The 57,187-nt window shown below is 35.5% G+C and overlaps 6 protein-coding genes across 13 annotated transcripts; 5 read left to right on the plus strand and 1 right to left on the minus strand.

Annotated features, from left to right (window-relative positions):
• The first annotated feature begins 1,033 nt into the window (after window positions 1-1,033).
• Window positions 1,034-3,028, plus strand: LOC130966532 (uncharacterized). Its single transcript, XM_057891348.1, has 3 exons — window positions 1,034-1,622; window positions 1,906-2,898; window positions 2,985-3,028. The coding sequence occupies exons 1-3, from the start codon at window positions 1,034-1,036 to the stop codon at window positions 3,026-3,028; spliced, it is 1,626 nt and encodes a 541-aa protein (XP_057747331.1).
• A 4,951-nt stretch (window positions 3,029-7,979) lies between these two features.
• On the plus strand, window positions 7,980-13,363 carry LOC130969778 (succinate--CoA ligase [ADP-forming] subunit beta, mitochondrial). The gene is made up of 12 exons (XM_057895664.1): window positions 7,980-8,305; window positions 8,599-8,709; window positions 9,406-9,517; window positions 9,732-9,796; window positions 10,432-10,509; window positions 10,636-10,710; window positions 10,808-10,960; window positions 11,048-11,182; window positions 11,430-11,594; window positions 11,932-12,054; window positions 12,498-12,569; window positions 12,671-13,363. The coding sequence occupies exons 1-12, from the start codon at window positions 8,204-8,206 to the stop codon at window positions 12,743-12,745; spliced, it is 1,266 nt and encodes a 421-aa protein (XP_057751647.1). The 5' UTR covers window positions 7,980-8,203; the 3' UTR covers window positions 12,746-13,363.
• A 1,838-nt stretch (window positions 13,364-15,201) lies between these two features.
• Window positions 15,202-17,795, plus strand: LOC130966533 (CRIB domain-containing protein RIC7-like). Its single transcript, XM_057891349.1, has 4 exons — window positions 15,202-15,265; window positions 15,627-15,733; window positions 16,701-16,800; window positions 17,473-17,795. Exons 1-4 carry the CDS (start codon window positions 15,202-15,204, stop codon window positions 17,793-17,795), a joined length of 594 nt encoding a protein of 197 aa, XP_057747332.1.
• A 13,685-nt stretch (window positions 17,796-31,480) lies between these two features.
• LOC130967584 (rab GTPase-activating protein 22-like) lies at window positions 31,481-40,416 on the minus strand. 8 transcript variants are annotated; one of them, XR_009081388.1, is made up of 13 exons: window positions 40,206-40,389; window positions 39,665-39,869; window positions 39,007-39,102; window positions 38,514-38,617; window positions 37,656-37,834; window positions 36,714-36,836; window positions 36,537-36,625; window positions 35,540-35,645; window positions 35,076-35,173; window positions 34,657-34,911; window positions 34,449-34,532; window positions 33,312-33,400; window positions 31,481-31,547 (listed from the first exon to the last, which is right to left on the minus strand). XR_009081388.1 is itself a non-coding variant. In XM_057892513.1 (13 exons), exons 2-12 carry the CDS (start codon window positions 39,770-39,772, stop codon window positions 33,383-33,385), a joined length of 1,260 nt encoding a protein of 419 aa, XP_057748496.1. In that variant the 5' UTR covers window positions 39,773-39,869; window positions 40,206-40,390; the 3' UTR covers window positions 32,891-33,228; window positions 33,364-33,382. The 8 variants fall into 8 exon arrangements, 4 of the variants coding, with proteins under 4 accessions (XP_057748496.1, XP_057748495.1, XP_057748493.1 ...); XR_009081384.1 differs by lacking the exon at window positions 31,481-31,547 and adding an exon at window positions 32,891-33,212; XR_009081385.1 differs by lacking the exon at window positions 31,481-31,547 and adding an exon at window positions 32,891-33,228.
• Window positions 40,417-41,966: 1,550 nt separating this feature from the next.
• LOC130966535 (protein FAR1-RELATED SEQUENCE 5-like) lies at window positions 41,967-42,557 on the plus strand. The gene is made up of 2 exons (XM_057891351.1): window positions 41,967-42,424; window positions 42,509-42,557. Exons 1-2 carry the CDS (start codon window positions 41,967-41,969, stop codon window positions 42,555-42,557), a joined length of 507 nt encoding a protein of 168 aa, XP_057747334.1.
• Window positions 42,558-42,996: 439 nt separating this feature from the next.
• Window positions 42,997-43,838, plus strand: LOC130966536 (protein FAR1-RELATED SEQUENCE 1-like). The gene is made up of 2 exons (XM_057891352.1): window positions 42,997-43,330; window positions 43,372-43,838. The coding sequence occupies exons 1-2, from the start codon at window positions 42,997-42,999 to the stop codon at window positions 43,836-43,838; spliced, it is 801 nt and encodes a 266-aa protein (XP_057747335.1).
• The last annotated feature ends 13,349 nt before the right edge of the window (window positions 43,839-57,187 follow it).

Here is a 57,187-nt window from a genome sequence, read left to right on the forward strand (position 1 = left end):
TTTAGCCAAGACAAGTTGGATAAGAGAACGAACAGGAAGATACAGTATGAGGAGGAGGAGGAGGAGGGGGCAACGAACGGTGTATGTCGGTGCCAGTGGCCAAGGTTGCACGACCAAGAAAGAGATGGCAATGACTATGAATACGGCCGTGGTGGAAGGATGTTACAAGAGCTTCTTGTTAGTTTGTTTGGATTTTGCACCATGAAAATTTGGAAACCCCCCTTTTAGTGATGAAGGAACAGGAAATTGGGTTTTTGAAAAACGATGTCCTTTTTCTTGTGCATGATTGTCAGGTGTCAACTAAACTTGTCACGTCAGTTTTCAGGTGATGGAAGAGCCAATTTGAGTCACACTTTAAAATTTTAGAATACAAATTGAGTCAATTAAAAATTGGAGGATTAAATTAAGTTGAAGGTCAAATTTCAAGGGCCATTTTGAGTATTAACTCGAATAAATTGGATTTATCGGTTAGATTCGTTAGGTGGCTCATTTTTTTTTTGATATGATTTATTGGTGTGAGTTTAGCTGGATTATGATCATTACAGGTGAATTACACTGTTATGACGGCGTTGAGTTTGGAATTTTGTGGGAAAGAAATCGGACCCACCGATTTCAAGCAAGTTGAGTGAGGAACACAAATCGGTGGGTCTGATTTGTGTGAGGTTGTTGAGCTAGAAATCGGTGCCACCGATTTGTGGGTTTACAAAGAGGAAGGAAATCGGACCCACCGATTTCTGGGGACCGGAAATTTTTGTTTTAATCCGGGAGGGGACCGGTCGGACCCACCGATTTCTGATGCACACAAATTTCGATACGAACACGGTCGGTGCCTACGATTTGCCTGTAAGTGCATTCATAAAATGAAAAGTATCACAGAAGTCTCATTCAATTCTTCGTAGCCGTCCCAGCTGTTCTTCCTCTCCTCGTCCCAGCTGTTCTTCATCTCCTCCTCTCATTTTTCTTTCTTTTTCCCTCCCTGTTGAAGTAGAATAAATTTCTGGAATAGTGAGTTTAGTCAGGTACGTATACTATTATGGATGATAGAGTTGTGTTGAAGATTTATTATTACGGGCAGATTTTATTGGAAACATATGAGGGGGTTCAATTTGTGTGTGAGAATCCATTAGATATTGTTATTCCGTTCACATTATCATTTGAGGAATTGAAAGGGATGATTTGTGAGAAGATAGATTCTCAAAGATTTAGGAGAGTATCATGTATTTTGTACCGGTATCCGTTATCTGTGTTTGGTGGGTTCGTTCAATTTCAGACCAAGCACATCACAGATGAAGCGAGTATGCATGAAATGTTTTCATTGTATATGGATAATCGCCACCGAATGTCGTGCATCGAGTTGTATATTGAGTTTGAGCAATCCGAAGCAGACCGTAACATTGAGTTGGATGATTATAATAGTGAAAGCGAGGATGAATTTGAAAGTAACTACGAGATCGTTGGTCCAGGTGAAGATGAAGATGAAACTGGCGGTGATATGAACGCAGATGTGGCAGAAGTTGCAAATGCACTAGCAAACCCGCATCCGTTTCAGGAGCCTTCTTTCATGCGGTCGTTGGATTTGGAGGCTATGCACGCACCGGAGTTTCCGCAATATATGAATTCAGGTGTGTAAAGCTAGATAGACATGTGAAACTCTGATGTAGCTGATAAATAAGTCAGATGCGTAGCATATGTGGATAGTCATTTATGACCATATCATTTGATTTTTTTTTATTAATAGGTAGTTCTTTATTATGAATTGTATTTAGTGGTTCTTTGCGTAGATAGATCAGCGAAAAAAAGACTATTATAGGCTTATATAGTCCTAGTGTGTTTAGTATTTGAGTTGTAGTAAGTAATTTATTACTGAGGACATAATAAAGGATTTCTTTCTTTTGATGTATGCAGCCCTTCCTGTTGTGGCGGATGGTGAGTTCACAGTGGGGATGGAATTCAGTTCAAGGGAGGCAGTAATCAAGGCAATGAAAGATTATACCATCCGAAGAAGTGTAGACTATCGGGTATATGAGTCGGAACCCACGACATTCTATGCCAAATGTACAGAATATGGCAATGGTTGTGACTGGTTGATTAGGGTAACCAAAATGCAGAAGAAGTACTGTTGGGAGATAAGGAGGTACAATGGAAGTCACACGTGTACCAGGTCAACTATTTCTCAAGACCATTCGAAGCTGGATTCGAAGACAGTTGCAGAAGCAATTAAGCCGTTGGTAGAAGTTGACCCGTCTATAAAGGTGAAATCAATCATTGCTGAAGTCCAGTCAAAGTTTAACTACACCATCAGTTATCGCAAGGCTTGGTTAGCAAAGCAGCAGGCGGTGGAATCAATTTTCGGTGGTTGGGAAGCATCGTATGAAGCTTTGCCCATATGGTTTGAGGCCATGTGTCAAAAGGAGCCATCAGCAGTGGTTCACTTTGAAACAATGCCTGCTTACCAGGGGGATGATTTGGTTCCTGATATACGTGTACTGCATAGAGTCTTTTGGAGCTATTATCCTTGTATAAGGGCCTTCAGACACTGCAAGCCAGTGGTGCAGCTGGACGGGACTCATTTGTATGGAAAATATAAGGGTTGTTTATTGGTTGCAGTCTCACAGGATGGTAATAACAACATAGTACCTATTGCATTTGCCATAGTGGAGGGAGAGACTTCGGATGCATGGTACTTTTTCCTGAGTAACTTGCGTCAACATGTGGTGACACGTGATGGAGTGGGACTTATCTCTGATCGACACGATTCTATTAGGTCAGCTATTGAAAGAAGTAATGGTGCTTGGTCTCCTCCTAGAGCATTCCATATGTTTTGTATCCGGCATATTGAGTCAAACTTCTTGAGGAAGTTCAAGGCACCTTACTTGCAGAAGCTCATCGTCAACATTGGTAAGTTTGAAAACAATGAAGTTTGATGTGATTGTAAGTACGAGAAAGTATAATGATGTTCATCGTTGACTAAATGTTTTTCATAGGATACTCGAGGACGATCAAGGAGTACCAGATGCGCTATGAATGATTAAAGGAACGGGGTGAGGCTTACACCAACTGGCTTGATCGGATCCCACGTGAGCAGTATGCTTTGGCATTTGATGGTGGTTACCGGTGGGGTCATATGACGACCAATCTTGTGGAGTGCATCAACTCCGTCTTAAAGGGTGCACGCAATCTCCCGGTGACTGCCCTTGTTAAGGCTATATTTTACAGACTGAACGAGTTGTTCACAAGGAAAAGAGCCGAGGCAGAAGCCCGAATTAATAATGGACTTGTGTTCTCTGAAGTTGTGACCTCCAAGCTGCATGCAAATCAACGAGCATCGAGTAACATACAGGTTAGCTGTTTTGATAGAGAGAATGAGGTATTCGAGGTACGCGAGATGCCAAGTGGGGCTGAGTATGCAGTTGACCTACGCCACCGTCGTTGCGACTGTGGTGAATTCCAGGTTGACCGAATTCCGTGTCGACATGTGTTTGCATGTTGTGCAAACCAGCGGTTGGATTGGCAAGTGTACGTTCATGATGTATACAAGATGGACCAAGTTCGAAGAGTATACAGGGCTAGGTTTAGGCCACTGGGGAATCCTACAACATGGCCTGCTTACCATGGGCCTCGATTCGTTGGAAACCTGTTCCTCAGACGTGTTGCCAAAGGTCGTCCGAAGAAGACCCGCTTCTTGAATGAGATGGACACTCGTATGTTGCGTCGCCCTAGGCGATGCAAGCAATGCGGTGGCGAGGGTCATAGTCGAAGTAGATGTCGTCAAATTAGTGGACCTAGTGCTGGACCAGCCGACGATTAGTTATTACTTTTGTTACATTTCATTTGAATTTATGTACGACATTGACTTTTGGATAAACTTTTGCTAATTTTCGTGCTTGTAGTGATTTCCAACCCGAGGCCTCGAATCCAATGACCTCCTACCTGGAGTAATCATACCCGGATGTGCTGGATGATCGGTGGGAATGTCAGCATGACTATCTGAATATGAGTGGTGAGGCCCCGAGGCCATCAAACCAAGCAGCTGACTGAATGAAGTATGCTCTCCATACTCATACTGTGTACCAGCCCAATACTGTGAATGTACTGGAACTGAGGATGAAAAATAATTAGACGGATGCGTGTCAGGAACATATGATGTCCTATAGTCAAACCCATGTTGTGGCGGTACCAGTGGCGGCGGTGGTGAAGGAGCTGGTTCCGGTGCCGGTTCCGGTTCCGGTGCCGGTGGTGGCTGCGGACCTTCTGGATTCTCTTGGAATACAAGGTTCGACAATTGCAAGTGGTCACCATATGCCCCTCGGTACCAATCCATGTAACTTTCCAATTGATGATGTAAAGGCACCAAGTCATCAGAGAGAATGTGACTATACCGGTTGGTCCACTGCATCACCCAAGAAGAGTGGGTATTGGCCCAATCTTGATTCTTAGGCCCAGTTAGAACTTCGCCGTGTGATGCACCTAAATCCTACTCTAGAGTAGGAACACCCTGTCTCATACCAAATTGCCTCATGAATCTATCAGTTGCATGCCACTCGATGCATTCAAAGGATATAAGTGGCACTCTGACACTCCAAAGAACCAAATTATGACGGATGGCTGAAGGAATCAAGTCTGGGTCAATGTCTCCAATGGCATAAGGCTGCCAAACAAACTGGACACATGGAACAATTCAGATGAGTACCCAAAAATTAACTCACTTAACAAGCTACATACGGTATTAGTATTTTACAACATACCTGTCCTTCTTGTAGATCATCTAACAACCTCCTGTAATTTTCAAGCGAAGTGTATCGGTAGCCATAGTTTTCACGCTCCCAGTCATGCCACCTGCCATCCGACAATTAATTAATTGACTTATCTTGTCAAAAACAAATTACATTATCTAGAACTTCTTTCAATGCATACAATAATCACAATTACCTGTTTGCAATTGGAAACAATCGGGGATTGCCGGGAATCGGCGCTAGAAATGGTAGCCGGATCCAAGCCCAAGTAAGCAACAATGTCAGTGGCCCGTCAATCTTCTTGCAATCGACACGAGTTGCCCTACACAATGACTTATACAAGTGTGTTAGGCATGCCGAACCCCAGCTAAACTGTATGATTCCACCAAAATTACGGAGCAAAGGTAAAAATTTTCAATGCACTGCTGCACCAGACTTATCTCCAAACATAATTGTTCCAAATAACAACATTATGTGACACTTTGCATACATCTGAATGTGAACATCATCATTCAACACTATACGATCTTTCAAACCCCTAAACCACGTTAATTTTATAAAGCTCCCTCTACAGTCTATCTTCCTCGGTGCAACTCCAAATTGGTGCAAGCACTCGGCTTCCAATGCCTCAAAACTACTCATTGTCGGTCCTGTAACTGGAAGTCCATTTGTCGGCAGACCGAGAATCATCGCCACATCCTCCAACGTCACGGCACACTCACCAACCGGAAAGTGAAAAGTGTGAGTCTCAGGCCGCCATCTCTCAACCAGAGCATTAACCATTGCTGACTGACATTGGACCACTCCAATCTGAGAAACATAATAAAAGCCAGTCTCGCGTAACTGTGACTCAACAATTTCGTTGTATCGATCCGGCGGCTTATAATGCTCACACATTAACATCCGTGAACCCTACAATATCAAATCTCCGTTATAAGTACCAGGATAATATAACTACATTATCAAAAACACAATTATCCTAACATGTCCATTATAACTAACTCCAATCATAATTGCATTGAAGCATACACAGTAAATGATACAACAATCTTTCAATTATTAGTCATCATAAATAAAATAATTAGTCATTATAAATAAAATAATTTATTATATTGTTATTATTATTATTCATAATAACTCATTAAACTCAATTACTAATACTAATAAAATAATAACAACAACAACAACATATCAATATCTTCTCTAATCTGTTATGTATACATCTCATTCTCCTTCCTCATTCATTCATTCATTCATTCATTCATTCATTCATTCCTTCCTTACATCACATTCATTCTTTCTTTAATTTTATTTTAACCAATAACTATTAACAAAATTCCAACTCAACGGTTAAATCCAACCATATCAGACATACAACATACATGATTAATTTCTATTTCTAAATACCTAACAATAAATAATTATACGCACATACATAATTAGATTAACTTTTATTTAGTGCCATTATAATATATATATATATATATATATATATATATATATATATATATATATTACTAATAAAATCTAATATTATCACTAATATTATCAATAAATCAGATTATTAGAAAAAAAATACCCCAGCTAATCTGGATTTAATTTATTCTAACTAACTTTATTATTATTATTATTATTATTATTATTATTATTATTATTATTATTATTTTAAACAGCATACTATTCTATTTATTATTATTATTGTTATTATTATTATTATTATTATTATTATTTTAAACAGCATACTATTCTATTATTTATTATTACTATTATTATTATTATCTATTAATAGTTATACACACATATATGATCAGATTAATTTTTATTTAGTGCCATTAGAATATCTATTACTACTAAAACCTACAGATCTCATTTTTCTTTCTCGTTCATTCCAACTCAACGGTTAAATCTAAATCCAACCATTTCAGACATTCAACATACATGATTCATTTTTATTTTAGTTTCTATTTCTAACTACTTAACAAACAATAAATAGTTATACACACATATATGATCAGATTAATTTTTATTTAGTGCCATTATAATATCTATTACTACTAAAACCTACTATTATCACTATTATTATCAATAAATTAGAATATTAAAAAAAATTAAAAACTTACATAATCTGGATGCCCAAGATAGTTGACAATATGAAGTTCTGATTGATTTACTTCTTTAACTCTTCTTTTTTTTGGCATTTTCTTCAAAATTTTTTGAACCTTTCTTGTGGTTCAACAATGGTGAAGAAAGAAGGGAAAGAGGTGGGGTTCAGAGAGTAAAGTGTGGGGTTGAGAGAGAGATTCACGAAGAGTGAAAGTGATATATTGGGAATGGGTTTTTTCACTTGAATTGGGAAAAGGAGTGTCACGGGCTAACCAGGACCAGTGTGCATGCGTGACACCTGGCCATTGTCCTCAAATCGGTGCCACTGATTTGCGACCTATCTCCACCCTGAAATCGGTCCATCCGATTTGTTTTACCCCGCCGTCACATTTCTGTAATACACCCTAAACCTTCATAATGCTGTTAGACTCCATCAGAATCCCCATATTAAAATTAAAAAACTCTCGTTAGGTTCATTCTTAGATTATAATATTTTATCGAATTTATTTTAAAGAGTCGAAATCAATTTTAATTTTGAAGTTAATTCGAAATAAATTGGATTAATTGTTAATAGATGATTGTTATGGTGTCTAAAATTTTTTGTTTAATTTATTAAAAAAAATTAAAAATTAATATTTAATTTTAAATATATAAAAATAAATAATTATTAAATATTCAAAATTTATCCTAAAAAATAAGTTAAATAAAAGTTAGACACTAAATTATAAATACCATAAAATTTATCTGGTTAATAATATTAATTTTAAAAATAATGAAAAAATTAAAATAACTAGCTTAAATTTTAAAAAACAAATTTAATTGATAAATTTTTTTAAAATTAATTTAATAAACAAATGAATTTTTAAAGATAAATTTAACTATTAACTAGATTGCTAAACATATATCCAGCCACCCTAATAACAATAATGTTATACTTGTCAAGAGAAATTGATGATGTTATGCTGTTATTCTCTCCTATAATAATGGTCAATGATAATAAATTAATAATATACATTATTATTGATTATTATGTATTATTTCCATTTCTCAAATACTTTTCAACCGCATTTTTTAAGGAGAAATAATAATTAAAAATAAATTAATAAAATAAAAATGGGAAAGAAATCCTAGGGTCCGCTATCATTGGCGTTCAGCAGCAGCAGCAGCAGTGCAGCACAAAGAGAGCGTGTTCAAAAGTGTCACATTACACATTTTCGCTTTTTCCATTCACTCTTTTCCCTCGCCGTTTCGTTATTTCAATGTCGGATCTCAAATATAACTGAATCAAAAATCCCTCAACATTATTATATCACAATACAGAGAAGGAAAAAAAAGAAAAAAGAAAAGAAAAGTAAAGAGAGAAGAAAATGGTTCGGGGACTATTGAACAAGCTCGTCTCTCGCTCCCTCTCCGTCGCCGGAAGATGGCAGCACAACCAGCTCCGCCGTCTTAACATCCACGAGTACCAGGTCACTTTCCTATCCTCTCTCTCTCATTGTTTTCGACAATTTCAAATATGATTTGAATTTCGTTGATTATTATTTACAGTTTTAGGTTTAGATATCTATTTTGATGCTTGACTTGTTGAAAAATAACAATGGAATGATAATTGTAGTAATATTATTCGTGGTGTTGGTGAATCGTTGTTGAGAATGATGAATCTGCGTTTTCGTGATGGATCGAGCGGTGTGACTGATGGAAATGACTACGGAATTTAATTTAATGTTTATTTATTTATTTATTTATTGTTGATTGAAAATAGGGAGCGGAGTTGATGAGCAAGTACGGAGTGAATGTTCCGAGAGGCGTAGCTGTTTCTTCTGTTGAAGAGGCAAGGAAGGTTATCAAGGATGTCTTTCCTAATGAAAGCGAGGTAATTTGATATAGTTATCATATATTTTGTCTGTAGAGGAATTTCACTCTCTGACATGTTGAGATTTTTGATAGCGATGCTTTATAATTACTTCTTGTGGTTGCTTATAGATATTCTTGTTTTATCCAACAAATAAAAAGGAAGAAAGATAGGAAGGATATGAGTTGTGATAACCTTGATGCTTTCACATAAATTGGGAAACTAAATGTCAATGTTTAGTTTCATAAATTGTCTGCATTTTTTCTTTCAATATTAAACGAAAAGGATTTATTTATTTACATTGTTATATAACTGTCTCAGAAGTCTAACCTGTCGTGATAGCATATGATTGCTTGTCAGTGTAAATCGACACTAATACTTTAACATTACATCAAAATTGATCTTCTTGATAAAAATGTATCATCTTGTTTGCTTTTGGATGTCCCTTTTCTTTGTTAGGATTTTTTGTGGAGACATTGAGAACAACCAGTTCTCTGCGATGTTTTAATAATTGATATAAAGTGTTGACATGTACCCTTTACGGTTCAACAGCTCAAATTGATGGGTTTACACTTTCAAATATTTAATAGCTGAGCTGTGGAATTGTGAATGGTGTAGAGGGACGGATTTTTTTACTCAAAAATTATCTAACAATTTCTCTTATTATGGAAAAATAATATGTGATGACAAGTGATGTGACTAGGATTGTTTGTGCAGATCGTGGTTAAGAGTCAAGTTTTGGCTGGTGGACGAGGCTTGGGAACTTTTAAAAATGGTCTTAAGGGTGGTGTACACATTGTTAAGGCTGACCAGGTTGCAGATATTGCTGGTAATACATGTTCCCTCTGATGTCACTACCCAAAATGAACATTTTTTTGGTTCTCATTTGAATTTATATGCGTATGGCATTTGACATGACAATCTCAGTTGATTCATTTCAATATTATGGTCTTGATTTAGAGTTGAGTTCATTTAGGATGGATGTGCATAGTGGTATTATTGTTTTGCAGTTGTTGTAGTTATTGGCATTGTTATTATTTCAGGGAAGATGCTTGGGCAGATACTTGTTACCAAACAAACTGGTGCTCAGGGAAAACCAGTTAACAAGGTTTGAAATATACTTGATCATTATCTATAATTTTTTATTTCTGGAAATGTCTTCATTCTCAGTATGCATGTATATGCCAGCAATTTTCATCTCTTGACAATGATATTTATAGATGTAATACAGTGGCACCAGCTTTCTCAGATAATTAATACTTGTTGTGTCTGTTTTTTTAATATTTTTTTAAGCCAAAGTTGCATGGTTAGAGCACATAATTTCTTATACTGTATGTTTGTAGGATGAACAAAATGTTCATGTTGCCTTTTTAGCATATGATCTGGTAGTGTTTTTAGTGGTTGGATTGGTCACCTGGACTTGCTTGTATTCATATGTGCTATTTGGTGCCTAGAAATTTGTTCTTATCATCTATCTATATACTTCTGGTTGATTCTATACATTTGTTGGACATTGCAATATATACATACATACAGACATATATATAAGTTGTATTGATGAAATACTAATGACCCCACCACCAATTACACCATTTGATGAGCACAATATACCCAATGAGAGCTGTTGTTTTGTTTTGAAATGATGTTCAAATTTTTTTTTATGCACAATCATATATGAAATGGATACACGATCCTGCTGGATGGATTGATTTTTTTATATTTCTAATTGTCTGTTTTCTACAGGTTTATTTGTGTCAAAAACTGGCACTTGTGAATGAGATGTACTTTTCTATAATCCTGGATCGTAAGTCTGCTGGTCCTGTAAGTATTCTGTACCGTTTGTTTAAATTTAATTTGCGTTATTTGCAAAGTGTTAAACCCTTGCAACTTCTTTATGGTATTTATGTAACTGAATTTCAATTCTTTTTCCTTTTATTGGTTTTGCAGCTTGTCATTGCATGTAGTAAGGGAGGAACCAGCATTGAAGACCTTGCAGAGAAATTCCCAGACATGATTATAAAGGTCTTATTCTTGGCATTTCTCATGATTACTAAAATTTTCTGTCCTGCTAGTATATTTTCTTTGCATGATAACCCGATGGGCTCCTTCTTTCTAGTAGGTACCGATTGATGTTTTTAAAGGAATTACTGATGAAGATGCTGCAAAGGTGGTTGATGGCTTGGCTCCCAAAGGAGCTGATAAAAATAAATCTATTGAACAAGTGAAGAATTTGTATAATCTTTTCCGCAAAACTGACTGCACTCTTTTGGAAGTAAGCACATGGAATGTCCTATATTTGTTTTCAATATATTATTTAAAAAGAATATGTACATTAATGACAGTCAAATATCTTGAACAGATCAATCCTCTAGCTGAAACTGCCGATAACCAGTTGGTTGCTGCTGATGCTAAGATGAATTTTGATGATAATGCTGCATATCGTCAGAAAGAGATATTTGCTCTCCGTGATACGACGCAAGAGGATCCTCGAGAGGTTTACTTCTGTGTTTTTTTGTGTCTTACATTAGTCCTTACACATAAACCACCTTGCCCTTATCACTTGTGCAGCTCAAGTTGTCTATACATTTCTGTTATTCTGATATTGACGATTTTGTTTGTATTTGATTGTATTGGCAATGCCAGTCTTCTCAATATCTGTTGGTGCTTTTTTGTCAAGTCCTTTCTATGTAGTTTATTTCTCATCACTTGATATGTATTGTGTGTCTTTCTTCTTTCAACAGGTGGCTGCTGCAAAGGCGGATTTAAATTATATTGGGTTAGATGGAGAAATTGGTTGCATGGTGAATGGTGCAGGGTTAGCAATGGCCACAATGGATATAATTAAATTGCATGGGGGTACTCCTGCCAATTTTCTGGATGTAGGTGGCAATGCCTCTGAAGGCCAGGTAATGTTGAAAATTTTAGATTGATCCCTTAGCTCCACTTTATGATCGAGATAATTGATTTTCTCTTTTGTCATTTCTGCCGGTAATCTGCTGGTGCCTTAACATGATTTTTATTCCAATTGATGAAATCTGAAAAACATTTTGGCTTCATAACATGATTTTTATTCCAATTGATGAAATCTGAAAAACATTTTGGCTTCATATGTACTTCAACATCTTTTATGTAATCAGTATGTAATCTGCTGGTGCATGAATATGAACCTTAAGAAAGCCTAGGTATTCCCTTGAAAGATCTCCACATTGCAATATTTATGTTCGGTCCAATTTTATAAACCAGGTGGTTGAGGCATTTAAGATATTGACTGCTGATGACAAAGTAAAGGCTATTTTGGTTAACATTTTTGGTGGCATCATGAAGTGCGATGTTATTGCAAGTGGAATAGTAAATGCTGCCAAACAGGTATGCAATCTCCTGTCATCAAACAGTCACAAAGAGGAGACAAAACTATGCTTTTGGAAAACAGTTTTCTCCTTTGACCTATCATAAGTTTGAAAAGAAAAACGTTGTTTCTCCATGCCAATTTGCTGCTTCTTATTCTTCTCCATCTTTTACTTTTTTTATGCTTATTTGCTGCTTTAGATAATGGTTATTATTTATCTGAGATATTGAAAAACTCGAAATGAACTCCAGAAAATCAGTCTTTTCTGTTGGAATTAATTTCTTGATAGTGCAGTTTTTGAAATATGTTGAATAAAGCGAAAATTATATAGCTACGGATAGTTTTTGCATCCTCTCCACCTTTTTCTCTAAGGGGGAAAAACGGCAACATGATTTTTTAAATTAAACAGAAGTAGGACTAAATCCTCGTCGTCTTATAACACTATCATGCTATTATTTTCAAGGTTCAACTAAAAGTACCAGTTGTGGTTCGTCTTGAAGGCACCAATGTTGATCAAGGAAAAAGAATTTTGAAGGTAAATCCTAATTCATGTACATAGATAACTAGTCCATTAGAAACGAAAGCAAGAATGTTCCAAATGCATATTATGTTGATAATCTTTTGATGATTTAACAGGAAAGTGGCATGAAACTAATAACAGCCGAAGATTTGGATGATGCTGCACAGAAAGCAGTGAAAGCTTACAAATGAAGGGTTACTTTTGTCCAAATTTAGCATTCAGTTCAATCACTATTTTTTTGTTAAGCCCTTATTTTTATGTTAAGGGAATCGATGCAAGCCTGTTTTGATAAGGGAATTGATGCAAGGAACTTATTGAACCCGTTTGTGGTTATCAAAGTGATTCCAATAAGAGTTAGTGATACCCACATTGTTGATTCAAGTGGTTGCCATTTGGCTCCCCTCTTTCAAATTCTGAAAGATATCTTTCTTGTGTCTTCTATGCCAATAACACTTAGACACATGTCTTTCATGTTAGGCATTGTGAAATTGGTGACTCGTGAAGGACCCCTAAACCCTTGACATTTTCATTACATTTGACAAGACTAATTTTATTAGCCATCTGAATTTGCAAGCCAGTAAATTCATACCTCAGGCCTGTGGGTACTCGACTTCTATGTGAGATGTCGTTATTACAAACTCATGTTTAACATGCGGTTGATTGATTTGATTTCGGGGTTTTTTTAAAGGTTAATTTTATTAATGTTTATGTTCGTAATAATATTATAAAATAATTTCCTTCTTTATTATTAATGTTTTAAATAAAACGTGTTACCATTTAATATTTATTATGAAATGATTTTTTTATAATATTAATTTATCATTTATTATTTATTGTTATCTAATATTTAACATTTATCAATATTCAATAGAATTCATGACATCATTTTGATAGCAGTTTTATAATTGTATAAATAATTAAAATTTTATTAAATTTTAGGAAAAAAGGGAAATGTAGAACCAACATACCAAAGAGAGGATATTAACAAAATTATCAAGACAATTTCCGTTTTCTGACATTTGAAAATAAAAAATTACTAAAAATAATAAAAAATAAAAATGCAAACTACATGCACCCTAAAAGTGTTAGGAGAGAAGAATTACACTAAAAGGCTCTGGAGAATTTTAATAATTAATGTTAAAATTGTACCTAAAGTCACCTTAGTCACATTATTACACTATTCTCAGAAAAGTGATTAATTATTTTAATAGTAAATTTTTTTGTAGTATAATAATCAAAATTTTCATAAGTAAATGCTCAAATTATTTTAGAACAATATAATCAAACTTTTTATGAATGCAAAAAAATCAGCCACTATTATAGATGTAACCATAGTTTGATTATAAGTGTAATTCAAGTTTGATTATATTATTTATAATTTGATAATTATAAATATTTTATCATTCCAAGTTTCAATAGGTATTTTTATACGAGTAACTGATTGGTAATTAAATTTTTATAATTTTCCAAAACACATCTTTTAACATTATAACAGACACTCACTGAACAATTGGGGTGATATTTATTTTTGAATATTTGATTAGATAATATGATTTCATACTTCATTTTTGATAATGTCTCTAATTTAAATTTTATAAATATGGACAAAATCAACATATGATTAGTTGGAGGGACAAGCATTCATTTTTCTTAACAAGGATTTTCAGATTCAAGTTCTAGATTGAAAAAATTAATGTTAAAAGTACTTTACCTCTTATAGAATTTTAGAAACTCAAATAAAACTACTTTCACTAGAAAAAATAAAAGTGATTTTAACCAAAGTAGACAAAATAAAAAAAAGAAAAGATGAGGAGGATTTTAATCCCATAATAAAACTCATTTGATTCACGGTATATATCAATTGTTAAAATATAAAAAGTAAAAACTAAATCAAATATATGAACCCCTAAGAACCAACTATATCATATACTTATGTTAACTTAAATACATTGAAAAGCTTAGTTAAAATACTAGCATTCCAGTTATTTTGTCTCCAAGAAAATAGGAATGATGAACATCCTCAAGAGCCTATGTTGTCCAATCATGTGGACAATATTCATTGTACGAAATGATTTGTTAAATTTAGAAACCTTTCAAAATTGATTTCCTTTTCCTTTTTATTAATTCTCATTGTCACACCTAAAATTTCGACCAGCTTCTGGTTTTGATTGACTAGGAAAATCAACAAAGCAAACAACTGCCACCGAATCAAACCAAAGTTAAACATGGTTATACATTCCTTAAACAGATCTTTTGTTAGTTAGATTCCTAAAACATATTTGTCAAAAACTACTTTAGGTTTTTGAGCCATTATTTTTTCTCTTTCTTCAAGTGACAAAGAAACAAAATTAACCCAAAAACACAACCCTAGTTCCACATTAATTAGTTGATGGCTACTCTCTGGGTTTTTTCTCCAATTCAAAGACACATAAAATCTTGAGGTGGTGGCCCTTTTAATTAAAAGGGAAGAACTTTAATGATAGGGTGGAAATTCAATAATAGAGAAAAGTTCTTTCCTTATATTTGCTCTTACCATGGTTCTCAAATTTAATGTTGGTTTCTTATCTTTCATGCTAAAGGGTATAATCAAAGTATAGGGTTTATAAATTGTGAGGAGAAATTTCAAGCTATTAGATATTTGATGAGCATGTCTTCAAGCAACAAGGTCAAAGGACTTCTTAAAGGCCTTAGATATATTTCTCAAATGTTTGGTAAGTAAATCTCATCATGTAATGAAATCATTGCAAACCCCAAAAGAAAAAAGAAAAATGATAAAAAAAAAATAAAAATAAAGAGTTTAGATTTTGTTATTCAAGCAATTTCTTCAAACAAATCATTATATGGCTTCTTTGTATAATATTTTGCATAAGTTGTATGGTTAATGAGTGATCATGTAGAGTGCATAGACTAAACCCTAAAATCATATCCCGGGAAAAAGATGAATATTTGTTGCTATAATTGTTTGAAACAGTTGTAGAAAATAACTTTTGCATCCACCCTTTTATAAAATTAATTAAATAAATTCTCTTGGCAGAACCTGATGCAACTTTTTTGTATTTTTTGGGTCAATAGAAACGGATGCTACTAAAGAGAAAGAAATACAAATTGGATATCCCACAGATGTAAAGCATGTGGCCCATATAGGATATGATGGTCCCTCTGTGAATTCTCCTAGCTGGGTAATTATCTACTTGCTAATTTTATAGTATATTAATTAATATTCTGTTTAAATAGGATTTAAAGTTTAAACTATATAAAATATATTTTTCTTTATTTGTAATTTGTTTTTATAATTTTTTCATCCACTAAAATTTACAAGTGGTTTGTTTTGGTTGTCATTCTTAGTTTTTTCTATTAAGTACTAACAAATGCTACATGTTAAATGTAAATAGCATATAGTATTTAATGAAATAAACATTTATGATAATACTATGGAGACAAAAAAAAAAAAAAAAAAACAGTTAGAACATCGATGTCCCATTAGCATGTAGCTAAAATAATTGTATTTGTTTAAAAAATATATATATGAATGATTTAATTAATGTATATATATTTAAATTAATCTTTAAAAAATTTTAGATAAGATATTTTAGTCTTAATAAATATTTATTCTCTAAAAATTTTTTATATATATTTTTGTCAGACAAATTGTTTCTCTCCATCACTTTCAATTAATTTTTAATATGCACGTTAAACAAATAAATTTCTAACAAATTTACTATAAAAACATTAAGTCTAAAAAATGTTTACTATATGACAAATTACTTCCTTTCAAAAACAATGGGTAACCAATCTGTTTGATATAATTAATTTGCAAATATTTCTAAAAAATAAAAATTGTATTAAGAACTAAAATGTCCATCTAAAATTCTTTATTTGAGTGTTTATTTATAATTAATCATACTTTTCTGAATTTTTGCGTGTCTTACTAAAAACACTTGTTAAGAATATTACAAATTTGATTAAAAAAATTTGTAAATTAAATGTTATTTTTTTAAATTCTATATACTTTCAATATATTGAGAAAATTAAAAGAAAAAGATTCTTTCATTCTCTTAACCTATATTCTTAGATCACTTTTTAGCTTAATTTATTTTCATTTCTATCCTTCTCTAAATTTCTTTAACAAAAGAAAATGATTTTCAGATGAACGAGTTCAAACACTCTTCTCCAAGGTCGGCGTCATCACCTCTTGCTCCCAGCGATCTTCAAAATAGAGAACAGGATAATTCAACCAACTTCGAAGGTAACATTTTTCTTCTTCTTCTTCTTCCACATGCTTATAAATTTGTTATTTGATTAAACAATCCCAACAAAGAAAAATGTTAATGATTGAAAAAAATTTATTCTCATTAAATAAAACAAATATATAAGTGAGCAAAAATTCTCTTTCTGTTAATTAACATTTCATTTTACGTATAAAAAAGTTTATTCTTTTCTCATTAATATTTCTTTTAAGGGAGAGAATAATTTTTTTTTTCACTTTTAATTTTCTATTCAAAATTTATAATTTATGTTGAATTATAAGTATAATTTTAAATTATTATATTAAAGGTCTTAATTTATTTATGGACACATTGTGTTTTTCATCCTTAACGTTTGTATCCTGTAATTTTCTTTAACGTTTAATTTTATTTAATTTGTCGCTAACAATATTAATTTGTATTGAGATTATCTGTGCACATTAACTTCATCTAAAGCTTTAATAAAATTGAAAATATTTAGGATAATTTTGACACAAATTAAAAATATTAAAAATAAAATTAAATAAATAAAAAATCTTAGACACAACATTCAATAAAATTAAATATTAAAGATATTTTAAAAAAATTATAAACATTAAAAAAACCTTTACCCTTTATTTATTTTTTGGTTTTTTACACGTCTAATGTGTGTGTATATTAACCCATGGATTTAGATAAAGTGACAAAGAAAAAGGAATCAAAAGAATCTCCTACAAAGGAGAAATCTTCAGACAGGCCTAGACAATCAAGGAGGTCTTCTAAGTCCAAGGAATCTCCTTCTAATGGGCTTATTCTGGCCCAACAAGATGTAGAGTCACCAAGAAGTGGCCCACATGATATTCCCAAGAAAGGTAGAACAAGGAAGTCAAAAGATGCTAATGGGTCAACTAGGCCCAGGACCAAGGACCAATCTTCAGAATCAAGTAACTTGAATTTTGACTCAACACCCAAGTCTAGGAGCAAGCAGAGGCACATTGAAGAAAATGAGCAAATATGAAAGAGAAACTAGTTATTGGGAGAGAAAAAAAAAAAAAAAAACTGAAGGAGGAACTAGTTAGTGTGATATCTTTGAGAAAATTTGATTTACTTGGTATTAGTTAGTTTGTTGCATAGTAGAATTAGAGCACATTCCACTTGATAATCCTTACATTTTTTTTATATATATGTATATCATTATGTGAGTTTCTTAATTTGGTTAACCCCTCCCTCCTCCCCCTCCTTTTTTTTCCTTCTAATTTCATAGAATCGTGTATTTTTTACACATTAATGGTATGTGATTACACTAACTAGTGAAAATTGTTCATCTTAGTTGGCATAGTTTGTTTGAAATCAATTACAAGATGTTCATTCTAGAAAGCGATAAGTATTGTTTTGGTCCCTAACGTTGAGGGTCAGAATCGAAATCGTCCCTAATGTAATTTTTTATTTAAAATCGTCCTAAACGTTTTATTTTGTATTAAAATCGTTCTTTTTAATAAAAAAAATTATAAAATTTAAAAAAATAAAAGAAAAGAATGCATTGGGGTTGGGGGAAAGGAAAAAGGGTACGCGAGGAGGAGGGGGAGGGGGAGGGGGGAGGGGAGACGGAAGCGGCGGCAACACGGTGACCACTCACCACTACTATCGCATCTTCTCCATCTTCGCGGGCTCCCTCTCTCTGTCTCCCTCTCTTTAGCAACGACGCGACGATCTCCACCTCGCGGCAGGACGAGGCTGAGCGGCGGCTAGGTACGACGCATTCCTCACCTTGACGGCGACGCGTGTAACGGCGGCGACTCCTCTCCCTTGTCCACTGGCTTGCGTCTTCTCTCTCTCCCCCTAGGTCCGATATGATGGCGACGGCAAAGCGTGTGACGGCGGCGACTCCTCCCTCCTTGGTCACTGGCTCGCCGCCCGTTACCCCTTCTTCCACCTCTCTTTTTTTGCTTGAGCTTTTGCTTCTGCTTCTTTTGCTTCTTCGGCTTCTGTGTCTTTTTCTGCTTCTGCTTCTATCTTTGCTTTTAATTCTAATTTTAATTTGTTACTTTTTGATTTTATTGTTATTGTGTGTTGATTTTGTTATTGAATTTAATGTTGTTTAATCTAATTTGGTGTTCTTGAATCTGATTTGATGTATTTAGTGGTAGTAAAAATGATGATGGTGGTGGTAAAAATACCAGTAGTAGTGAAGAGTATTTTTGTCCATAAAAAGTTAAAAGGATGATTTTAATATGAAATAAAACGCTTAGGATGATTCTAAATAAAAAATTACATTAGAAACGGTTTCGATTCTGACCCTCAACATTAGGGATCAAAACAATACTTATCCCTTCTAGAAAATATATTATTAAGTGAAATGGAAGAAGAAATGTCATTTCATCTCGATGTAGCAACATAATTATAAAATGCAACAAAGAGAATAAAGTATAAAAATTTAAAAAAATTCCTTAATTCTTAATTTTTTTTATTTTATTCTTAATATTTTAAATATATTTTTATTATACCTTTGAAAATGAACATCTTTAGTGAAGATACTAATATGACAATTGTTCATACTCTGGTCCAATGCAATGGCCAGACCCAACTAAGTTAAAAAAATCCAACCCAAAGGGATGGCCTTTACCGCTCACCGACTTCTCTAAAAGAGGTCGGATTCGACATGAGCTGGCAGATGACACTTATTCAAATAAGTAACTTCCTCATAAAATCTCTCACCCACTTCTAGAAGAGATATCTCAACAACCCTAAGATAAAAGAACGGTTATCTACCACTAATAGTGGAACTACTCTAACGGTGGTTATTGGCTCATCACCTATAAATACACTAACACCCCTCAGGTATGAAAAGTTCTAAGATACAAAAACCTACTTATCTCCTTGTGGACTTAGGCATCGGAGTGTCCTTGCAGGTACCACCCCCATTCGCCAATACACATACAATCACCTCGGACGACGACTTCCAGGCGCGAAGCTAGTCGAAGTCCAGGTTCCCTCATCGTTTGGGCCTTTAATCCAAGCCCAACCATCTAGTTCTAGGTAAGCCCTAGAACATTGGCGTCGTTGCTAGGGACCTAGAAGATCAACCAGTGATGGCGGACGACCAACATGAAGATGGACACACCGTATCGGAGTCTGAATAAGAGCACCAAGACACGGTCAACAATGATAGAGCAATAATATCCATACAAGGAACGGAGGGACAGCATGGTGAAGGTCCCTCCAATACCTAGGGATAAAAAAGGATCTCCTCTTAAGTTTATCAACCCGGAAAAGATGGACAGCCTCACTCTGCCGACCCCATGGGACTATTGCATGGTCACCAAGGTCCACTTGAGCAACTAGAACAGGAGTTGGAACGACAGCGTGAGGCAGAACGAAGCCTAAGGAAACAGATCGAGCGATGAAGAGAGCTTGAAGAAAAGCTCTCGAGGCTGGAATCCAACCTCCGAAATAAGAATTCCCGCAAAGATCGGGAAGACACCTCGTTAGGAGAAGAGGATCCATTCATCGAGGATATCATAAAGGCTAAAGTTCCTAGAAGCTTTAAAAGCCTCGACATGGATCTATACGACAGAACGACTGATCCGAAGCATCACCTCAGTAATTTCAAAATTCGGATGTATTTAGCCGACGCGTCGGGTGCCACTCGTTGTAAGGCCTTTTCGACGACTTTGACAAAGGCGGCGATGAAGTGGTTCGACAGCCTTTCTCCTAGGTTGGTGACCAGCTTTGACGACCTCTCGTGCAAGTTTCTAGCGCATTTCTCAATCCAGAAAGACAAAGTCAAGCATGCACCCAGCCTATTAGGAGTGAAACAGGAGGTGGAGAACCCCTGAGAGACTACATGGAAGGTTCAATAAAGAGTGCTTGAAAATCCAGGAGTTACCTACTGAAGCAGTGATAACGGGCCTAGTCAACGGACTCTGAGAAGGACCCTTCTCCCAGTCCATCTCAAAGAGACACCCGACCTCTTTGAGTGATGTACAAGAACGAGCTGAGAAGTACATCAATATGGATGAAAATGCCAGGCTACGAGAACCCAGCTGGCGACAAGGGCACCCCCATCAATCAAAAGAAAAAGATAGAGAGCCCAAGAAAAAGGAAGAAGCCGGATCTGAGAGGCCTAGAAGGTATCATTCCTACACCTCCCTACGAGTTTCCCTAGTCGACGTCTACAGGAAAATTTGTCATACTGAAAAACTACCTCCCCCACGACCAATCAAGAACAAAAAGGGGCGGGGGGAGCCGAAATGAATACTGTGAGTACCATAAATTATATGGCCACTCCACTAATGATTGTTATGACCTAAGAAATGTGATAGAAAAGCTGGTCAGGGAAGGTCGGCTAGATAAATATCTCATGGAAAGGTCAGACAATCATGGGAAAAGAAAAAGAGATGACGAAGGTCACGGACGAAGAAGTCCGCCCCTGCAGACCCCCAAGCGACACATTCGTATGACATCGGGAGGGTTTGCTGGAGGGGGACTGACCAAATCATCTCGAAAAAGGCATTTGAAAGAAGTCTACCAAGTCGGGAATGAAGGACCCGACCTTCTAACCATTTCCTTCACCAAAGAGGACGGACAAGATATCGTCCCCGGGCATGACAACCCAGTAGTAATCACCATGATTCTCACCAACGCTCATCTACATAGAACTCTGGTGAATCAAGGAAGCTCAACTGACATTCTGTTCAAACCATCATTTGATAAGCTAGGATTGGACGGGAAGGAATTAAGGGCCTACCCTGACACCCTCTTCGGGTTAGGAGACACTCCCATCAAGCTGGTGGGTTTTATTTCCCTACACACTACTTTTGGAAAGGGGGTGAAATCCAAGACTTTAAGCATCGACTTCATTGTTGTCGATGTAGCTTCTGCCTACAACGCCCTAATAGGTCGAACAACCCTGAATAGGCTGGGAGTAGTGGTTTCTACCCCCCATCTTTGGATGAAGTTCCCAACACCGGAAGGGATCGCTACCATCCGAGAAGATCAGAAGTTGGCGAGGAAGTGTTACAATGAAAGCCTTAACCTAAGAGGTAAAGGCAAAGAAGTCAATACCATTGAGCTCGGAGGAATCCGAGTTAAAGAAGAACTACGACCACAGCCAGGAGGAAAGACTGAGGAAGTGCAGATCGGGCAAGAGGTCGGAAAGAATACCAACATAGGAGCTAGTCTAACAGAAGATCTGAAGCAGAAGCTGACACAGCTCCTACAACAAAATTTCGATCTTTTTGCCTGGAAAGCTTCCGACATGCCTGGGATAGATCCCAAACTCATGTCACACAGATTGGCTGTTCATCTGGGATCCCGACCTGTCCAATAAAAAGGACGGAAGCTAGGAGCTGAGCGGTCTCAAGTAGTCGAAGAGCAAGTACAAACCCTACTGGAAGCAGGCTTTATCAGAGAAGTCAAGTACCCGGCCTGCCTGGCAAACGTGGTGCTGGTCAAGAAACAGAATGGTAAATGGAGGATGTGTGTCGACTACACGGACCTTAACAACGTGTCTAAAAGACCCATATCCTCTACACGGACCTTACTCGGGGTATAATCAAATCCTGATGTACCAACCAGACCAAGAGAAGACGTCATTCATCACGCCCAGAGCAAATTATTGTTACGTGGTCATGCCATTTGAATTAAAAAATGCAGGGGCCACCTATCGAAAGCTGATGAATAAGGTATTTGCACTTCATTTGGGAGAGTTGATGAAGGTGTACGTAGACGACATGCTGGTAAAAAGTAAGGATGATGCCTGCCTCCTGGATGACCTCTCGAAAGCCTTCGCCACCATAAGAGCACACGGGATGAGACTAAATCCCGATAAGTGCACCTTTGCATTGGAGACTGAAAAGTTTCTAGGATTCATGCTAACACAAAGGGGGATTGAAGCTAACACCGACAAGTGTAGAGCGGTCCTGGAAACGAAGAGTTCGATCTGCTTAAAGGAGGTCCAGCAGTTGAATGGCCGACTTGCAGCTTTATCCAGATTCTTGGAAGGATCAGCATTAAGATTCTTACCACTTTTTTCATTACTAAGAAAAGGATGCCAGTTTGAATGGACCCTTGAATACGAGAAGGCATTCTAAGAGTTCAAAAGGTACCTGAGCCAACCTCCAATTCTTACCCAGCCAAAAGCGGGTGAAGAACTCGTGTTATACTTAGCTGTTGCAGAGAAGGCCGTGGCGTTAGCTTTAATACAAGAGGATGAGGTCGGACAGCATCCTGTCTACTTCGCAAGCAAGGTGCTACAAGGCCCCGAACTAAAATATCAAAAACTTGAAAATTTCGCATACGCCTTGATAGTAGCATCTAGAAGGCTTCGGCCTTATTTTCAATCTCACACCATGAAAGTTCGGATGAACCAGCCCATAAAGCAAATCCTTCAGAAAATAGATATTGCGGACAAAATGGTTCAATGGGCTATAGAGCTATCCGAGTTTGACTTGAAGTACGAAACTTGGACTGCCATCAAAGCCCAATTCCTCACCGATTTTATGGCCGAATACGCAGGAGATCAAGAGGAGACCTCCACAACTTGGGAGTTGTATGTGGATGGCTCCTCCAACAAAGTCGGAATTCGTGTAGGCATAATATTGGCTAGCCAGGAAGGAACTCAAATAGAAGTCTCCTTGAAATTTGAGTTCCCAACCTTCAACAATCAAGCAGAATATGAAGCCCTAATTTCCAGACTGAAGTTAGCTAAAGAAGTCGGAACAACCAAAGTAGTAGTCTTTAGTGACTCTCAAGTCGTGACTTCTCAGATTAACGGAGAGTACCAAGCTAAAGACCAAAATATGAAAAGGTACTTAGAAAAAACTATGGAGTATCTTAGGCAATTTTCCAAAACCGAGGTGAGATATATAACTCGGGAGCTCAACAGCAGAGCAGACGCCCTCTCCAAGTTGTCGAGTACCAAGTCTGGTGAAAACAATAGAAGCCTAATCCAAGAAACTCTCCAAGAACCTTCAGTCACAAAGGTAGATACCAAATCAGGCGTTTTAGAAGTTTCCGTATTAGACCTCGGTCGGATGACTCCTCTGATTGAATACTTGAAATTCGAGATCTTACCGGAGGAACAAAAGGAGGCCAAGAGGATTCGGAGGAAGGCACGCAATTTCACATTGGTGAAAAGTGTCCTCTACAAAAGAGGAATATCTACACCATTGTTAAAGTGCATCCTAACTTCTAAAACAGAAGAAGTGTTGGATGAAGTACATAACGGCATCTGCGGCAACCATCTCGGGGCAAGATTGACGTTAGGATTTTTGCTAGTAAAGAATTTTATAAAAATAGTCGCGTTGTAGATATAGATTCTAAACCAACAGAAATCCCTTCGTGCAAACGTTTTGGTTGTCACACGTAACAAACCCCTAAATAAATTGATAACCGAGTAATTAAACCTCGGGTCATCTTCTCAAGGAACTGCAGGGAAGTATGTTCTTATTACTGGTTATGAAGATTGTAAATTGGGGTTGAGAAAGAGGAATAAATATGACAAATAAATTAAATGGCAATTAAAATAAATGAATAAATGTAAAGCAAACTTTTGGTAAGGTATGAGAGATCGGAAGTCCAAGCCTAATTATCCTTATCAACAATGATGAAAATTGAACCTTAATTCCACTTAGTTAACCTTTGCTAGAGCAAGGGAAGGTCAAGTGACTAATTAGTTTGATCTTCGAATCCTAGTTAATTCCTAAGAAAAGATTGGGATTATTGAAGTTCAATTCAATTAGCAAAGATAACAATTATCAAATATGTTGAATTTGATAACTCCTGAGTTACTAATTTCTTAACCAAGACCAAAAGGGGAAAAGTAAATCTACTGGAATAAAAATGCCTTCAGATGGGAAGCAACAGTAACATAAATTAAAGAGAGCAATAATAAACTGAAATACCTCAAATAACATTAATCAAAGGAATAATCTGTAACATAGAAGAATTCATAAACCAAATTAAGGAAGCAAGTAATTAAAAAGGAATGCTGAACCTGGTAAAAAGATAATCCTGAAAGCGAATAAAAATCCTAAATCTAAATCCTAATCCTAAAGAGAGAGGAGAGAACCTCCCTCAAAACTAAATCTAAATCATGGAAAGTAACTAAATTGGCGAGCTCTCCTTTGAATGGATGCATTCCCACACTTTATAACCTCTAATATGTGCTTTCTGTACTTGGATCTGGGCCAAAAAGGGCTTCAGAAATTGCTGGGAGCATTTTCTGTGATTTCTGGTATGTGGCCTCTGTCACGCGTCCGCGTGGGTCACGTGGTCGCGTCATCTGGAGTTTTTCGTGTCACGCGGTCGCGTCAGTCATGCGTCCGCGTCATATACGTTTTGCTTAAGGCGCGCGATAGCGTCAGTCACGCGTTCGCGTCGCGCTCTCTTCGCACTGGCACGCGGCTGCGTCGTCCACGCGATCGCGTCACTGCCATTTTCTCCAAAAACTCCGTTTTATACTTTCCTTCCATTTTTGTATGTTTTCTTTCCATCCTTTAAGTCATTCTTGCCTTAGAAGATCTGAAATTACTCAACACACGAATCACGGCATCGAATGGTAATAAAAGGGATAATTAAAATAATTAATTTTAAAACATAGGAAACATGTTTTTCACATACATCACATAATAAGGAAGGGAAAGTAAAACCATGCAATTAACATGAATAAGTGAGTGAAGGATTGAATAAATCACTCAAATTAGGCACAAAATATATCATAAAATATGGGTTTATCAACCTCCCCACACTTAAACAATAGCATGTCCTCATGCTAAATCCAAGATAAAGAGTAAGGTAAGGTTAAAGTGGTGGAATCTCATGCAATGCAATCTATTCTAAATGCAACTAAATGCAGAATGCTTTTTCCCTACTTGGTTTAAAAGTAAATAAATTCTCCAAGAATAAATATGAACTGGATTTCACTAATTCAAATCACAAAATAAAGTACAAGTAAACTTGCAGAAGAAAATAGCTCATGAAAGCCGGAACAAAGAATCGAGCATCGAACCCTCACCGGAAGTGTATACACTCTAATCACTCAAGTGTTTAAGGTTCGATCTCTCAGTTCTCTACTAATCTTGCTTTCTAAGGCCTGCTCTTCATCTAACAATCAACATAAATTTAATGCATAGATACACATATCAAGAGGTCTTTTAAGGGTTGTAATGGGGTTAGGGTCAAGGTAGGATTGTATTGGCCAAGTGGACTAAAATCTGAATCCTTAATTACCTTAAACTTTCCACCTAACTTTAGACAATCCATGTAATCATAATACAAAACCTAACTGTCCATTAACCATGTTTTCCGCATATTCATGCATTCTAATTTTAAGTACAGTACATATGCATTGCTTTCACCACCTACTTTGGGGCATTTTGTCCCCTTTTATTTATTTGCTCTTTTTTTTTCATTTTTTTCTTTATTATTTATATATTATTTTTTTTCTTTTGTTTTTCTCAATGCATATGATTAATTTATTGAATGCATGAACATGTCCTAAACATTTCTTTCACATTTTCAGAAAAATTCTAACATACTCAATTCTCAAACCAGATGTTTCCAAACCCACTTTTTCCCATACTTAATTCATAAGCACTCTCACTAGTCTAAGCTAACCAATGATTCAAATTAAGGACATTATTGTTTTCCGCTTAGAGTTAATGATGTGCTAAAGTAAAGAACAAAGGGGTATAATAGGCTCAACATTGCTTTGCAAGGGATAATGAAAGGTAAGGCCATATGGGTATGTAAGATCAGTGAAATAAATGCCTCAATCATATAAGTGCATGCATACATTAAATAATGGAAATATAAAATTAAGCAAGACAAAGATCACAATTTTAGAGAGAAAATCACACATCAAAAATAAATTATTGGTTGACAAAATGCAACCAATCAATTAAGCTCAAAAATCTCACAGGTTTTGTGTGTTCGAGCTCTAAACCATGTTCCAATATAATATTTCTTCAAACAAGTTTAACAAAAAATTTTATTCAAATTAGTGAAATACTTTAAAAGGTTTCTTGAAAAAGAAAATATTACTTCAACCAAGTGGTAAAATATGCACAAAATCAAATAATCATGCAATCAAACATGCAAATGCAACAACTAACAAGGAAAATAAACCATTGGTGTTGAGATAGAAGAGTAACTAACCTATGGAGATCGATATCGACCTCCCCACACTTAAAGATTGCACCGTCCTCGGTGCATGCTAAGATGTACAAGTGGACGGGCTGCTCCAACTGATGCCTTTCTCTATAGATTGTGCAGATTGACTTGCCTGTCTCCCCAGTTAGAAGCGTTCCCTTCCCCTTCCTCGGTGGCCATCCTGAAAGAAGAGAAAAAGAATGAAAGTAACCCAGAAATAAAGATAAGAACATAAATAGAATATGGCTGGGTTAATGCCAAATAATGAGGGTCTCAATTACATAGTAGCTACAACATGTAAGTGAGGGAACAGTAGAAGTACAGGGCAAATCAAGAGTGCAAAAATTTGCAACAAAGGAGAGAGAGTGTGGGTAAGGAGAGATAATATAAATTCATGTCAATGCAAAAGGAATACAGGTATAAAAGATTGGCATTGATTTAATTAATATTACTTAACCAGAATAAAACAAGTCACTAAGCACCCAAAATAATTCAAGAGAAGATGCAACAGTTAAATAAGAAAATTCAACACCAAAGGAAAAATAATGAATTTAGAAAAGAAAAATAAAAATATGCACAAAATTAAAATGCGATGGATGAAATATGCAAATAAAATAAAATGGAAGTGAAAAAGGATGAGAAGAAGAAAAAGAGAGTGACAAAGGAGAGAGAAAGAAGAAATTAGGATTAGAAAAGAAAAGATAAGATAATTGGCGCGGATCTGAATAAGTTGTGCGGCGCAGGCGACGCGGACGCGTGAGGGACGCAGTCGCGTGGTGCGCGATAAGGTCAGGTGACGCAGACGCATGGGTCACGCGATCGCGTGACTCGATTTGTGCTAGTGGCGCGAGTGCAGCCTCACGTTTGCACAACTCTCTGTTTAAATGCATTTTGCCAAAAATCTGGGTGACGCGGTCGCGTGGGTGACGCGATCGCGTGGATGGCCATTTGAACGCGACCCAGTTCTTTTCTAAAATTTTATTTTCAAGCTCTTCACATTCCCAACAAGCTCGTAACCTTCCGAAATGTTATTTCACACTTATAAACCCCCAATTTCATCCCTTAAGTTTTAATTTGATCTTAAAATACCTAGAGATTGAGAGAAGGCTAGGGAAGGGGTAACTTGTGGAGGAGGAAAAGGGATGTTATGATGAATATGATGAATGATGATGGTATGAGTTGTTGAGGAAGGTGGTGGAGTGCTGTATATGAGATGAACTGTATGGCTGAGCATGTTATGAGCCGAATGGCAGTGTATGATGGTGATTATGGCTGATCATGTACTATGATTGGTAAGCCGGAATGGCTGAGATAAATATTAATGTATGGTTGTGATTAAATACATATATGCTGAATTGATGATTATTATTATCGTTGCACTCCACCTATCTGAGATACGAGTTTTTCTGGGTGAAAGCAGTGGCTAGCCACCACGTGCTCCAGGTGGAGACTCGATACTCTGCTGACCCTATGTCGTAAGTGTGGCCGGACACTGTGAAAGTTCCGGATGAGCTCGCCCCGTAAATATACACCAGTAAAGGTGTTGGATTATGTATTATGCTTATGTTATGAGATAACTCGAGTTGGGGATGCACGACAGAGGGACAGTCCAACGGTTAGCTACCGGGACTTGTCGGGCTGGCTTTATAACCGACAGATGAGACTCATCAGCCACTAGGACAGGCATGCATCATATGCATTAGATGTGATTTATCTGGATTGCCTAATTGACTGCATCATTATTTGCTACTTGCTTAATTGTCCTATCTGCTTCCTATTTGTACATTTCCTTGCTTGATATACTTGTGTGTGCATTTATTTTACTGTTGGCGGTTGGGAGGTTTGCAGGATTTGGAAAGGGGATATATATATATAGTTAGACCGGAGATCCTTAAGTTAGTCGCCTATTTACATTCTTATGGTTTAGCATGTTTATGCGCTTTGATTATGATTTGGAAGTCCTACGATTGCCTTCGGCTTTCCCAGGACATTACATGTTAGATATTTGGGCACTGTTACCATGCTGAGAACCTCCGATTCTCACCTATGCGGATTTTGTGGTTTTCAGATGCAGGATGTGAGGCTCTTCGCTGAGGCATGCTGGAGACTTCCTTTTTGGCAGAGATCCTTAGCTATTGAGATTTTATTTTGATCTTACATACTTGTTTAGATACTTATATTTTCCACTATATATGTATCTTGTATTTACTCCTCTTAGAGGTTATTTTGGAGAAACAGGATTTGTATATTGTCTTTTGGGTTGTCTTTTAGGATTTCCTTACTATATATGTATTTATACTGTATGCTCGGGCCGGTTATCTCCGCAAGCCGAGTCCCGAGTCTTGATATATGTATTTTGGCACTCCTTTGTATATCTCTTCGCTTTAGTTTGATCTTTAACTATTCGTTTACGTTATCGATCGGAGTGTTGCGCTTTTGATTTATCGGTTTTGATTTACCCACTTTTTCAAAGGCTCCTAGTTATGAACATTCTTGTAATACTATACATACTAAATTTTATTTTAGAGGTCGTAATACCTCACCACCTCTGTTTTATGACTTAAGCATAAGACTCTGTGTGGTAGGGTGTTACACCTATTGTTGTTTATTTTGTTTACTGAAAGGCTTGGTCAAATGAAAAAGATAGAAAAAGATCTTTAAAGAAATCGGAAGGTCAAGCTCTCGGCTGACAAGCTGGTAAATCTTCATGAAACCCCAAGAATTGGGATGAAGTTGGGAAGGAGCTACCCTACAGTGGGACAGGACCTCTACTTCAAAGTCAGAAAAAGGCAAGGTAACCCCTAAACGGGTAAAAAGACAGTCATACATAAAAATAAAGTAGGGGTCAGTATCATTATTCCTCCCACAGCAAACTCGGTCCTCAGGATTGCGGGCTACCAACTCATATTTGGGTTCGTCATCGTCGAGGTTACGGACCCTATGGTGTTTCCTGAGTTCAGTTATGAAGATGGTTTCTACTAAAGGCTCTCAGAAAGAACGGAAGCATCTACCTATCTCAGAAGGACTTCAGGAATTTGGAAAGACATTTCTTGAAAAGGAAAAAATGTATGTGAAAATGATAAAAAAAGAGGTCATAAAAAAATCAGTTCATAATGAAAAAGTTCTTTTTCAAAACAGAAGGCAAGAGCAAATAGTAGTCATAGTAAAAGAGATCTTCGCAAAAGAGAAAATACAAAAATATTCCTACTACAAACAGTACAAACGGACCCCACTCTCAAAACATGCATTATCTCATATAAAAGGCGAAAAAGGATGCAAAGAACTAACCTTTTGCGAAGAGGAAGATAGAAAGGCGAACACTCCAATGAAAGAGAGCACGAGAATCCTGTGAGTGAGGAAAAGAACGAAGGAGCGAAGTAGTTCTCAGAAAACCAACGAAAGAAAAGAAAGAAAGAAGAGGAAAAGAAATTTATAGTACAGTAGGGGCATAACAGTAAAACGACGTAGTCATTAAGAGGACGCGTCTTACCAATGTAACTACCCCCCACATGTAAATGTAAGAACCGAACGGACGCGATGTTTGATTAGATGCGACAGTTGAAGAACTTCAAAATCACGTCAATTTCAAAACTAAAATCACATCGGTTTTCGACTTGGAAAGAAACACCAACTTGAGCATACCCGAGTTCAATTAACACTCGAATCCAACTCATAACTAAAGAGATCGGACTCAAGTAGGGGCACTGTTCATACCCTAACCCAATGCAATAGCCAGGCCTAACTAAGTTAAAAAGGCCCAATCCAAAGGGATGGCATTTACCGCTCACTCAACTTCCCCAAAAGAGGTCGGATTCGACATGAGCTAGCAGATACACTTATTCAAATAAGTAACTGCCTCCTAAAACCTCTCACCCACTTTTAGAAGAGATATCTCAACAACCTTAAGATAAAGGGACGGTTATCCACCACTAATAGTGGAATTACTCCAACGGTGGTTATTGGCTCATCACCTATAAATACACTAACACTCCTCAGGTATGAAAAGTTCCAAGATACAAAAACCTGCTTATCTCCTTGCTGACTTAGGTATCGGAGTGTCCTTGCAGATACCAACCCCCATCGCCAATACACATACAATCACCTCGGACGACGGCTCCCAGACACAAAGCTAGTTGAAGTCTACGTTTCCTCATCGTTTGGGCCTTTAATTCAAGCCCAACTATCCGGTTCTAGGTAAGTCCCGAAACAACAATCATATATTTGATAAAGATAAAACACACAATTTTCTATTTATAAAAATAAGAGAAACTACAATATTCACTAAATAATAGCAGAATTGCACAGGATATCTAAAAATAGAGACAAAAATACATTAAGATCTTAACGTAGAAAATCTTCCTCAATATAAGAGGTACCAGTCACCAAATCCAAAGAAATAGTTTTACTATAATCAAAATAGAATACAAAAGAATCATAAATCACTATACAAAACGTACATACAACAAACTAATCAACCTAAGTATCAAAATTTACAAACAATAACCAAGAAAATAAAATATGACAAAACAGTTGCTGCTGCGTGGCTTATAACTCCAACCACAGACCTCATTTCAAAAATTTGAATGGTCAAAGTGAAGAATCAGATGTCTAAAATGCACTGTATAAATTTGAATTTGGGCCAATAGTTAACAAATCTGCAGGAAAAAATTTACAGTGACAATTTTGTGTACGTGTGAAAATAACTTTTTGTTTTCTATTCTCTCACGTGTTTACTTGTTCTTGCTAATAAGATCTCTCCCTTACTTCACTTTAACTCAACGTCAATGACTTCACTCACAACTAAGAGTAATTATAGACTAAAATATTTTAAGTTTTTATTCCTCGTAAAAAAGAAGTCCAAAACCCAACAACATTAATGTGTGCACGTGACAGTCTTGTGTGAATGTCATGAACATATGACTGTTATATTACAGATTATCGATGTCAAGAAAATATAATTGAAATCCAATCATTAGGTTTTTATTTTGAAAGAATGGACACTTTATTGTACAGATTGGAGTGGTATAGAGAGAGAATATAATTTCTTTTATAGTTATTTTTTATTGTTTTATTATTATTCAAAATGTGAGTCCTACCTTTATTAATCTCTCTTTCATTCTATTAAAAAAAAAAAACTATAAACTTACATTTTTACCATATAATTCACCTTGAAAGAATGAGGCAAACAATCTCTATTTGTGGTGCCTATACATCATTAAAGTCACACTTTAACCTTGATATTAAGCCCTTTTCTGGTAATTTGAATTTTGATTATTGAATGGAAAACATTAAAAAATATTTTTAAATTACTTAAGGTAAAAATAGATTTAAAAAAAGTATTAGAGACAAATTTAAAACTATCTCTAAATATTGGGAACAAAATTAACGTTTATCCCAACAATGATAATAGTATGCTTTGTTGTTTCAACTATTTTTTAAAAAATTTTAATCTTCTTAAACATAGTGCTAGGTTAAACTTAATATGATACCTTTTATTAAAATAAAGTTGAACAAGAACGCTTGTTAAGATTATTATTGTTGTAAGTTTTTAATTTTTTAAGATAAACTATTATTTCTATTTATAAATGTTCAGAATGCTAATAAATTTATCCACAAAAATTAAAATTAACCTTATACTCATGAAAGATAAATTTTTCTTCACAAAACTAACCGAATCCTAAAAAAATCATTAAATATATCCAAATTATCCTCTTACCTAACCTAATATAATTCCAACTCTAATCTTACTCCACTCCCATTCCAACAAATATACTGAAGATTTGAATGCATCTTTTTTTATAAAAGCTTTTTTAAATAATAACTTTAACATGTGTTTTTAAAACATATATTAGCTTAATCTTATTTTTTTAAATTAAAAACAATATCAAAATTTCACAAAAATAAATAAAGAAAACCACTCTCTTATCATGGGTGACTTTGAATGCAAATGAATTTGGGCCTATTTTTACTCAAATCTTTTTATTATGAAAAATATTTATCGAATAAAAAAGTACATTTGAAGTACACTTTTTGGTTCCTGGCTAAAACCAAAAGCATACCTAACATTTTCTCTCTCTTTTTTTTTAATTTAATTTTTGTTCCTAACAGAATGAACTTATTTTAAGATTAGTAATACAATAGATACTAATTTAGTTGTTGAAGAAAAAGAAATAATAATAAAAGTATTTTTGCCAGGCCCATGCACAAAATCTGAAGGTGATGTTTTCTGGGTCTCTAGATCTTGTGGCGTTTGTACTTAGTACTTCATTTCCAAGGATCAACACTGGAGAAGCATGGAACTACAGCCATCACTAGAGGGTAAAAGAAAAATGGGAGGAAAGAAAAAAAAAAAAAGAAAAAAGGATAGGGGCTAAGCTGAAACCTCAAGATCATGTTAACCACAGCTGCCAACCAAATAGTTAGAGAAAATGTACCATTGTCTCTATGGCTCTGTCACTTCTTGCCCTGGGCCTGCATGAACAACCAATGAAAAACTCAGATTTTGTATGAAGACAAAGTATTGTGTCGGAAACTAGAAAGATGTTTTGTTTCAGGGACACAAATACCAAAGACGGCGAGATACCGGAGACAGAGAAAGAGACCAAAATTTCTGACTCCTGTTTAGTCATACTGTCCTCCCAAGGAAGGACAGAAAATTTGTGTCCCGGGACCAAAAAAAATTTGAACGCATTTTCTGTATGTGTCACAAGATAGTTTACATGGAATGTTTCAGTAGCAAGGTCATAGCATGTTTGGTTTCTTGTTTTGAGCCAAAAATCATGGTTGTAGCAAAAGCGATCCAATAATGTATGTAAGAAGAATCTTATGCCAAAGATAGGATATGGACCTCTTTTGTGTTGAGGGCTAACATGTTCATTAAATATCAACCATTCAAGATTATTAAGTCGTGCATGTCATTGGAGATTTTTGAACGGTTAAGATTCTACAAACATAACAATCTCATGTAGGGGGAGGAGGGGGGCCCGGGGGGACAAAGTGGAAAAAGAGTTATTAAGGGCTTGTTTCATTGTCTATTATTTTTATAAGTTCATTAGTATTATGAGTTCAATTTTGATGCACTGACAGTGTAAAACGTTTTATATAGTCATCCAATCACATCATTTCTTTTGGATTACCATTCACGCTGTTAATGTAAAAGATAGTTATTTTTGCTAATGTAGAGTTATGTAATTGGATGTACATGTAAAACTGTTTTACATTGATAGTACATCAAAATTAAACTCTCGTATTATAACATAAACACATTGCTTTCATTGTATATTTTGTTTCCAAGCTTTTTGCAAAGAAATAATTAAAACAACAAAATCTTGTTCTTATTTCATTTGCATAAACACAGAAAAATATAAAAAAATAAAATTGAGCATTTTTGTAAGTGAATAGAGTAGAAACAAAGTGGCAATGGCAAAAACAAAATCAAGATCCACATATTTTGCTGCTAGAGTAAAAGCATTCTCTGATGTTCCTGAAATAACTAGAGGAGATAGAGAATGCAAATTACCTTGCTCAGGTACTTCTTCTGAATTTTCAATGCCTCCTCACATGCTTTTTTAGCATCAAGATTCGAAGTAATATCACCCAAGATCTGAAGAGATAGTTAAGTGAGATACATGCAAGAAACATATTCAAGTATATATATATATATATATATATATATATATATATATATATATATATTTTTTGGCACATGCATTTGAAAGAAGACAAACCTGGACAACGTCATCAACGCCCTTGGCCTCATTCAAAATCCGCCTATGCTTGATTTCTAGCACACTTGCAACAACGAAAACAGCTAGTGCACTACTTTCTTCTGCATTGCCGGTCTTCACATTTTTTCTCTCAAATTTTCCATATTGCTTCAAAATCTTGTCACTTAGTGTTTGTGGAGAGGCATTTGCTTTAGCTCGTTCTGGCTCTTCGTATTTTGCAAAGATGTTTGGATTGTATTCCATTCCCCAGATCAACTGGAAACAATCTATGTTATGTCATAAATTGAGCTATCAATTTGAAGCCAAAATAAGCTCCAAACTCAATCTCATCAAGATAGTAGAAAAATGATGGCTCATCTACGTATAAACGAGTTTATTTATCAATGAAATTAATATTGTTAATAGCATTTTATCCTTACCTCCCAAAGATACAAAGTATCTGCGAAAGAAAATTCTCTTCGAAAAAGAACCATCAGCATGCGAAATGCAAATAGATACTCTCCGCCATCTAAATCCTCTGTGAAATAAAAAGAGATGAAGCTTAAGGATTTTTTCTTGCATATTTATACAGACGCTTTTTCCTTCATGATTGCAAGCTTTCAGGATACTTCCCACTGGGAGGGGCCACAAACTGCTACAGTATGAATTTTCATGGACACAAGTGCAGGTATATGTACAAGTATCTATCATCAAGCTACCTCTAAACACGATTAACAAAGAAAAAAGAATTCTTTACCAAAAAGATTCACTATTTAATTGAAAATTATTCACACCACTTGGAGCATTTGAGACTGCTTCTAGTATAAATTAAAAAGATAGAAGAATCTAAACTCTAGAACTATCTTGTGACGTATTAGAAGCTGGCCAAAGAAGTTTTACTGACCAAGGTGTTCGTGAAGTTTAGGATCAACTGTTTTCATTATCTGTGAGAGCGTAGCCAACTGAGATTGCACCCCCATTGAACTTGCACTGGTCCTGAAGTTCTCTCTCTGTTGGGAAAACAACAGCAGGGGAAAACACCAAAATATGAATTGATTGGGATTAAACATTTTCAATCTTCGAAAAGAAAACAATAAACTACAGCAAACAACTAAATGATAACTTGGTGAGTAATAAGTAATTCTTCATTAGAACCAAATGTAGTAATACAATGATCAACTGTATCAGTTGAATTTCTACAAAAAGGACAACATCATTACAACAAGAAAGAAATAGGTCACTACTCCTTGGGAATCACTTTCAATCTCATCCATGTCTCTTGTTATCTCTAGTTATCTAAAACTACTAGATGTGTGACAATATACAAGTTTTGTGAATAATATCACCAAATTGGCATGCCTATTGTTCCGAGGGTTACCTGAAACTGTTAGGTCGATCTCGGATGAGATCTGTGGTGGCGGCCGGAGCTGATACGTCCGACTTGTTGGAGGCGCAAAGGATCAGCCACATCAGCACCACCAACAAGTCGGACGTATCAGCTCCGGCCGCCACCACAGATCTCATCCGAGATCGACCTAACAGTTTCAGGTAACTCTCGGAACACCTATCAAGCACAATTCTAGCTCCATTAAAAAACGATAATTATCCTCTCATGGTCAACATGAACATGAGTACATGACCTTGTCATATTCACATCTCTACCACTGATTTTTATCTTTTGAACATTTTTTTTTAGAATAATGAAAGAAACGGTGGAACTGTGAACATGACAGTCACTTTCCTGAGAGGATTCAAACACAAACAAAGCTTTTGACAAATCTTTTTAGTTAAATAATTCCTCAGGAACACAAGGTTGTATTGCTACATATCAATTACCGATACAAGAAACACCTAGAACTAGCATGTTAAGGAAATTTTATTGTTCAGTACATCTAGCATACCATCCTTCGCATTGCACGATCAAAGCACCAATAGCTATCTGCTTCGTTCTCGATGAGAATAATCAAAGGTGAGCATATATCATTCATTCCTGCAAAGTAAATGTGGTCCCTTTAGGATGTCCCATTTTTGGAGCTCTATCAACTCATCATTTGAAAATTTAAAAGAGAGAGTCTCACCTTGCACATAACCAATATCATCATCCAACCATGCATAAACTGATAGAACATCCCAAAGTTTTGCTTGATTAGCTTCACTCTCATAAAAGACAAGTGCTCGATCAGTTCGATTAACATCCAGGCCTACAATACAAATTTGTCATCACAGATGCTATTATGATAAATAAATTATTTATAAAACAAGCTTTCTTAAGAAGAAAAAAACAGCGTTAAATTATGAAACTATTATATGATGCCCTTTTCATGAGAACATCATGGAACATATGCAATCACCCTCAGAAGTCAGAACTAATGCACAAGACATTCTGACTTAAAACTCCTTATCTAAGACATAAACTTGCAGGTTCCTAGTCAATTTTGATGAATTCTCAGACTTTTATTAACAGGTTATCATTTTGGGTAGTGAAAATTATATGCAGCCATTGCTTTTTCATGAAAGTTTTGATAGACGAGCAGGTTGCATATCTGCTTTAAAGTAACATCTCAAAGTTTTCCCCCTTTTCGTGAGATCACCAGGTAACCCACATGTTTGGCCCATAGGAATAGTTCACGATACAAGGAAGCATAAGGTTATGAGGTATGAAGTATCTTTCCTTGGATTAGAAGTTGCATTCTTGTCCAAGGATCAAGGTTGCTTACCACCCTGTGTTAATGACTTATCATTGTCAGTATAAGTTATATGCTATGTAAGCCAGGTTGTACCATTTTCATCATTACATATTTAATTCATTATTTTGTAAATAATTTCTTCAGGTGTTACATTAATGATATTTATATTTATGAAGGAAATTTACATGCCACTGATTTTATGATTGCAAAAGAAGAGTTAATAGGCACGAGCTTTAATCTTTAGTGAAGCTCAAAATTTGAAATTTGTAGATTTAAACTAAATAAAGCAGAATGGAAATATGTATCCACTAATGTGCAGCAGTGTATACATACCAATCTGATGTAACACTTGCATCCACTGCAAAACTTTCTTATTTGAAGGTTGGACACCTATCAAAGATTTATCTATTGGTTGGCCATCCTCATCGATGAGGGGTGTTGTAATAAATTTTCCGCTACCAATCATTGGAACCATCCTTTGACATTCTGCTTTCCACATATCATACTGTCCCCTGCATAATCAATTTATAAATGGTTTTATTTACTCATGTTGTTTAATTTCAGTAAAGAGAGAGAGAGAGAACAAATGGTGAGAAGATGTAGGGTTTACACCCTAAAACATTTAAACAAGCACCATTTTGCATTTAGAAAGACCAACATAGAGTAGAGGGGAAACATCAGTAGCTACCCAATCTCAAGTTGATACATTCTAGAAATTATAGGCGCCAAAGTTACAAAACAATAACACTTTTGTTCATAGATTATGTGGCACGAAGAATAAAAATAACAGACAAAAGGTTCACCCAAGTGGTAACAATTTTCATTTCACAATTTTGATTAGAATGGCATGATATGAACATTTGGCCAATAATTGTATATGAGCACTATAATGGTGATAGGAAACAGGGAGTGACAAAAATGACAGGAAACACTAGTAACAGCAATAAAAGGGAAGTCATGCTCGCAATGACAACTAGAGGACGGTTGCATTGGCCAATGACGTATGGCAATGAGCAGTATTTATGAGAAAACACTCAAAACAGTCCTCTAAAAGATTACAGAAGGTATATTTAAAGGAAAAATTGGACGTCATGCTTATCTTCAGAGAACAAATTTGAGCTTTACTGTTAGAATAACCCATTTAATCTGATTTTTTTAATTCTACAGAGATATGCTTCAACTATAATATACCTTCGACGGTTCTTGAGCTCCGTCCGTTCATCAAATGTACTGTTAGGATCATAGCAACCTAGCAAGAACTCCCATACTTCCCCTTTGATTGAAGGATGGACACCCTACATGATTCATAGAAGTAGATATGGGTAGCAATAAGCACAAATGAAAAAGGAGAGAGAGAGAGAGAGAGAGAGAGAGAGAGAGAGAATCCTGAATAGTGATAACGATAAGTGCAGATCAGACTGTTATCATAGATCATCATCATACGGTATTTGTTTCACAGAGAACAATGTCTAAGGCACTTTGAAGTGAATAATTTATAAACTAACCCTTCTCATTAATATAGCTACCGCCAACAATCTATTAGGTCACCATGTTGTTAAATGCAAATCATCAATGACAAATCCGCAAATTCAGAGCAACCACACAGGTAGAAACCAAAAGAAAAAATGTCATTATTAACAGATTCCATCATGTGACCAGCATCGAGATAGAAAATATAGATTACCCCGCGCTGGATTCGTCTAAGCACTTTGGCAATGTTCAAGTGACCTTCTGCATCGAATGATGAATTCCATCTTCTTTGACTTAAAGTTTTGCCAGCCTGTGCCAAAACAAAAGTGCAGCGTATAAATCACAAAAGCCTTTTACGTAAACTTTCAAATATATGAAAATTGCAACAATAATACTGAAAAGCATCTATATTATATACAATGACAATGACAGCTAAGCCTTATTCGACTAGTTGGGATCGGTTAGACATATCAAGATATGTAAAAATCTAAAAATTCCCTACGTGGGGTAAGCTACAGATGTCACAAAAAGCAAACTTTGATCTTTCTACCTTGTACAAGTTTCAATGAGTTGCATATCATCTAACCGAGTGTCGCAAAACTAGTATAGTCACTACTCAAAATAACTAAATTTAGTTGACGATATGTTTTCTGGACACATATCTCTTCGTACACCATACTGAGATCCATTCTACCAGAAATAAACTTTTGCTATGATCCCTACTCTAACAATCAAACTCTTATTTTCCAGGCTTGGAATTAGATATACAAACAACATAACTCTTTCTTTTGCACATAACTCATTCAATTGATGTGCAAATCTTATCAAACAAAATTCAGCAGCATGAGCTAAAGCACAAAAAGAACTCTCACCCTTGGCTTAAAACGAGGAGCTGGAGCGTCGGCTTGGCATTCCGGTCTAATAGGATAGAAGTCATTCAACTCAGTAGCTCCAGAACTCCTCGCAAGAACCTTCCACATCCCCCACAACTAATCATCTACTTCAACACCAAAACCTTAATCAAACCCCTACTCTCTTGTTAGAGAGCCATAACAACCATCATTGTCAATACCCTACCTGCTTAATCCAACAACATATTTCAAAATTATTAACATTTTATAAAGGAACATTATCAAACCCAACACAAAGGTACAAAATGTTCAATTTCACTAGGCATGGCATCATTCCCTTAATAAGATGCAGACTTTGTTTCGAAGAAGTTGTCAAATTCTCCCAATAAATAAATAAAAAAAATCAGATTAGATGAAAATTTTAAAATCAAAATCGCTGTTATGTGGAAATAATTATCATGTTAATCAGATTATGCATCTTAGAACAGCTCTTGAAAGAAAAATCTAGATGGGGATATATGTTTGAAGCAATTATGAAATCACAAGTGAGAAAAGGAGGAACCTTTTTCGAATTCTGAAGAAATGATTTCCACAAAACGAACAAATCAACGAACGAACAAACGAATGAATGTGTGAAAGATTGGAACAGGGAATGAACGAAAGAATGAATGTGTGAGAGAGAGTGAATGAAGGGAAGAGAAGGAGAATATAGTGCTGCGTTGTGTTAATTTGAATTGAATGGACAATTATTCAGTGATTCGCAATAAATGAATATTTTTTTAATTTTTGTTTATGAATTATGATGGACAGACAGGACTTTATGGGACATTTTTTGCTTCAACGGTTCTTTGCATATTTTGTTGCGTTGCTTTTTTTCATTTTAAAAAAGAAATTTAAGATATCTTGATTTATTTTGAGGAATTTTTTATTTATTAATATGCATGCTTAGATTCGAGGTACATTTCAAATATAGTGGGTATAAAGATGATTATGTATGTATTAGATATGAAAAAAATTTGAATACATTGATCTGGAGTGTACTCAAAATCGGGCTCTTATGACAAACTGAACATATTTTGGATATATTCGAGATATGTATCAAGTTACTTAAGGGTCATTATATCCAATATATAGAAAATGTAACTCAGAATTTGTGTATTCAAAATAACTATATTTAAAATAATTCACCTTATATTCTCTTTTTCTTATATTCATAGCATAATTGTAAAAGTCTTTGTTGTGTTTATATATTCTCTTTGCTTTCTTATTATTTTAATGGAAAAGCTCTACATCCATGTAAAAATTACATGGATGGTATCCAAGTACTTTTCACTTCACGCATTTTTCTCGACCCACACACTCATTTGTTTTACACGCGTCTCATATAACGTATATAACGTAATCCTTATTTTGCATGATCAACCTTTCTCAACCTAAACCTTTCTCAACGTAAACCTTTCCATATAACGTAAACCTTTTTCGCGTTCTTCTTCAACGTAATTAAATTCGTTGTTCTCCTTTATTCATATTTTTCTTCTCTGCATTATGAATCTGGATTGACTTCAACGTAATTAACTTTGTCGTTCATCTTCTTCTTCTTCTTTTTCTTCTTCAATCTACAATTTTGAATTAAAACAATAAATGAATCAATTTCAAATCAGTTGAATGAGTGCGATTTCGATAATTCTTCTGGAATGCATCAATTTGATGAGGTTTGGATTATTGAATTTTGAATCGAATTCAATGGAATGAAATTGCTAATTTTATTTGAAGTGAATTGAATGGACTGAGGTGATCTATATCTGAATTGAATTGAATTGAATTGATAATATGTAACTGTGAGTAACTATGAGTGTGAATAAGTGTGAGTAACTTTTCGGTTCGGTAAGTACTAAAGAGTTGTTTAAGCATGTGCATGTGTTCGGTTCGGTATGCAGAAAGGAGCCTAAAAAAATTAGACGAATATATTCTGTTTTGTTCCCCAAACACTATATAATTGTTTCACCGTAATTAAGATTTTGGTTCACCATAACTAAGATTTCGGTTCACCGTACAGACCAGCTGTGTTGTGGATGAAAAATTTGTCCCAAAGGTGGGAATGATTTTCAAGACACTAGAAGAAGCTGGAAAGTTCTACAAATATTATTCCAAACTTGCCGGTTTTTCTACCAAAATAAGGAACACAACTTGAGACGGAGACAAGATTAAGAATCAACTAATTGTATGTACCAGAGAGGGGAGGTGGAAATCAAAGATATCTCCAACTTTGAAGACAAACCCTTCGGCTGGGTAAAATTGTCCGGCCAGAATTTACGTACACATAATGAAGGATGTTAGTGTTTGGACAATTTCCAAAGTTGTTTTGAATCACTCACATCCTTGTTGTCCAGACCAGGCTGAGATGCTCAAACAACACAGGGAGCTTAGCATGTTCGTGTGTCGCACCATTGAAACCCACGAGGAAGCCGGAATCACACCGAGCAAAACTTACCAATCATTTGTGGCAGCAGCTGGCAGCCGCCGTGAACTAGGTTTTATAGAAAAAGACGTTAGGAATTACATCACAAGGAAAGTATGGAATATTTTCGAAGAAGACGATGCCAAAGAATTTGAGAAGTACCTAGTAAGAATGAAAGAGAAGAACCAAAATTTCTTCTTTGAGCTCAACCTTGAAGGCGATCATTGCATTAAACATGCATTCTGGGCTGATGCAAGAAGCAGGGCTGCATTTGATTATTTCGGAGATGTAGTTTCATTTGACACCACCTATACCACAAACAGGTATTCGGTTCTTTCAAATATATTTTTTATGTTCAGTGAGTGTATATATTTCGGTTCACCACTGTGTGCTTGTTATTTATGCAGATACAATTTGGTTTTAGGTTCTTTTGTGGGCATGAATCACTACGGCTAGTCGACACTTCTTGGATGCGCGCTGATGAAAAATGAGGACATCCAATCATTCAAATGGCTATTTGAGTGTTGGCTACATTGCATGGGAGGGAAGGCACCAAAAGGTATTGTTACTGATCAATGCGCATCGATTCAAAGGGCAATTGAGCTGTGCATGCTAACAACAATTCATCGCTGGTGCATCTGGCACATTATGAAGAAGATCCCAAGCAAATTAAATGGCTACAAGGGACACAACAAAATTGAACAAGAGATGAGCCATGTTGTTTAGAACTCGTACACAAAAGAAGAATTTGACAGAAACTGGATCGATTTCCTTAGAAAGTATGGCCTCGGAGGCAACAAGTGGCTTTCAGGTAATTGAGATTTCAATTCGAATTATTTTTATGCTCATATGTTTTTTTCCCAAAGCATGCACTGTTTTCGGTTCACCAGACCTTATGGGTTCGGTTTGGTTTGCAGAGCTGTACGAGGATCGGCATATATGGATTCCGGTTTACTTGGATCACCACTTTTGGGCCGGGATGAGAAGCACGCAAAGGAGTGAGAGCATGCATTCATTTTTCAACAAGTTCATCACACGGAATAGCTCCTTGAGACAATTCGTGAAGCAATACGACAATTGTCTAGCAAGTAGAGAGCAAGCAGTGAGAGAATTCGATGCTGCAGATTTTCACACCGTGATACCGTGTTCAACAAAATCAACAATAAAGGCACAGTTTCAGCATGTATATACCCATGAGAAGTTCAGAAAAGTTCAAACTCAATTCAGAGGTAAAGTGAACTGTATCACAGATCAATGCATACCACCCTAGGTTTCACAACATATGAAGTCATAGAGCAGGTATCCAACTCCACATTCAACAAGTTTGTCGTCACCTACGACGCAGTATCACGAGATGTAAAGTGCCATTGCTTGCTGTTTGAGTCTAGGGGCATATTGTGCCTCCATTCCCTAAGCGTCCTAAGCTTTGAGCGAGTGGATAACGTGGCACCGAAATACATATTGGAACGTTGGAGCAAGAACACAAAGAGGAGGCATACACACATCAAGAGTAGCCAAGATGAACCTCTACTGGGGCCAAGAAGTAAGAGATTTGACGAATTGGTGTTTCGGTCACACAATATATGTGAATTTGCATCTGAGTCTGAAGAGTTGACCGGAATTTTGCACCGAGCATTTGACAAGGTCATGGTGGAGATGGAAGAATATCAAGAGAGAAGCAAAGGAAAAAGTTTGTTAACCCACGAAGAAGCGACATTAAGCAACGTGAATGACTGATGGGTGGAAAAACGATTCCCCACAAAACTCACCAGCAAGTGTACCGGGTTGCATCAAGTAGTAAAACTCACTTAGAGTGAGGTCGATCCCACAGGAATTGATGGATCAAGCAACTTTAGTGGGTGATTAGTTTAGTCAAGCTAACATTGGTGAATTAAGTGAAAATTGAAGCAACAGAATGTAAATGACAAGAAATCTAAAGTTGCAGAAAGTAAATGGGCAGAAACGTAAAGAGCAAGGAATGTAAATTACAGCAGATCTCACTTGCAGGAATTAAATTGACAGAAGCTTAAAGAATAAGAAATGTAAATTGCAGCAAACGTAAAGGGGGCTGGGTGCTGAAAAGTAAAGAAAGCAGTAAATCATGACTTAGAGCAATTGCAGAAAATGCAAATGTGCAGGAAAGTAAATCAAGCTCAATGTGAATGTGAAATTGCAAAAAAAGAGAATTGCTCAGAATTGCAGGAAGAGTAAATTCAGATCCACGAAAAAGGGAATTGAGGTGCAAGGAAATTTAAATTGCTTAGAATTGTAAATCAAGCTCACAGTAAACTCATGTAAAATTTCAGAAAGCAAAATTTCAGAAGAGAAGATTCAGAAACATGAAATTTCATAAACCAAATTGACAATTACAGAAAAATTTAAAGTGTTTCAAAGAGCTCTCTATTCTACTTCTACTCATACTCTTATTGCTCTCTAGCAGAGCTAGCCTTCTTTTGAAATGAAACTGATGCCTTTATATAGGCTTTTACAAAATTAAAATGAAATTAAAATTAAAAATAAATTACAATTAAATGAAATTCCTATTCTAACTATCTCTTGAGCCTTTGAGTGATGATAATGAGTTTTGCTTGCTTTGGAATTGAAGAAGAGTGGATCCGGATGGCTTGGTTCAAGTGACATGGGTAAGGGTTGCTTGGTGAGGCTCTAGTAGAGCGCTCCGTTGAGTTAGTGAGCGTTGCGCTCACTTGCCTTGTGTGCCTCCCTCGTGCCAATTCTCCTTGCCCATAGCGCTCAGTGAAGAGATGCGAACGTAGCGCTCCCTTGGTGCGTGGTTCCCTCTTCGATCCTTGGTTGCTCCCCCTTTTTTGAGTTTCCTTGTAGCGCTCAATTGGAAGTTGTGAACGTAGCGTTCCTTGGTTCTCTTGTGCGCACTTTGCTTTTCTTCATGGGGCCCGAAAACGCTCACTTTATTGAGCGTAGCGTTCATTTAATTGAACGCTCTTCCTTGCCTAATGAACGCTAGCGTTCATTTATGTGAACGTTGCTTCCTTGCTAGCGTTCATTCATTACATGTTTCATGCATGTTTTCATTTTACTTATTAATGCCAATTGCATTAGAAATAGAGCAATGTTAGGGGGCAGCAATTTTAGTATTTTGTAACCATCAATTGGTTATTAATAGTATTTTTAATGGTGTGAGATTACATCCAATGGTAAGAAATTACTCTCTTTTCTTTTGATGGTTAAGTATTGGCCAAAAAACACAAAAATTGCTGGCCCCTAGACTTTTCCTTAGAGATGTATGGCTTTAATTAATTAATGCTAATGCATTAACGTAAGCTTTCATTGGCATTAATAATTATGTGCTTCATGCATGCATTATATTACTTTGTAATGCATGATTTGCCAATTCATTGTATGCATGCATGCTTTAATTCATTTCATTCTTTTGGCATTAATAATTAAATGCATGCATGCTTTCATTATTAATTCATGCATGCATAAGGCATTAATAATTAAATGCATCATGGTCATGAGCCTAAGGTTCTAAAGCGTGTTCAATCTTCAAAGTGTGCCTCAAAATTCTTCTTTTCTTCTTTTGAGCTGATTTTGTGCTATTTTGCTTCTTTTTTTCACTTATTTCCTACAAAATTTATAAAATCAAAAGATCAAAGAAATATACCATTTAAGCACAAAAGCATTCAATATTTAAGCACTAATAATCAATTTCTTGTATGAAAAAACATAGAAAAACATGACATGATGACATGCTATCACAACACCAAACTTAAACCTTGCTTGTCCCCAAGCAAGAAAAGAATCATGCAATAGAGATTGACAATCCAAGGTAAGAAGAATAGCAACTCAATGTTCATGGTTGGCTAGTTTTCTATGCATGCTACAATCACAAAAGAAATTTAAATGATTGATGCTTCTATCTAGCTCAATTTATGAAATCTTTTCCTTATATTTCTTCCTTGAAACAAGCTTTTGATTTTCTTATTAGCTTCTCCTTTTGGGTGCTTTGCCCAATGAGTTGATAACAAAACTATGACTCTAAATGCTTTGTTTTCAAGTATTACCACTTGACACATAAGCACCACAAGCACTTAATCAAAGGACTTCTTTAAGCTCATTTGTTTCTTTTCTTAACTCTCTAATCATTGATGCTCAGAGCCTTGAGCTTTGAGGGAGTGCATTTGCACTTGAGCTTAACCTTGACTCTAAGTGTTTTATTTTCAAGCTTTTTGCTTGATACATAAACACCACAAGTACTTAACAATGGAATTGTCATTGGTACTCAGAGCCTTCAGCTTTCTCATTCTTTCCCTTTTGCTTTTCTTGCTGTAACTGTATTTGCCTTTTTAAAATTTTCATGATTTCCAAAGATTTCACAAAAATGTCCTAGATGAAAACTTCAATTAAATAAAATCTAATGTAATTGAGCAACAATTAACCATACTAGCTTTTCAATACTTGTATGCACATGATAAGTTCTTCTTTAATTCTTTGTTTGTTTATGATCATGATGCTTTATTGCTTTTGAACTCACAACATTCAAGTTGGTAGTCATAATGTCACAGCAACATGTTACAGATCAAAATTCAGGCTATGCTTATTCATACACACATGTAAACAGAGAGGATAAAGACAATAATGCAATTTAAAGTGCTGGAAACAAATGAGAGGAACATGAACTTTACAACCTTGTAATTCATCTTCTCTATTGTTGTCATTTTCCTCCCATTCTTCCCCTTCCCCTACCAACTTCAGAATGCTTGCTCATCCTCAAGCAACAATTGGAACAATGGCTATGGGGCTAAGATGGATCATGAATGTCTTACACAATGAAATGTTAGTAGTACATGTGTTTTAAGCAAGCAAAATTAAAGATAACAATCAAGGCACAGAGAAACAGAGACATTGTGATTGCAAAAATAAGATGGTGTACATAATACATTGCATAAAAGATAAGTGGCACACCAAACTTAGTGTGACACTCTCACTTGGAATTGATGCAAGTATCTAGTAAAGATTGGAACCAAATTTTGTTGCATAGCAACACCAAACTTAGAATGCAAACATATGTCAATTTATTTGAACTAAAACTAAGCAAATAAAACTGTTATTTGTTAAATACAATCACCAAGCCAAGAATCTGTCATGAGTAAGAATTTCTTGGTAAAGTATTTAATAAAAACAGTCAAGAAGCAAAATAAATGAAAGCATTAAAAACAAAGAAATAACTAAAGTAAACAGAATAACAAAGTGTCAAACCAAAAGAAAAGAATAACACTGCAGAGGCATTATGATTATGCAGACAAGTGGTGTTGCTGGATTTCTTGCATAGAAAATAAGTGGCACACCAAACTTAGAATCTTAGTGTGACAATTTCATTTTTGATTTGATGCAATCATCTAGAAGGATTGAAAACAATTGGTTGCAGGGCAACACCAAACTTAGAATATAATCATATGCCAATTTATTGAAAATTAAACAAAGCAGACAGAAAAAGTAAACAAAGCAAAGAAAAGAAATGTTACCTACGGTTGACATGTTCTTCACTTTCTTCCTCTTCTTCCAGTTTGTTAAGAGGAATGACCTCAAGGGGGGAGAAGATTCAGCTATTGTCCCTTGTCTTGGCCTCTCCTCAGCAAGCTTCCTTTTGTAAATGGCTTGATTGAGCTTGCTTGCTGGATCAGGGACAGGATTGGTGTTCTTGTTAGTTGCCTTCACTTCTTTGGATTCAAGACTTGGTTGCTGTGTGATTATTGGAGTTTTATCTTCATCCAGAGCCTTTTGAATTGGTAGTTCTATGAGCCCTCCCTCTATGCACTTCTCTGCTTCACTTGAGTGTGAATTCTCTTGATTGACTTTCTCACTTTCTTGTTCTTCTACTTCCTCTTTTGCATCCAACATTTGACTTAATAGCACTTTCATGGAGGAGGTTTGTTGTTCTTCCCGAGATTTCTTCATCTCCTCTTCATATCTTTCAATCACAGATTCAAGTGTTGAGAGTCTTTGGTTCAGGGAAGTTTGTGAGGGTTGTGAGTTTTCATGTTCTCTTGTCATCTCAAGTGCAGTTTCAGTTTCAACCACCTCATTCTTCACCAAAAATTTGCTTGACACCGGGGCCTCTTCTTCTTGCTTTTCCACTTCCTCCTTCACACTTAACATTTGGTTTACCAGCACTTCCATATTTTTGAGGGAGTTCTCTTGGTCATTCCAGGATCTCTGTGCTACCCCTTCATATCTTTCAAGCATGGTTTCAAGCCTTGAGACGCTTTGGTTCATGGAAGTTTGTGTAGACTGTGAGTTTTGGAAGGGATTTTGTGTCAAGGAATAGTTAAGTGATGAAGAATTTTTAGATGAAAAACTGGGAGGTGAGGTTTGATAGCTTTCCATGAATGAATTGAAGGTTCGCTCAAGTGATGATAGCTCTTGATAAGTGGAGTATGAATTGTCAAATACTTTCTGATTTTGATTCTCCCAAGCACAACTTAAATCATTGCCGAATTCATCACAGTATGAATCATTTTGTTGCCTTGGGGGACAATCTTGCATGAACTCATTGAAAGCATACTCCAGTGATGATGTTTCTTGATGAGTGGAGTATGAACTGTTGAATGATGTTTGGTTTTGATCCTCCCACCCATAGTTTGAGTGATTATTGAATTCATCACAGTGTGGATTATTTTGTGGTATGGAGGAACAATCTTCCATGTATGTACTGACAGCATAATCAAGTGATAATGTCTTTGAATAATTAGAATGTGAATCATTGCATTTCCCTTCCCAGCCATCATTTGTGTATGTGTCATAACAGTATGAGTCATTTTGTGGCTCTGAAAAATAGTTCATTTCACTTGATTGTTCATACTTCCTCATTCCTTGTTGACACTCCCATCCACCATGAGAAAAATGATATGAATCATTTTGTGGTAGTGGTTGGTATCCCATGTGATTCTCTTGCTCATCTTGTGGTTCTGAAGCATATCTCCATTGATTGGAGTGCTCAGAAATTGTGATCTCTTGGTGATATTCCCAGCCACCATTAGAGATTGGTGATGGTGGGTAATATCCCATAAAATTTGTTTGCTCACAAGATGAGTTGAACTCCATTTAAATTTTGTAAAACACAACACCATTGAAAATTGAAATTCATGTCATAGAGAAGAATTTCTTAGTGAGGCAATAACTCAAACACCTTGCTATCAACTTGAAACAGAGAACGAAAACAAAGAAAATACTTAATCTAGACTTCTCACCCACTTAATCATTGTTGATCTAAATTAATCCCCGGTAACGGCGCCAAAAACTTGATGGGTGAAAAAACGATTCCCCACAAAACTCACCGGCAAGTGTACCGGGTCGCATACAAGTAGTAAAACTCACTTAGAGTGAGGTCATCCCACAGGGATTGATGGATCAAGCAACTTTAGTGGGTGATTAGTTTAGTCAAGCTAACATTGGTGAATTGAGTGAAAATTGAAGCAACAGAATGTAAATAACAAGAAATCTAAAGTTGCAAAAAGTAAATGGGCAGAAATGTAAAGAGCAAGGAATGTAAATTGCAGCAGATCTCACTTGCAGGAATTAAATTGACAGAAGCTTAAAGAACAAGAAATATAAATTGCAGCAAACATAAAGGGGGCTGGGTGCTGGAAAGTAAAGAAAGCAGTAAATCATGACTTAGAGCAATTGCAGAAAATGTAAATGTGCAGGAAAGTAAATCAAGCTCAATGTGAATGTGAAATTGCAGAAAAAGAGAATTGCTTAGAATTGCAGGAAGAGTAAATTCAGATCCACGAAAAAGGAAATTGAGGTGCAAGAAAATTTAAATTGCTTAGAATTGTAAATCAAGCTCATAGTAAACTAACTCATGTAAAATTTCAAAAAGCAAAATTTCAGAAGAGAAAATTTAGAAACATGAAATTTCATAAACCAAATTGACAATTACAGAAAAATTTAAAGTGTTTCAAAGAGCTCTCTATTCTACTTCTACTCCTACTCCTACTCCTATTGCTCTCTAGCAGAGCTAGCTTTCTTTTGAAATGAAACTGATGCCTTTATATAGGCTTTTACAAAATTAAAATAAAATTGAAATTAAAAATAAATTATAATTAAATGAAATTCCCATTCTAACTATCTCTTGAGCCTTTGAGTAATGATAATGGGCTTTGCTTACTTTGGAATTGAAGAAGAGTGGATTCGGATGGCTTAATTAAAGTGGCATGGGTCAGGGTTGCTTGGTGAGGCTCCAGTGGAGCGCTCCGTTGAGTCAGTGAGCGTTGCGCTCACTTGCCTTGTGTGCCTCCCTCGTGCCAATTCTCCTTGCCCATAGCGCTCAGTGAAGAGATGTGAACGTAGCGCTCCCTTGGTGCGTGGTTCCCTCTTCGAGCCTTGGTTGCTCCCCTTTTTTTGAGTTTCCTTGTAGCACTCAGTTGGAAGTTGTGAACGTAGCGTTCCTTGCTTCCTTTGTGCGCGCTTTGCTTTTCTTCATGGGGGCCCGAAAACGCTCACTTCATTGAGCGTAGCGTTCATTTAATTGAACGCGCTTCCTTGCCTAATGAACGCTGTTCATTTATGTGAACGTTGCTTCCTTGCTAGCATTCATTCAGTACATGTTTCATGCATGTTTTCATTTTACTTATTAATGCCAATTGCATTAGAAATGTATGGCTTTAATTAATTAATGCTAATGCATTAACGTAAGCTTTCATTGGCATTAATAATTATGTGCTTCATGCATGCATTATATTACTTAGTAATGCATGATTTGCCAATTCATTGTATGCATGCATGCTTTAATTCATTTCATTCTTTTGGCATTAATAATTAAATGCATGCATGCTTTCATTATTAATTCATGCATGCATAAGGCATTAATAATTAAATGCATCATGGTCATGGGCCACGTTTTTAAAAGTGTGGCCTAAGGTTCTAAAGCGTGCTCAATCTTCAAAACGTGCTCCAAAATTCTTCTTTTATTCTTTTGAGCTGATTTTGTGCTATTTTGCTTTTTTTTCTCCACTTATTTCCTATAAAATTTATAAAATAAAAAGATCAAAGAAATATACCATTTAAGCACAAAAGCATTCAATATTTAAGCACTAATCATCAATTTCTTGTATGAAAAAGCATAGAAAAACATGACATGATGACATGTTATCAATGACTTTCAAAGCCCACCACGTGTCAAAACAAGAGGTCGGCCCAAGAACAGACTTGGATCAAACACGAAAAAAAGATCTCAAATACCATGAAGAAAAAAAGGACGGCTCCAAGCGAGGTAAAATTGACTTGCTTTTGATTAGTTAAAAATTCAATTGTTTATTTTGCTAATATACAATTAATTATGTCTTTTGTAGTTGAACTTTTTAGACTCCAGATCATCGATTCAGTCAAGCTCCACTCTTTACAATGCACCAGATATGAATTATCCAAGAGAGGATTATACAAGTTTTAGTTTTTATTAATGTAAATTTTTGTCATACAAGTTTTAGTTTTTATTAATGTAAATTTTTGTTCACCCATGAGCAAATTTCGGTTCAGCATGGTTATAGTAGGGTTAATTTCTGACTGTTGTTAGTCTTTAATGAATAGTCACTTTTTTGTGAAATTCTATATTGATATATGCAATTTTTTTATTCGTCTAGTGTATTAATTTCTAAGTTGAATAATTAGAATTTGTTTTGAGAAACGGAAATCAGGTGTAGTGCTAGTTACATTTTTCGTGTGATTAATTAAATAAAAATTATTAAAAAAACCTAAAAGAGTAACATAATTATTTTTAAGTTATGTTGGTGGAGTTTTAAAACTCTTTCTTTGATGGATTTTCAGGGTTTAGGGTTTTGGGTTTAGGGTTTTAGAGTTTAGTGTTTAGGGTTCATGGTTTATGGTTTAGGGGTTCAAGGTTTAGGGTTTAGGGTTTAGAATTTAAGGTTTAGGGGTTTAGGGGTTTAGGGGTTCAGGGTTTAGGGTTTAGGGTTAAGGTTTTAGTGTTTTAGGGGTTTAAGGTTTATGGGTTTAGGGTTCAGTGTTCAGGGTTCTGGGTTTAGTGTTTAGGATTTAGGGTTTAGTAGTTCAGAATTCAGGGTTCAGGGTTTAGGGATTCAGTGTGTTTCCAACTTTCGGTTCGCCCAGTGTATTAATTTCGGTTCACCATGTTCAGGGTTTAGGGTTAATGGTTTAGGATTTAGCGGTTCAGGGTTCAGGGTTCAGGGTTTAAGGTTTTAGGAGTTAGGGTTTTAGGATTTAAGGGTTTAGGGTTTAGGGGTTTAGGGTTTAGGATTTAGGGTTTTAGGGTTTATGGGTTCAGGATTCAGTGTTCAGGGTTATGATTTTAGTCTTTAGGGTTCAGGGTTGAGGGGTTCAGTATGTTTCTAACTTTCGGTTCGCCCAGTGTATTAATTTTGATTCACTGTATTCTTTTGGAGTTCGTAATGTATTGGTAAATACAGTAATTGCAATCACTAAGAACTTAGAATAAAACAGCATCTAGACAGTTCCAACAGATATATAAATTAACATCTCAGATGAGTAATCCATCTTGAATCAAATATAAATATTAACATTAACATTTAGATTAATATTCACATATATACATTTGAAGTAATCATTTTTTGCTTTTTAAACAAGTTAAACAAAATATTGTTAATTACAAACAGCCAATCATAATATATGCTATTTACTATTTAAATCCCCATATGTGAATTTATAATAAGGGCTGAAAAGGGCAACAAATGGCTTCGGGAGTCTTATTACTTCAGATTCCCAAATCACTTGGTCTCTAATTTTGTTCATTTCATGCAACAAAATGTGCGGACCATATTGGTATCTAAAGCTATCAATCTCTCCCTACATTTCAATTGAAAGTAATTTGTTACATAAGAAATGCACCCAACTGAAATCAGAAAAGAAAGAAGTTTATAAATTTAGAAAGTACTTACTTGTGTCCAAGTTCTATATTTATATCCCTTCTTGCTTTTGATATTTTGTGGATCAATTGTTTCGAGCCATTTCATGACATATATTCCACAATCATAACTAAGCAAGAATTGAGTATAATACGATTAATAGTATACAAAATAAAACATATTAAAAATAGCGCTATAGAAGAGAAAGATTCTTACTCTCTATGTTGACCATTCAATTGGATATATTCTACTTCTACTCTCAGTCCATCCTCCATTAAAGGTTTCGCCCCAGTATAAACCCTCATCTGAGAAATTATTATTCCCTGAAAGGTATGCAAAAATTGAAAAAAATAAATCAACAACACTCAACCGAACTTATTTCATGTACTGAATAATTTGAATAATTTACAACAAATTCGTTCAGTTTCTTCCTCGAATCAGGTATATTTTCTGGCAGCTTATTGATAGGGTCAAGCACATAGAATTTTTTTGTTGACATCAGCAATCCACAACCACCAATGGGCTCCATTGCAGATTGGTACAAATAGCTGAAGTTTGGAAAAATTATAGAATATTTCAGTCGAAACAATAGCAAACAAGAGAATTATCAAAGAATTTTTAGAAATTACAACTTACAAATAGATGCGATGCAAGTTTCCTTTTGTCAAGAAACTGGCGGTGGTGGGCATACTGCTCAATATCAAACCTGTAGGTCTTGTTTGTCCTCTTATCAGTGTAGGACTCGCCATGTGTTCCCAACATAAAATTCTACAAAATGAATATCAGTTAAATCACATTTTTACCGAACCCAACACAATTCATATGCTGAATAAAATGTGAAAAATATTCAATCATCAAGAGAAAAGTTTTCTTCATGCAAAAGAACTCAACAAAACGCATAACAATCAGGTGAATCAATATTAACATTCCCACTGAACCGAAAAGTAATCAGCAGTGAATAAGAAATTTAGCTTACCACAATATCTAGCGGCACAATATATATTTGTTCCTGATACCACCAAAATTTTATTTGGTTGAGAATCATGCTGTGTATACTAACCACCTACAGGATGAAAATTTATGAGATATACTATATAATAGTGTTTAGAAAAATCATTAACGTTATTGCAACTAGCAAAGAATTTACCGAGGCATGCATGTGTTCTTTGGGCATTAGAGACATAAAATATTCTCTTAACCCCTCGTAAAGTGTCTCATGTTTCAAGACAAATATTGGCTCATATTCATTGCTACCATCTTTTGTCTGTTTCACATGTGTCATCCAATGATAACACTTTTCAATCAACTCGTTCGTGATTTTTATCTTTTTCGCTGGGGTTTTGTAAACTTCAGTAGCTGGTAAGGATGGCTCTGAAGTTGTTGCTTTAGCAAACTTTAATGCTGCTGTCACTCCAGCATCTACCACCGCCTCTTCTAGGGTTTCAAGCTATGAAACACTCGGTTCAGATGGCTGACTTGGTTGAGATGCTGGTGGACTTATCCTAAGATTAAAGGAAGGCCTTTCATCTTCCCTTTCCTTAGGTTGAGCAGCACTGCAAGATGATAGATATTTAACAAAGACATTAAACAAAAATGATATTAATCATTATAGTGAACTGAAATTCAAACAAATAGTGAACCTAATTCCAAACCTACAGTGAACCGAAATGATTTTAAACAAAAATGATATTAAAGAAAAGCAAGTAACATACCTATCAAATGATGACAAGATTAGAGTTTCTTGTTCTGATTGTCTTGCCACCAAAGGTTCTTGGGATTGTTCTTCACCAGAAATTTCATAGACATCGTCATCTTTGAAAAACTCTTCAATAACAGAACTTGTAAGAGACCCCGTAACACCCTACTTTTTGGGTTCTGGAGGACAGCTATAAGAAATAGAAGAGAGTCCAAAGACAACAACAAGTTGAATTCATTTCTGGTTTCAACTGAACCATAATTAAACCATGTATAAGCAGTAAACATTATCGGTATTTATATAAGCAGTAAAACTTACACATCAACAGGTCCTTCTTGTTTGGATTGCTGTGCTGTTGGTTCTTCGTAGGGTTGTTGTTGCTGTTCCAGAGGTCTGCTACATTAAACAGTAAATATTTCTATAATTATCCCAAACTATTATCATATTTAACAATGATATTTAACAGAAATGACATTAATCATTATAGTGAACTGAAATCCAAACTAATAGTGAACTTAAATCCAAACTTATAGTGAACCGAAATTATATTAAACAAAAGTGATATTAAAGAATTTTATGCTTACACATTAACAGGTGTTTCTTTTTCTGATTACTGTCCCACTGGAGGTTCTTGGGATTGTTGTTGTTGTTCTTTGGTAGGGCTGTTGCATTAAATAGAAAATATTTCAATAACAACCCAGAATTATTATCCTATACCATTAAAATTAATAAAAAGAATTTTTATGTGAAACTTACTCTTCATTAAAAACTTTATAGACATAGTCATCTTTGAATAAGTCTTCAATTATAGAACTCGTAAGAGACACTGTAACACCCTGCTTTTCGGGTTTTGGAGGGCAGCTGTAATAAACAGAAGAGAGTCCAAAGACAAGAACAAATTGAATTTATTTCTGGTTTCAACTGAACCATAATTAAACCATGTATAAGCAGTAAACATTGAACAAGATTCATGTGGTGAATAAATATTTATTAATTTACTCATTATTAGAAGTTTGTTGTGTTTCCTTTTGTGGAGGGACATAGATGAAGTCATCCCTGATCAACTCTTCCTGAACTGAACTTGGAAGAGACAATGCAAGAGGAGGTCTAAGGAATGTAAACAAGGATAAAGTTAATGTCGAATAATTAGAATTTGTTTTGAAATATAGGAATTTGCACATTGAAAAACTCACACTTCTAAAGGTTGAGAACGAGTTTCTTGTTGAAACTCAACGATTTGTAGCTTAGAATCAAGTGTAGCTCTAGTGACATTTAAACACATTTTCCTTGTGATTAATTAAACAAAAATTATTAATTAAATCTAAAAGAGTAACATAAATATTTTTAACTTACACTGGTGGAGTTTTAAAAGTCTTTCTTGGGAAGATTTTCTTTTTTCTAAAATATTTGACCGGGCTTTCCGGGGTATTTTTCTAAAAAAAAGATAACATTAAAATTAGATACCAAGATTAAAAGCAGAGATCTAGAAACACATTAAATTCATTTTTGGACAACCACCAAACCGAAAGTACAATATGCAGTGAACCAATTTACCTGGTATTGCTCGCGGCATTTACAGAAGGTGTAGAGCTTCCTTGCGTCTGTAAGAGTTGCTCGCTATCCAGATTTACAATCCGCACTCTAAGCAAGATAAATAAATATTAGTAATTGAATCTAGAGGAATTAGAAAAGATTATAGCAAAATTAAGCAAAGAAAGAAAAAGAACTCGGGAATAATAAACTGAATCTTACGTCTGAGAGAATTCATTTTGTGCCTTTGGAGAGTCAAACTAATCCAGAGCAATGTTTGTTGACTGAGCTCCATTATTTTTTTTCTTTGATCTCTTTTCTCTTATCATCTCCAATGCTCGTTTTCTTCTTTCCGCAGCATTGTCTTTTGCTTGTTTGGTTCTGAAAGTTCATAAAATAAGTATCAAGGAACCTAATACGTAAGTATCAATAAAAGAAAATATGATTCGAGAAACTTACTCCTTCTCAGATTGGGCTTGTGTTTTTGCCACCCTTTGCGGTTGTTTTCTTTTTATTATGGGTGTTTTCTCGATTTCATTTTCTCTGGAATACAGACAAGCACATCGAACTTATACTGGAGACAAGACACTAACAATGAAGTCAACTAAACTGATCGACACCACCGAACCGAACTAAATTAAAGTGCTAAAACAAAAATTAGAAGCTCACTGAACTGAAATTAATTCATTTGCTGAAGAAAAGGTGATACATATGCAATCAACAAAATGTCTCACAGAAATTACACAATACTTACTGGCTTTCAGATTCGCTTGTGCTCTCTGAATCTATCGGCACAGGCTTTGTTTTTTTTGGTTTATTTTTTAACCACCTTTGGTGGTTGTTTTCTTTTCTTTGTTTCGATTTTTTAATTTCTTCTTCTTTGCAATACATAAGAACAAGCGCATAAGAACAAATTTAAGCAAATACAAATTAAATGAAATCAATATGAAAATTAAATTTATTGGCTTTCGGATTCAGAT

This window comes from Arachis stenosperma, chromosome 3, assembly GCF_014773155.1.
Source record: "Arachis stenosperma cultivar V10309 chromosome 3, arast.V10309.gnm1.PFL2, whole genome shotgun sequence".
Taxonomy (NCBI): Eukaryota; Viridiplantae; Streptophyta; class Magnoliopsida; order Fabales; family Fabaceae; genus Arachis; species Arachis stenosperma.

Excerpts from the sequence above, each read along its gene's own strand:
- LOC130966535 (XM_057891351.1), top strand. The coding sequence starts at position 41,967 with ATGAAGGATGTTAGTGTTTGGACAATTTCCAAAGTTGTTTTGAATCAC. Across the intron at positions 42,425-42,508 it reads ACCACCTATACCACAAACAG|ATACAATTTGGTTTTAGGTT; the intron begins GTATTCGGTTCT and ends TTATTTATGCAG.
- LOC130967584 (XM_057892510.1), bottom strand. The coding sequence starts at position 39,772 with ATGTGGAAGGTTCTTGCGAGGAGTTCTGGAGCTACTGAGTTGAATGAC. Across the intron at positions 36,837-37,655 it reads GCAAGTGTTACATCAGATTG|GCCTGGATGTTAATCGAACT; the intron begins GTATGTATACAC and ends TTTGTATTGTAG. Across the intron at positions 36,626-36,713 it reads TGATATTGGTTATGTGCAAG|GAATGAATGATATATGCTCA; the intron begins GTGAGACTCTCT and ends TTTACTTTGCAG.
- LOC130966533 (XM_057891349.1), top strand. The coding sequence starts at position 15,202 with ATGTCTTCAAGCAACAAGGTCAAAGGACTTCTTAAAGGCCTTAGATAT. Across the intron at positions 15,734-16,700 it reads CTGTGAATTCTCCTAGCTGG|ATGAACGAGTTCAAACACTC; the intron begins GTAATTATCTAC and ends AATGATTTTCAG. Across the intron at positions 16,801-17,472 it reads TAATTCAACCAACTTCGAAG|ATAAAGTGACAAAGAAAAAG; the intron begins GTAACATTTTTC and ends CCATGGATTTAG.
- LOC130969778 (XM_057895664.1), top strand. The coding sequence starts at position 8,204 with ATGGTTCGGGGACTATTGAACAAGCTCGTCTCTCGCTCCCTCTCCGTC. Across the intron at positions 11,595-11,931 it reads GCAATGCCTCTGAAGGCCAG|GTGGTTGAGGCATTTAAGAT; the intron begins GTAATGTTGAAA and ends TTTATAAACCAG. Across the intron at positions 12,055-12,497 it reads TAGTAAATGCTGCCAAACAG|GTTCAACTAAAAGTACCAGT; the intron begins GTATGCAATCTC and ends ATTATTTTCAAG.
- LOC130966536 (XM_057891352.1), top strand. The coding sequence starts at position 42,997 with ATGGGTTCGGTTTGGTTTGCAGAGCTGTACGAGGATCGGCATATATGG. Across the intron at positions 43,331-43,371 it reads AGTTCAAACTCAATTCAGAG|GTTTCACAACATATGAAGTC; the intron begins GTAAAGTGAACT and ends ATACCACCCTAG.
- LOC130966532 (XM_057891348.1), top strand. The coding sequence starts at position 1,034 with ATGGATGATAGAGTTGTGTTGAAGATTTATTATTACGGGCAGATTTTA. Across the intron at positions 1,623-1,905 it reads TCCGCAATATATGAATTCAG|CCCTTCCTGTTGTGGCGGAT; the intron begins GTGTGTAAAGCT and ends TGATGTATGCAG. Across the intron at positions 2,899-2,984 it reads GAAGCTCATCGTCAACATTG|GATACTCGAGGACGATCAAG; the intron begins GTAAGTTTGAAA and ends TGTTTTTCATAG.